At 52.1% G+C, this 71133-nt stretch overlaps 1 protein-coding gene across 1 annotated transcript; it reads right to left on the reverse strand.

Moving 5' to 3' along the window:
• Positions 1-3051: 3051 nt before the first annotated feature.
• Positions 3052-35055, reverse strand: LOC309957684 (protein-arginine deiminase type-1-like; the record flags this gene model as incomplete). Its single annotated transcript, XM_082833005.1, has 16 exons — positions 3052-3309; positions 5970-6095; positions 6869-6948; positions 8021-8114; positions 8932-9076; positions 12657-12808; positions 14267-14374; positions 14807-14930; positions 15957-16060; positions 16209-16381; positions 18354-18479; positions 18566-18683; positions 20260-20321; positions 20976-21045; positions 22144-22324; positions 34964-35055. 16 exons carry the CDS (start codon positions 35053-35055, stop codon positions 3076-3078), a joined length of 1989 nt encoding a protein of 662 aa, XP_082689131.1. The 3' UTR covers positions 3052-3075.
• Between the last annotated feature and the right edge of the window lie 36078 nt (positions 35056-71133).

Consider the following 71133-nt stretch of genomic DNA (forward strand, 5'->3'; position numbering starts at 1 on the left):
ATTATTGTTAGATGCCTAAAGCCTCTGGAAGGAGTTAGTGATAAGGGTGGAAACCCTCTCTGGCCAGGAGCTTAGAATGTCAGAGTAGGAAGGCTCACTCGTTAGGTGGGGAAACTGAGCCCAGAGGGGCATTCGGCCACCTGAAACAGAAAGAGCAAGGGCTCTGGGGAGAGGAGTCTCAGGTCTGGACCCAGGCGCCACCAGGCACTGGCTGTGTGGCCTTGGGGGTTATGTCCCCTCTCTTGCAGCCTTGGTGTCCGCATCCGTAGAAAATGTGGCTACTCACCAGCCCTGGCAGAGATTATGGTGGGACACACCCTGTCCGGCAAGGCTCAGAAGGTGCTGAATAGAGGTTTCCTCCCTCCTCCCCGGTGATGCTGACAATCTGAGGCAAGGTGAGGACCAATATCTGCTCCCCCAGAGTCCCCGGCTAGGGCATTCACACCAATTCAAGGATCTCAGCAAGACTCTAAGACTGGCACCCCTATATCCCAGGTTCTGGTAAGGGTGTTCTTCTCAAGGAGAGCTGCTGGGCTGCTGGGTCCAGGGACAGCATCACTTTTTTGGCTGTAAAACGGCTCGGGGGCTGACTCAGCTCTGGGTAAGAGTCAGAGTTCAGGAGGAAGCCTCAGGCAGGCTCCATAGCCTGTTTGTGGGCACAGCTGGGGAACAGATACAGAAGCAGGGGCATTCCTCTGGGCACTGGCCCACTGTGATGGCGACAGGATAGCCTCCAGCTCAGAGCCCTGGATCTCCCTTTGGAAGTAGACTCATGCTTTCACTTCTCCCCAGTTACTACATGCCAGCTTTTAGAAAGAGATTGGTGGTTCATTCAGACTAAAGTGTCCATGACTGATGGGCAGCAACTTTTTGCCTCTTAGTCCACAACAAATCTAAAATAAAGTGAATGAGTGAGTGAGTGAGTGTCAGGGGAGCCATCTGAGGCAGCACCAAGTGTGTAGGATGAGAGGGGTGATAATTTCGGGTCCCTGAAATCAGACCACTTAGGCTGGGTAGCTTAGTAGCTTTAGAGGCAGGAATTCAAGGGAATTATATTGGCCTGTGGCCCTGGGCACCAGTCCTGCTGGGGACTCTCCCACTCTGCCAATAGGGCCCAGCCTGCCTGCCGTCTGAGAGATGGAGGAGATAGACCAGGGAAGGGAGAGGGATGAAGAGATAGGACCCACCCTCCCCCATAGCCATCTCACCAGGACAGGCAGCCTCACGGCAATGGGCGTGTGCCAGCCATCCTGCTGCGTCCGCCTGCCTGCCTGGCACTGGCCCTGCGGGCTCTCCCAGCTGGGTAGGAGCTGCCCATGGCCAGTGGAAGTTGAGCCAGGGAGCTGGTAGCATTGTGGGTGGAACTGAGAGCACCTCTCCCCCCGCTTCCCTCCCCTCCTCCCCACAGCCCAACGAACAGAAGCTAAGGAGGCAGCCACTTGAAGAAATGCATGTTGACATTTTTATTAATCAGAAAGGAGGTGACCAGTCACCTGGAACATTCTCGGAGGGAACATCAGCAAACCGCCCCCAAACAGCCCAGCAGCAATTCCAGAGCTCCCCGCACTCAACGCCACTCCCCTTCCGCCCTCAGCGCCTTCCCTGGGGAACCCCAGCGGCACACCCTTGGCCGCCGAAGAGATCCCTTCTCCTCTTGGCTCAGCCTAAGGGACATCATGGTTATGAGCAGAAAGTGCACAGGCTAGACCAGGGGCTTGCAAACGGGGTTCCCCAGAACCTTCGGGAAGGGGAGGATCCTCGTACACCACCCCCGCCACCTTAAACCAGAGCAGTTCCGTTTTCATCAGTTTCACATGCTGGGTCTCCGTGGTAGCCTCTGATGGCTGAGTGTTCCACAGCTAGAAGAGTTTAAGGGCAGATGGCTCAATCTAAAACTCACCGAGAGCCAGGGAGAAAACCCAGAAGGTAGAGGCCCAGAGGCTGTGGGAGAGGAAGGCCGGCCGGTTCCCTCCTGCCCACGCTTGTCTGGGGCAGGGGCCACCTCTCGCCCTGCACCGGCCACGCCAGCTTGCCTGTGCATGTCCCGGTGACCTCACCTGGGCCCAGGCTATTAAATTCCCGTGGCAGCTCTGCCTTGCCTTCTGTGGGAGGGGACACAGGCCTGCCACGGGGCTTTACTCACAGGTGAAACCCAAGCTACCTGCAGGGTCTCTGAGTTGCTGAGAGAGACTGGGCGAGCCTTCCCTCCCACTGCCGGCAGAACGAAGGGGAATAATGAAAGACTATTAAAGGAAATTAAACCCCACCCTCAAAGATAACCTAATGACCCCCGCCCGCTTCTAACCTCTAGGCCCCCTCTCCTTGCTGCATCTGGAACAGCCAGACCCCATCACATCCAGAGTCCACAACGTAAAGCCTGGGAGGCCTAGGGCGCAGAGGCCAGGTCCCAGGTTTTATCCCCGTGCCTCAGCTCCTCTGCCGTCCTGGCCTCCTCGCCTCCTGCCCAGCCTTCCTCCGTGCGCCCTCCTCGGGCCTCACCTTGGCCTCTCAGCGTTTGTGAGCCGGAAGCAGCCAGCACGCGTAATTAAAGGCTTTCCAAACAGGTAAAAACACCCTGCTGAGGAGGGAGTCAGGTATTAAAGGGGGGTTGTTGCTTTTTCTTTTTAAAACAGTAAAGCAATTATACTCTAATAAAGATGTTAAAAAAAAAAAAAAGAAACAGGCCATCAGATGCTGAGTTTTCCTGCCCTTATTCGCCTACATAAATATGGCTGAGGAGTGCTAGGAGATCACAGCCTGGGGGCCCCCTGAAGGAGAAGATAGCCAGAAAAGGAAAAAGGGGGCCTACATCCCCCTTCTTGGTCTTACAAGAGCCACCGGTGGCCTAGACCCAGGGCTCTCACCCCAGGCCCCAGGCCCTGTAGGCCACGCCAGAGGTGAGGATGTGCGGTGTCCATCCCTGTATCCTGGTACCCACGGTGACCAGCACACTTGCGGGCGCACAGGGGGAAGCGTCCAAGGCTCCCCCAAGAGGATGGAGGCCAGGTGGAGGTTCCTTATCCTGGCGGAATTCCCTGGCAGGTGGGGAGAGAGGATGGCGTGTGGGGAGCAGGCTCAGGGCACCACGTGCCACCACTTGAAGGGAAAGGGCTTCCGGCGCACGTTGGTGCCGCAGTGGATCTCGCCACACAGCTCGTGGTAGGACAAGTAGTCATCGATGAAGGTACAGCAGAGGCCCAGAGGCTCCAAAAGGGACCGCACCTTCTCCTCCAGGCAGCAGCAGCCGTTGATTATGGGCCCGTAGGGTTTGGGGATGCCCAGGTACTTGCCTAAGACCACCATGTTCACCTGTAGAAGAGACAAGGCAAGAAAGAGACCTGGTTAGCTGGGGATGCTCTACACCTGCGGCCCCTTCTGGGTTCTGGCTCTGGCGGACCCATCCCCAGGGCCTATCCCATCTTTGCCAGCATCTCTGGGCCACTAAGGCTGGCACTCGCTCAAGAACTAAGGTCTATGGAAGCAGAAAAGACATAGATCCGTAGTTGGAAGAGAGGATTAATAACAGGCAGGGCTGCCAGTAACATACATGGTAACTTCATATAAATAAAAGTCACCCCTTCCTCCAACACTTTCCTCCACCTATCAGAAAAGTAGATTATAATGACTTTGTTAGAACAAGATTTTACCGTTATCTGCCAAAAACTTGTACAGCAAATGTATCCACCTACAAGGTCCACGGTGTGAATGTCACAGGTGCGGTGCATTTATTTGTGCAGTACACACCAAGCTCAACCGTTCCTGGAAGCCCTGATAATTGTTACCGTTTATTGAGCATCTTCTACGTGCCAGATATCACATCCGTAAACCTCACAGCCTCCCTCCGAGGCCATAGCTTGGACCGGTTAAGTAATATAATTAAGGCCACACAGCCAGAGAACAGGGAGACTGAAATTTGACTCAGGTCTGACTCACGCCAAAACTCGTGCTCTTTCTACTCTGCCGGAGTGTAGCACCGTGGCTGCCTGGGGTGCTAAGGAGTTGGGAAAAGGGGCTGGGAGTCCTTGGGGGCGCCTGGGTTTATCTCCAATGACACTTCTGCTTCCCGGGCTGGGGGACCTGGCAGGGGGCCCTAACACCAGGGAAGGGAAGTCTGCCCAGTGCAGGGTATGGAGGCTTCTTAGAGGTAACTTCTGGCCCAGTGGATGGCCAGAGGAGCTGTCCTTGGTGTTCAGAGGGGACACTCTGACTCACTGGGTCATCTCAGTGTTGGGTGGGCTGCCCTTACACTCTCCACGCCCCAGCCCCTCACCCTCAAGTCTGCCCCGCAGGGCCGTCCACGGCTGGGACCAACATGGAGCTGGAGGGTCCTGTGGGGGTCAGTCACATGGCCTTGGCCCTGACCTGCTTGGTTGCCCACTAATGGGCCAGAACATGGTGGGAGTGGGGGCACACAGAGGGACAAAGGGCAGGGAGAGGAACAGAGAGCGGTATTCAGGACCATTGCCGGCCTGGCTTTGCCTCCTCCTAGACGAGGACTCAGGAGACTGGAGGTCGGTCCATTTGCTCGCTGGAGACCTCAGGCAAGTCAACCACTCTCCTCCAGGGCCTCTTTCCCCTTCTGACCAATGAGGGTTAACTGAGTGTTCCCTAAGGGCTCTCCAGTGAGAACATGCTGGGATCCTCTAGCTGGGCCTGGTCTGAAGCTGGGAGATTCCCACGGAGGGCTGTGTGCTGGGGAGGGGCTCCCAGTAGGGGAGGGCAAGGCCACAGCCCAGGGCTGACCACGGTCATGGGCCTTCCCCCACGCTCAGTCAGAACCAGAGGCAGGTCACCCCTTAGAGCTTCACTGTCTGATACGGTAGCCATCCACCCCATGTGGCTGCTGACGTTAAAATGAAAGTAAAACTTCCGTTCCTCAGTCACACTGGCCACATTTGAAGCCACATGTGGCGGCAGCCACGTCCTAGTGCACAGATGTAGAACATTTCCATCACCCGAGAAAGTTCTGACAGCACTACCCTAGAGCAGTGGTTCTCAACCAGGGCGATCTTGCCTCCAGGGCATTTTGCAACCATCCTACAATGCACAGGACAACCCCCAGAGCAAAAGACTCTTTAGCCCCAAATATCGGTAGAACCAAGGTTGTGAAGCCCTGCCTGCGAGGTCTCTGCAGGGGCCTCACAGCGAGGGGTCAGGAGTGAATGCGACCCTGGCGAGGAAGCCAGACCCTACACACTGGCCTCCAGTCAGGACCCCAGGATTCACTGGCTGGTCCAATGACAGGGATTCGAGTAAAGGCCCCAGGCTGAAGAGGGAGGGTCTCCCATCCTAGGGAACCACCCCTCACTGCTGCCAATGCCCCGACATCCTTTCCCAAGGGGTTACTGGGCGCTATGGGCAGGGCTGTGCCAATAGCATCGCTCAGACCCCTCCCAGGGGCCGCATTGGTGAGATCACATCTGCTCATCTGCTTGTCAGGTGCCTGAGTTAATGACAGCCAGGGTGGCAGCTGCCACCTGCCACCCCTGCCCAACTCAGGATCCCTCTGGGGAGCAGACAGTGGGGTGCCAGCCTGGGGAGCAGAGCAGGCAGCTGAGACCCAGAAGCGAAAGCTTGAAACATTGGAACCAAACCACGCTTCCGTTTTCCATTTTGAGGGGGGGAAAGGCCTTAGTTGTGGGGCTGCCCTGTGCACTGTAGGATGTTTAACAGCATCCGTGGCCTCCACCCACTAGATGCCAGTAGCACCCTCCTCGTGTGGCAATCAAAGTACCCGGGGCGGGGGTGGGGGGAGGAGAAATCACCCTGGTTGGGAACTACCGATGGAGATTTTCTATATCTGCCCCAAAAAGCAAACACTGGCGAGGTCCGCAGGGCCCGTCCCAGCCTCCTTGCCAGTCTGCCCCTGGATAGGGACGGTTTCTCCTCTGGACCCCCAACTGACCGCCCAGCAGGACCCCGCCAGGCACCAAGGATGGAAATGACCCATCCTCCCTCCACGCTCTCACCATGTTGGGGAAGAAGGCTTCTGCTTGGGAGTCCTTCAGGTAAAAGAGCTGGGGGATGTCCACGATGTCCCGCTCAGTCAGGCCCAGTTCCTGCTTCAGCACCTCCCGGTTCCAGTCAATGCATCTCTGAGGGTGGGAGGAGGGGCACAGGTACCCAGGGAGCCAGGAAGTATCCAACGTTTCTGAGCACCTGCTTCGTGTCGGGCCCTGTGCACCCTTTAGCTTGTTTGATCCTCATAACAGCTTTGTGCCATTGCTACCGCAGATGGGGAAACTGAGGCTCAAGTGACCTGCCCAAGGGCACAGAGCTAGGAAGTAGTGGACCTGGGGTTTGGATCCAGGCAGCTTCTGGTTGCAAAAGTGCTTGCCGTCACCACACACTGTCCCAACCAGAGCCGGGCTTATGCTTCTGCCCAGCTCAGCTGTTTAGGAGAAAAGCATCGGGCACCACTGGGGAGAAGCATGGGGCCTCCTCCCGTCTACTGAGTAGGACTCCATGCCAGGCCTACACTAGGCACGTGGCAGGCATTAGCTCTGCCCCTTCCTGGGACCTCCTTCCACCCCATCTCCTCACTAGGTCACCCTGATTCTCACGCACCCCAGCCCTCGCCCCTACAGGGCCCCATTTCCCCACCACATCTCTCCCATCTCCCCAGACTTCTTAGGGAACTCAATTCTACTTCCGCTGAAACCCATCATTTCCCCAGAATGGGGGCAAGATGTCCCCCACTGGACTGGCACGGCTGTGTCTCTTCCATCAGACTGTGGGTTTCCCAAGAGCAGGGGCCCTACCCAACCCACAGGTCTCAGCAGCCCCCAGGAGAGTCAGAGGCCCAGGGCTGAACCCCTCACCCCACCCCGGCAGTTCCTGGGGCTGCTTCACCCTCCACCCCCCTCACCTGTGCATACAGGTTGTCACTCCTGAGAATTCTGTCTTCCAGTATCTCATTAATGCTTCTCTTCACCTGGTAATTTAACCCTGCAAGAGAAAGAAGACTGCAGCCGGCTCAGGGAATACTGCCTGGGGCCACCTCAAGCCTGGGCTTGAAAATCCGGGCCAGGATTTTTCTCCCACCTCAGCGCCAGGGTCTGAAGCAAGGACTGAGAAAGCCAGAGACTGGAAACCCTGATGGGACCAAGCTCTGGCTGCAAGTAAATCCTGGTGATGGATTATAAGCTCCTTGGGAAGGGACGCCTGAGCTCAGAGCCTAATAATAACAGAAGAGCTACCGTTATTGAACACCCCCTATGCTCTGGGCCTCCTGTTATATTTATTATTGATCTCTAAAACAATGCTAGGTCAGGTTAGTTACCACCCTGCATTCAGAGAAGAGGAAATGGAGGCACTGAGAGGTTCAGAACACATCTTTGATCTCATAGCCGGCAAGTGGCAAGACCAGGATCTGAATCCAGGTCTATCTTTGCTGAAGGCTATGCGACATCCCTTCCAATGCTCCATTCCGCAGGTGAGAACACTGCGATCCCCGGTGGGGAAGGGGGAGGTGCTCAAGGGGGCCAACCAGGCCCTTGGAGGGTCTGTCGATTCCCCAAGGAAGGTCCACAGAGGGGCCCCGACCACCCTCCTGGCTTCTCACCCCTCCCTCTCTTGAGCCCCTGGCCCTGCTGCTTCCTGCTTCTTAGCCCTGGGCAAGCCGCTTCCCCTCTCTGAGCCTCAGTCTTCTCCTCCATGAAAAGGGATAAGGAGAAGGGGGTGAACGATCTGATTGGGCAAGAGCATGAAAGTGTATGTACGGACAGGCACGTGGGAAGGCTCATGGCTTCCTGTTCCTTTCTTCCCCTGGGGTGTGGCCAGGAACAACCCAGTGTATGGAGGAGGCCACCCAGGCTTCGATCCCTGGCCCAAGAAAGGGACAGCCCTCATCCTTTGCTCCCATATGAAGGTGTTGGGAAAATCAGTGATGGACTCTGAGCTGAGAGCTGGCAGACAAATGGCCTGTAAGCAGAGCACAGCCACGTCAGGCATCAATGGTGCCCAGGGCTGGCAACGAGAGGGCACGGTCTGGCAGGGTGATGGGCTCACTGGCACTCACCGTCAAACTGGGCCGCCTCCCCGTAGCCCTCCTCCTTCTTCTCTTGGAACAGGTTGAGGCAAGCGATGGGGCTGGCCAGGAGCAGCCGGAAGCCCTGGCACAGAGGATGGGAGAGCAGCTCAGTGGACAGGTTCTCCCCCCATGCAGGAAACCCCAAACTCAGGAGGGGCCTGAGTTCAGAGGCCAGACTGCACATGGCAACCCCCCTCAATCCCTCCCACCAGCCACAAAGGATTGTCTGCACCTCCCCGAATCCTCCAAGCCGGTTCACACCTGCAGGCCTTTGTCCATAACCTTCTCTTTTCCTGGAAGCCCTTCCCTACTTTGTACACCAGGGAACTCAACCACGGGTCACTAGGAGGCCTCCCCTCCCAGGCTGCCTGCTCCCTGCGGGCTGTACCCTCCCTGATCGCCTCTGCAAGGTGCTGAGTGGTTAACAGTGCTGGTCCAGAGCCCACCGTCTTGGTCTGAATTTTACCCTACTAGTTAGTTGCCCTTCTGAGCCTCGTTTTCCTTATTTATAAAATGGAGGAAATGATAATAGTACCCACCTCATGGGGTTGCTAGAGGATTAAATGCATTAAAACACATACATCTCACAGGTGTTCAGTAAATGTTTCCAATTATTACCAGTGTCAGTCCTGGGTCTTGACTGAGAGGTCTGGATCAGAACAAACACCCAGTAAGTGTGAGAATGAGTGTATGAGAAGTGAGCGAACGAGTTCCCTCCTGGGCTCTGACCTCCTCCAGGAAGCCCCCCCTGATTAACACCACCTGGCCCAGAGGGTACCCTAACTCCAAGCTCTCTATGGACTGAGGTGGTGAGCTAGTTTCAGGTGCCTTTGCCCTATCCTGACCCATCAGGATAGGGAGGGGCAGAGGTAGCTCAGGCAGGAGGAGAGGGGATGTACCTTTTGGTCGGAGGTGGGCACGAAGCTCAGGAACTCGTCCACGTGGCCCACCCAGAGCCAGTCAGAGTAGATCTCCACGGGCGCCTGCACCTGCTGGGCCTTCAGGAAGTCGCGCACCACCTTGGCCATTCGCCGCCCGCCAGACCTGGCCAGGGAGGGAAAGAGCAGGGTCACCTCGTGCGTGTTGTGTGCTGGTTCCCTGCAGGCACTTCCTGAGCCCCTCCCTGCTCTGTCAACCCTCTGAATGGGTCTTCTTTGGTCCCTGCTTCCTGGCCCCAGCGCCCAGGTGCTCCCAGGAACTCGCTGTCCATCCTGAGTATCGCCCAAGAGAGTCTGTCCCTCCCTCACCTTAAAGCATCCTCCCCAAGGCCAGAAAGGTCCTGCCACCCCTTCTTGCAGAAGAGAGTCAAATGAGAGCCCTCCATCTGCCAAAGGGAACTGAAGACCCTCATCTCAATTCCTGGGACTCAGAGAGGTTGACTCTTTACCCAAGGCACCAAGCTTTTTGTTCAAAACATGACTGGGAGCTGGCAAGCCACCCCACATCCTGCTTAGCCCAGTGTTACCCAAAGTGTGGGAATTGTTGCCCACCCCCCATGTCCCTCACATTCTTCAGGTTTAACTCAAATGTCACCTCTTTCTCTATGTGGACTTTGGAAATAACAACCACCCCTCAACTCCTTTCCCAGCTTTATTCTTCTCTACAGCATTTGGTACTATCTGGCATACTTGATATCTTGTTTATTGCCTGGCAGCCCACTAGAATGTAAGCTCCAGGAGGGCTGGGATTTTTCTCTAGGTTCACTGCTGTATCCCCAGCACCTCTTATAGAAGAGCTGCTCAAAAATATTTGTGAATGATATTAAGGCTTTTGAACAGCCGTGTAAGAGTCCACAGTCTATATAAAAACAAAACTAGAAGGGAGACCCAACAAGCAGTGACACAAGGCAACACTGATTTGATTCAGGGGGTGGGAATGTGGAAAATATTTTTCTTGTATTTCTGTTTATTTTAATATAATATTTTAATATTTAATATTTTAGTTTCTGTTATTTTAAGTCCCTCCTTGGGACTCTGCAGCCCTCTGCCTGGAGGCAGGGGAATGGACCAGATGACTCCAGCCTTGAGAAGCATCAGACCTGGTCTCTGAGTCACATCAAAGCTGCCACCAGGAGGCAGAATTGTTCCAAGATCGTTTTAAATGTGGGGAGCAGAGCTTGGAGACCCCAAGATAGTAGAGAACAGAGGGGGCATTTGCTGAGCACCTGCTGTGTGCCTGCCTGAGGCTCCTCACACTGGGTGTCTTGTTTAATCCCCATGATAACCCTATTATGTACGTAAAAATGACAGGTCCATGTCATGATCTGAACTCTGCCGGACCAAGCTCTCTGACCTCATCCCCCCACACCCCCTTGTTCCCTCTGCTCCTGACCCACTGGCCTCCTTGCTGTTTCTCTAATGTCTCCAGCACACTCCTGCCTCAGAGCCTTCGCACTAGTTGTTTCCACTCCCTTGCACATCTTCCTCCCAATTAGCCACATCTTTAACTGTCTCATCTCCTTCAGGGAAATGTCAGCCTCTCACCAACGCTTCTTTTACCTAACATACTAGATGATTTACTTATTTATTATGTTTGCTTATTGTCTGTTTCTCTCTGCTAGGATGTATGTAGGTTGTTTTGTTCACTGCTAAGGTCAGAAGCCAAGACAGGAACACAGGACAGCAGCCTGGATGTTAAATTTTAATTTGGGGTCCAAGGAGGAGATCTGAATTCTGACTATTCCCCTAACTTGCTGTGTGGTCCTAGGCAGTAGCTGCCCCTCCCTGAGCCTCAGGGTTCCATCTGTCTACCAAGAGCTTTGTTCCTGGTTCTCAACACAATAGCCAATGGAGTGAGGCCCAGCTCTGCTAGAGACCCCCCACACGTTCCCATCCGGGGTCCTTGCTCTGAGCCTGGGATTTTCCAGAACATTTCTTTTATCCCCAGCACGGGGCCCCGAACCTGGCATATAGGAAGTCTCAATAAATAGTTATTGAATTGATAAATGAATGCATGAATTAGTGCATTCACTTCATTTCTCTAAGCCTCAACTTCCTCATCTGTAAAATGGGGATAATAGTCATCTCAACCTCATAGGGCTGTTGTAAGAATTAATGGAGGTAACCTGGGTAAAGCGCCATGTTCATGGCATGTAGGTGATCAATAACTTTTATCCATTGAGTTCCAACCTACTTCAAGGCACATCCACTGCCAGGGGTCCAGCTAAATAATACCCAAGCATTCGGAAGTTGGTTAATGTGAATCCTTTATCCCCAGTAACGGCTATTATATAGCTAGGACAGGGATTTTTTTATAAGCCCATTTCACCGAGGAGGACACTGAGGGATGACGTATAAAATAATTTGCCCATTTAATAATGTATCTTTGTCACCTGATGTGTCCCTAGTACCTTCATCAGTGCCTGGCACATGGTAGGCATGCAATAAATATTTCTAAATGAATTAATCAAACACCTACTATGTTCCAGGCCCTGTGGTAGGCACTAGTTAGATGATGTACCCCAAATCATGTGGCCAATAAGTGGCAGAGGCAGGACTCGAACCCAAATCCGTTAGATAGCAAAGTCTGTGCTCGTTCCTCCCAGATCCCTCCTGGAAGCACAGAATGACTGCCCAGCGGTCCCAAGGCCCTTCTACCCCCAGAGCTGTGGGCAGGATCCAGCCCCAGAGTAGTTCTGCACATGAGTCAGCAGCAAGGTGAGTGCACTCCTCTTGTCCTGGCCAACCTCAGCCCCTGGTACCCAGCCTGGGCACCCGGCTTCATGCCTGGGGTTGGTGCCAGGAAGCCTCACCTCACATGATCCAGAGCCATGAGGCCACCAAGGTCACCACATGAGCCTGGGTAAACTTCCCAGGACTGCCTGGCTGCTCTGGGCCCAAGACCAGATAGCCAGGGCTTGGGGACGCAAGCTGGGGCACGCCTGGGCTCCATGCCAACCCCACACAAACCGGAAGGCAACCTCCAGGGCCTGGGGTGGGCTTAATCTTTAGGCAGGAAGCAGGGGATCGCACTAGGATCCCTGTGCTACACACCCCATTCTTCGACTGCCCACAGGCTGGGTGGGGACCCACCAGGGAGATTTAGCAGATGCTGTCATCTGTCTGAGCCCTAAACCCTAAATACCTTGTTTCCTCCTAGATGACAGCTGTCCAGGGTAGGACCTGTCAAGTTACCTCTGTCACCCTGGTATCCTGACCTGCAGCCTTGTGGTGACGGCTGCACCCTTTCTAGCTGTTGCCAGGACAACAGCTATTTCGATTTCCTCACTGGAGAGGTCAACGGATCCAACTCCTGCTTCTGCCCTGGATGACACGTGACCTCCCCGCTCTTCTGATGTTTCAAAAGAAGTCAGAAATCTGGCTTTTTATATGAAGGCTCCTGATATATGTATATTTAATGTTGGTGACGAATTATGCTCATAAAATACTAGGCAGGGCGAAAGACCGTGGGCCAATAGTTTGTTTTTTCCTAAGATTCTGTGATCTTTCCTGTGACCTGTGATCCTAGGACTCTATTCCAGGATTCCGTGCAGGAACTTAAGACCACTTTTCAGACTGGAGAATTGTGTTTGCGGTGGAGGCAGGGGGTGTTGGAGAGTGGCTGCTGCCTTGGGTCCCCCGGGCCCTCCCGTGACCTCCACCACCCTCCTGCCCTGGTTTCTCACTTGGGGAAGCTGCTACCAATGAGGATTCGGCCCAGCGGGTACTCCTTGCCCCCCACTGTGACTGGAGGGCTGATGTCCAGGTTGCCGAAGGAGTCGAGGCCAGAAACACCAGCGAACTGCGTTTCCCGGATGACATATCCAAAGTCGGGACCCTAGGGGAAAACCATCGAGAGCTCTAACCATCAGTTAGAAAAGGAAGAGACAGCTCTTGGGGCAGGGGAGCGAGGGGTGCTCCTGGGGGAATCCCACTCCCTGAAAAACAACCACTATTCACTTTTCACACATCCTCCCGGTGCCCTGAGCCTTGTGCTGTTAAAGCCGAAGCCAAAAACAGAACAATAACTAGAAAATCCCTGACTGTTTGGAAAGGAGGCAACATGCTTCTAAAGAACCCACGGGTCAAAGAAGAAATCAAAGGGGAGGTTACACCGTATTTTGAAGTGAAAGGTAAAAACCACACAGCACGTTAAAACTTGAGGGGATGCCGGTAAGGCTGCACTTCTAGGGAATTGCCGCAGCTCTAAACACATATATCAAGAAGAGAAAGGCTTGAAAAATCTTAGCTTCCGTTTCCAGCTAGGAAAAGAACAGCAAATTAAACCTAAAGAAAGTAGAAGGAAGGAAATGATAAAGACAGAGCAGAGAACAGTGGAAAAGGCGCTGGCCAGGTCAAGCCCAGGGCTTGGGGTCAGGCCCTTTGTTGATGCAGACTCACTTTGTTGATGACAGAGCTCACTGTCACCTCCCCAGGGACTCTTCCCTGATCCCTCCAGGCTGGGGTAAATGTCCCTGCTCTGTGTGCCCATGAGTTCCTGGGCCTTCCCCATCATATCCCCCACCAGACCCTGGCATTGTCCTGGAGGTGGGGGACAGGGGCCAGTAAACAGGCAGAGATGTGAGTTCTGGGACCCGGACCCACCTCAAAAGGCAGGTTAGCCTAGCAGTAAAGTTCAGGGGCCGTGGAGGCAGCCCCTCTGGTTTTGGTGCCACTGCTAACTAGCTGTGTGGCCTTGGGTAAGTTGCTTAACCTCTCTGAGCCTCAGTAAAGAGGGAATAATAATATCCACAGCAGTATGGATATCCATACTTATCCATAGGAATCCACGTGGATTCAATGAGCAACTGTGTAAAGCTAGGAGGGAGGGCCTGGAACTCAGGACATGGCTGCTGGAGTGGCTCCTGTCGCCCTCCTGTGTGTAGAAGCAGCATTGTGCCTGGCACACAGTAGGCGTTCGGAAAACATTCGTTACCTGAAGAGAGGACCTGGCTCACAAAAGCAAGAGCCATGAGGGCTCACTAAGGGTGTGTTGCCCTCAAAAGGCAGTTTGGTTTCCCCAGAGCTGACTCCTTTGTTCACTCCCCCTTGGGGGAAAGGAAGGACCCCAAGGAGGACTTTGCTGGCCTGTTCCTCCCAGAACAGGGGTGATTTGCATGAGATTTGCATTTCATTTACATATTCCTCCCAAACCTCCCACTAACTCCCCATTTGCCAGAACCCACCACCTGTGTCCTTTTGTAGCCCCTAAAGGACTAGGACCAGGCAAGAATGACTGGAGAATCCTATAGGAGGAGCCACCCACGGTTTCCCCACTCTGCCCTTTGCCGCATACCAGGATCCTCTTATAAGGGAAATACTTCAGGCCTCTGTCTCGGGGGGAGTCAAAGACCACTGGGAAGGATTTGTGAGGCGCCTCGATGTAGCCAAACTCCATCTCGTCCTGGGAGGGGAGAGAAAAAGACCACAGGGACTGCCTCAGTATAGTATTAAGAATGGGTTAATCCCCGCAGGCCCGGGGCGGGGCAGGGCGGGACAGTGGATCTTCCCCAAGACCTGGCGGGTGCAGGGGCCAGGGAACAGCGGTGGAGTGAGGGCTCTCAGGACTGCAGCCAGAGGAGGACTCTGCCTGGGACCAGAGCACTTGGAGGGAAGCGGGAGACACTGGGGTGACGCAGGCAGAGGCGGGGGGGGGGCGTTCCCCTAGACTGCATGCCCCCCACCCTAAGTCCTGGCACCCAGGCCGGCCTGGCTTCTCTAGGGAAACGGAGGCCAGTAGGAGCCTGCGCAGGCCAGCTTTCCCAAAGCCAGTGTAAAGGACGGGGTTCAGGCCTCCCGGGCTGCCCTCCTCTCCCGGGATCGCTCCCGCACCCACCTGGATCCAGCGGTCATTCCGATTCTCAGTCCAAGGGCAGACGATCAGCTTGCAGTTGGCTTTCAACGCCAGGTCAGATATGTCTTTCAGAAACTTCTCATTTGAGCCGTGGGAGTCTAAGACACTGCAGAACACAGGGAGAGGGGAGCGAAATAATGACTGTTGACTGTGGCCTTGGCCTCAGGGCCGGGGGGCAGGGGATAGATGGGGTGGCCTTGGTGCGGTCTGTGCTAGGCCCCGTGTGGACCCTGGGCACAGGGGTTCAAACCCAGTCTCTGCACTAGAGAGATTCATGGGCTAATGACAGAGACAGATAATGTCCCCAGATCACATCGGTGGCAGGTGCAAGGGGAGGGACAGGCCCGGGGCTGTGGAGCCCGAAGGCAGGGCACCATAAGTCCTGGAGAAGGTGACTGGGGACTGAATCTCACTGGTTAAGGTGGTAGTGAGGGGGCAGGTCGTCCCGTCTCCTCCTGTTTCTCACAACTGGCCTGAACAAAGGAGTCAGGGTGGTGTTAGTGAGCAAACAGAAAGAAAGAGTGCCCTTCTGAACACCTGGGCCCAGCTCAGCAGAGCGAACCTGTTTGGCCACACCCTTCCTGGCCTTTTGAGTCATCTATGGCCCTTTCCAGTGGTCTGACCTCTGAGGCAGAGGCCCGGAGTAGCCTTGCCAATCCAGGCTCACCTGCCCATCAAGGGGCCTGACAAGGATTCTGAGAGATGGCAGAAGGACCAGGGACCCGGGTTGGGCCGGAGCTCACAGAGGAGCTTGGAGTTTGGGTCCCGAGTTCTCTGCAGGCCCACATCTGAGCAAGGCTGGGTCTCCTGCAGCTGCCAGCAATCTGAACGGGGCCTGGCCCCACTGCCTGGAATAAATCCTAGATGTTCTGGGGCTGCTACCTGCAGGACACGGTAGGGCAGGTGTGCTGGACTTGAGTCATTGACCTCAGCCAGGGCCTTAGCTGCTCAGAGCAGGTGGGGCTGACAGGCCCAAGCCAGCCTGCTGCTATCCTGTTCCCAGCTTGTGTCCGTGGGTGCCTGCAATGAATCCGTCCAGTATGAGTGCAGGGCCAAGCCTGGTACGGCATTCTGTTCCTATCTCTACGAGTCCAGAGACGGTGGGAGAGCTGCAGGAGGGGTGAGGCCTCACCTGCACACATACACCTCCAGGGGGCACTGGGTGTTGGGGGTCATGATCCAGGGGGCCATGCGGAAGGTCACGGTGTCTGTGAAGTAGGGCATCTCAGGCAGGGTCTGGGGGGAAAATGAGGACTCAGTGGGCCCTGCAGGGAGCCCCATCAGGCTTCAAGACCCTGCAGCCCCCAGCCTCCCAGTCCTAGAGCCTCCACGCTGGTCCCTGAAGCCCCTCATCCCCTATCATGGCCCCCAGCGCCATACATACCTTGGTGTCCACCAGGCTGACGCTGAGAGAGACCAGCCCCAAGAAATCAGCGTCGGGAAAGGTGAGCCCCTCCACGTAGAAGCTGATCTTCCGTTCCCCCGGATGCCTCTCCACTTCGTAGTACAGCTGCTGGGGCCCCAGCACCTGCTTGTAGTCTGAGAGAGAATTCCCACCTAGGGGGAACCAGAGTCAGCACTGGGGGCCCAGTGCTGGGATGGGGGTGTGGGGCTGCGAGGATGTGAGGACAGGAAACCCAAGGCCAGGAATGTAGAGGCGGAACCACCTTTGTGTTAGATCTACTTGGACTCCTCCAGCTCTGCCATGTTCAAGCTGTGTGACCTCAGCTCAATGACTCAACCTCTCTGAGCCTCAGTTCCTCATCTGTAAAATGGGCTAATATTACATTTCTCATGCGGTCAGCGTAAGCTTTAAACTAGATAAGGAAGTAAAAGCAGCTGGCCCAAAGATGAAAACAACCTAAATGTCCATCAACGGATGAATGGATAAACAAAATGTAGTATGTCCCTATGCTGGCATGTTATTCATCCATAAAAAGGAATGAAGTATTGATACATGCGACAGCACAGATGAACCTTGACATTATACTAAGTGAAAGAAGCCCGACACAAAAGGCCTCATATCGTATCATCCCATTTGTACAAGATGCGCAGAATCGGTACATCCACAGGGACAGAAAACAGATTAGCTGTCGCCTAGGGCTGGGGGTTGGGGGATGGGGAGTGACTGCTAATAAGTACAGGCCTTTATTTGGGAGTGATGAAAATGTCTTAGAGCTAGAAATTTTGTGGTAGTTACCCAACATTGAGAATGTACTCAATGTCACTGAATTGTTCACTTTAAAATGGTTAATTTGGGGACTCCCCTGGTGGTGCAGAGGTTAAGAATCCGCCTGCCAATGCAGGGGACACAGGTTTGGGCCCTGGTCTGGGAAGATCCCACATGCCGTGGAGCAACTAAGCCTGTGCACCACAGCTACTGAGCCCATGCTCTAGAACCTGTGCGCCACAACTACTGAGCCCACGTGCCACAAATACTGAAGCCCACGCGCCTAGAGCCCGTGCTCTGCAACAAGAGAAACCACTGCAGTGAGAAGCCCGCTCACCACAACGAAGAGTAGCCCCCGCTCGCCGCAACTAGAGAAAGCCCGCGCCCCTCAACAAAGACCCAATGCAGCCAAAAATAAATAAATTTATAAAAAAATAAATAAAATAAAATGGTTAATTTTATGTTATGTGAATTTCATCTCAAATTTTTTAAAAAATCGCCTGGCACATAGTAGTTCTGGCCCGTAGCCTTTTCCCTTCCCCTGAGGGTTGTCTGGGAAGCGCCACCCTGGCACGCTCTTACAGCATGAAATGTTGTCAGCTCACTTACGGAGACTTTGCTTATGTTCTGGTATCACAGTAAGTGTTTCCAAGCTGGACTCCTGGGTAACCTTCCACCATTGGAACATTCTGGTCCCTGCCAGGCTCATTTAGCTGGGACAAGTTCTGAGTCAGTTTGAACAGAGGAGGATGAAGAGGAAGAAGGAAGGGGCAGGAGAGGTCTCTTGTGATTTATGAAAATGAGTAAGGGCACCTCAGGGTTAAGGATTAGTGTTTCTGCCAGGCTTTTTTGTTTGTTTGTTTGTTTTTTTAATCCACAGACTTTGATTAATAAACTGTCAGAACAACTGGATTCTGAAGGCAAGCCTGGGCCTCAGCTGTGCTCGTCCCTGCCTCCACCCCATCCAGCCTGGACACTGCTGTTTTACATCAAGAACTCATTCCATGCTAACCGACCAGAGGAAGGATGGGCTCAGGAGAAAGGGCAAGGGTAGCGGAAAGAGGGGCTTTGGTGCCCAAGAGACTGGCTTTGAATGCTTGCTCCATCCCCAACTGGTTGTGGGACCTTAGGGCAGTGAATTCACATGTCTGGGCCTCAGTTTTCCCCTCTGTAAAATGGGTCTAGTTTGGGAACCTCTTTCTTGGGCGATATGTCGTGTCCTGATGGAGTGGCTGTTTGTAAGTGGTAGTGAGAGTCACAAAATGATGATGGAAGGAGGGAGAGAGGTGGATAAGAGAAGAATGGTTTGGGAAGCAGAAGATGGAGCAGGAAGGGAAGAGATCCCTCCAGGCCACTCACCCCTAGCGCAGAAGACTGCCATTCTCCTGGAATCAGAAAACGGCACGTTCAAGACCAGCTTGTGGCTGTCAAAGAGCTCATCAGGGCCATCGCAGCTCAGCACCATTGGGGCCATGTCCTGCAGGTCTGGAGAGAGGGGTGCCCATGAGACGATCTTGCTCCATCCCACACCATCACCCTGGACAACGCCATACACCCCTTCTGTTGCTCACCATCCAGTGATGTCAGCTGGGTGCTGATGAGGTCGATCTCCCTGGACCTGAAACTATCCCGGTCACAGTTCACCAGCAGGATAGCCCCATAGCCCTCAGGGCCCCAGTGCCAGGTTTTCTGTGGCAAAGCAAGAGGCCTTAGGATCAGTGGGACCCAGGGGTCTCTGAGAAGGGGTTCTGGACATGGCTAGAGCTGTCTGCTTTGTTAACTTGGAGACTTTTGTATTCTAGGTTTGCTTAAAGATTTATAGAGGGATTATAGATTTGGGGAATGGAGTTCCAGGTCCCTACACCCAGAGCCACTCCACGCTTGTGCAGTGAACAACTTGAACAACAGCTCCTCCCAGCCATCAGACTGGAAGAGGAAGGGTGATGGCGCCAAACCCAGAAATGGCCTTTGCCAGTCTGCTGAGCTTTGGTCCTGCCAGCAGACTAAGACTGCCTCGCCCTGACCTTGATGGGGCTGGAGAATTCCTGGGAGACTCTCCCCATGCCAGTCCTCTCCTGGGGCCTGTCCCACAGTTTTCTCTGACTTTCACTTGAGATCCTGCAAGTCCTGCAAGATAGTCTGAGCAGAGAGGTGGGGAAGATGGCTGGAACGCTGCCTCTGTGATCAAAGCTCTTCCTGATGTGCTTCTCTTTTTTTCTTTTAATTTATTTGCTTATTTATTTTGGCTGTGCTGGGTCTTAGTTGCGGCACACAGGATCTTTGTTGCAGCATGTGGGATCTTTAGTTGCAGCATACATACTTCTTATTTGCGGCATGCGGACTCTTAGTTGCGGCATGCATGTGGGATCTAGTTCCCCGACCAGGGTTGGAACCCCAGGCCCCCTGCATTGGGAGTGCAGAGTCTTACCCACTGGACCACCAGGGAAGTCCCCTTCCTGACGTGCTTCTACTTCATCCCCACCAGACTCTGCAAGGCAGGGCTTATTTTCCCCATTTCACAGAAGAGGGAAAAGAGGCTCTGGGGTGTGAACCCCAACTCACATAGATGGGATTCAAACTTGGGTCTGGGGGACCTCACAGGACCACTGCTAACTTATGTGGCACTCTTGTTCACCCCTCTGAGTAGATGCTTCTCTGTACCGGGGCCCAAGACATGATTTATATCATAGGCCCCACCCGCCACCTTGCCCAAGCAACCTTGTGCAGTGAACACTCTGCACAGCCATCCGTGGCAGCCCTACCCCATCTTGTCCACAAAGTCTTCTATATGATTCAGGCTTCCTCTGTGGGGTCTTTCCCTGCAAATCATATCTTCTACCCTCCCAGGATGGCTTTCAGATACATCTGGTGGGATAATGCCTTGAGCCCACCCCATCTTCGTCCTCACTCCTCAGGATCTGTCAGTCACTTGACAAGTCACCTACCATGCTTGGGGGTCCAAATACAGCCCAGGAAATAGAAAAGGCCTCAAGAAAAAGAACTAATCCCAGTTCTAAGGTGGCACAAGAGAGACCCAGAGAGGGTAAGCTGTTTTCCAGGAGTCACACAGCATGTTGATCACACAGTGTAGGTTAAGGCCCGTTCATGCTGATTTGGGAGTCCTCAGATGGCTTCCCTATACTGTTGGATACCACAGACCCTAGGAATCCATCACCCTTCTGGAGGAAGAGCCCACTCCACCCCAGGACCACCCCCAGGTTTGCCTGTCAACTCTGCCATCTTGGGGTAACCAGGAGAGTCCCACCTTGTCACCGTGGCTCCTCTTCACCTTGCCCGTGCGGCCCGTGTCGACGTCGAGGGAGATGTCTGCAAAGAGATGTAGAGGGACAACAGGGCTCCCCAGGCCCACCCTCGCACCATAACGTCCAGGTCGGGGCAAGCTTCGGCCCCTCCACAAGCCCTTGGGAACCAGGAAGCCCTGTTCTGGGGACCACACCCAACACCTGAGAGGCCCTTGTGGCAGCCCCGTGTGGTTCTGGGTGTTGGAGGGACCCAAGGCTCTGGCTCTTGAATTTTTGACTCATCTATGTGGGCTGAATTGCTAGCTCTTGGGGGCCCTGACTCTGGAGGTCGGGATCAGGCCTGAGGTTCTAGGTGCTGGTTTTGCAGTTCTCAGGACCAGCTGCCAGGGTCTGGCCCAAGGTAGCATGTGGCTCTCCATGGTTTAGTGATGTCTTGAAGTTCCAGTGAGTGTGATAGGCAGACTCTGGATGAAGGAGGCCTATTGTTGGTCTAGCTGGTGACCCATGGGCAGTGCAGTTTCCAGATTCTTATGGCCCTAAGTATGGCCGGGACTCCACCCCTGAGGCTCTAGAGTGGATGAACCACCTCTGAAGAAGCCAAGCTCCTCGATGGGGCAGGAAGATGTCCATGGGCCTTGCACTTGGGGGCTCCCCTAAGACCCTCAAGCAGTCAGCATGGAGGGGTGGCTGTACCGAGAGCCAGGGAGGTGGGACTTACCGGCACCAGTGAGGTAGAGGACACTGTGGCCCAGGGCAGCCTTCTGCAGCCCGAAGTAGGAGACTTGCACCTGTGGGGACATGGTCAGCCCTAAGCCAGCACGGCCACCCCTTCAGAAATGACTGTGACAGGGGGAGTTAGGGGACACTCCGGCGGCCCTGCTTAGAGGTAGGGGAGGCATGGGGGTCCCAGCTACTCCCTGCTGCTGAAGGCCCAAGGCCCACGGGCTCCCAGCCTGGATCCAGAGCCCCCTTCTCCAGCTGGAGAGGCTGGGATGCCTCCTCAGCTCCCAGGGCTGGGCTGAGGGGCAAGGAGGGCCAGATGGGGTGCAGGAGGATCCCAGAGGGAGCAGCTGGACCCTCAGGAACCCATGGGGATGTCAGAGAGAAAGAATGAGGGAAGGGACAGCTGTCACTAGGGACAGGCAAGTTATTCAACCTCTCTAAGCCTCTGTTTCTTCATCTGTAAAATGGGAACCATGACCACCCCCCACCCCCACCCCATAATAGCAGCCCAAGCTCACAGAGCTTTCCCCATGCCCTCAACCCATGGCCAGGGCGCCACCCAGGCCATCTCAGTGAGCCCCCAGGATGACCCCAGTAGATGGGGCTCAGAGGTAGGATTTGAGCTCCAGGGCCCCTACTCTCAACAGCTGCACAGTCCCCACCTTTTTGGTGTCGTTGGAGAAAAGGCTGAATCAATGAATCAGGGGTCACTGTGTATGTGGTGGGTGCCTGAGGGTGAGTAAGAAGGGTATCCTCTGTGAAAGAGAAGGCTTCCTGCTTCCTGAGGTGGGAGACACACACCCTGGTATGTACCTGTGTCCATGTGCATGCGTGTGTGTGTGGGTGCTGCCGAGAACTCCTGTCTGCACAGGAGTGGGGGGCTTGTTTGGGGTCTGTGCGGAGCTGTGTTAAAGCGGGTGTTTGTGAATTTGAGGGGGTGAGCAGGAAGGCTGTGCTGTTACAGGAGCGCTCGTGTATATGTGCGTGTGACGTTGGGGCATTGGGGTGGGTTTGCATCTTTGGGTGTCTGTTGGGTTGTATCAGGATGTGTCGCGTGGATGTGGGTGGCAAAGCCTTGTGGGGTTTTGTTGAGTGGGGGTGATGTGTGAACGGGGTGTGCTTTGTGGGGGGCTCTTACCTTCTGTGGGGAAGTAGCCTCTTACCTCGAGATCGTTTAAAGCCTTACTGGCTGTGTCCACAGATATGATCACGTCCATGCCGGCATTCAGGGGCCAGTAGGCCTTACCTGTGGGCTCTGTCACCCGTGCTGTGTTGTAGATCGTGAAGACCTCCACCCCGGAGCTCCCAGAGACACTGAAGGTCTCAGCGCCCTTGGGCACATCGCTGATAGAAAGGAGAGAGGAGAGCATCCGGGGGCTCAGGAGAGAGACCAGTGGGGTAGTGGGCTGGGGCTACCCGCCTATGCAACGGCACCCCCTAACAGCTGGAGTGGGGAGCGGCGGGGGGTGAGGGGCCCACTGGCCGGGAGACCAACCTGGTTGGGCCCCAGGGCTCCTCTCAGCTCTCCACTGATTTCCACATGACCCACCCTGGGCACGTCGTCCCCGGGCCTCAGTCTCCCCATTTGCAACATGAAGGGCTTGGAGCAGAGCCGTGGCTGTTGAGCTCTGTTTTAGTGGCAAAGCCCTTTCAGTGGACCTCGCGTGGAACCCCAGACAGAAGAAGGACAAAAGGGAGCCGGGGGTGGTGCCGAGCCACGGTGTTTAACCCGTCCACCCCCACCGTGGCCCCTGAGGCTCCAGAGAGCAGAGACTGAAAACCTCTGGACATCCTCAATCCCCCACCTCCCCCAAAGCTTCCTGCTTTTATGCTTCCAAATTCTCTAACCCAACAAGAAATCCATTTGAGACCACCTCTCACCTCCTCCACTGCCACCCCTGCACCCACCTAGAGCGCTGGGCAGCTTCGTAAGCCCACCTGTGCCCGCTCCAGCCTGTTCCCCACTCAGAACAGATCACGTTGTTCTTATGCTCAAAAGCAACGGTTCCCATCACACACAGCGAAGTCCTCACAATGGCATAAAAAGCCCCTCCCGATTTGCCCTCTGCCACCCCCCGGGAACCTCCTCCACCCCACTAGGCTCAGTCCTCACTCACTCTGCTCAAGCCACACTGACCTTCCTGATGTTCCATGAAGCTGCCAGGCTGTCCTGCCTCAGGGCCTTTGCACTGGCCGTTTCCTCTGCATAAAATGCTCTTCCCCCAGATATCCACAAGGCTCACTCCTTTACCTTCTTCAGGGCTCTGCTTAAACGTCACCTTCTCAGTGAGCACCCCCCGCCCATCACTCTATTTAATGCTACACCTTGTCCCACCTTCTCCCACACTCTCCTTATCCCTGCCACTCTGCTCTGATTCTTTTTGTTTGTTTGCTTGTTTCTTTTTAACATCTTTACTGGAGTATAATTGCTTTACAATGTTGTGTTAGTTTCTGCTGTATAACAAAGTGAATCAGCTATATGTATACATATATCCCCCAACCCCTCCCTCTTGCGTCTCCCTCCCACCCCTCTAGGTGGTCACAAAGCACTGTCTGCTCTGATTCTTAATCATACTGTTAGGTATTGTCCGTCTCTCCTGCTAGAAGGTCAGGGAGTTTTGTCTGCTTTGCTCATTGCTATCTCCCAGCACCTATAACAGTGTCTGGTGTGTGGTCAGTCTCATAAACACTTGTTAAATGAATGAATGGATTCAGTTGCCCCTAGTCTGCAGGGGGATTCAGGCCCATCTGCACCCAGTGGTACAGAACTTGACTGAGGCCATACCCTGCAAATTTCTCCCCATCTACCTGATATACCACATCCACCCAATGCTCCAGAGCTCTGGGCTCCAGAAAGGGGGATCAGGAAGCCCTCAGTCTGCCAGGCCCCAGCCGGGGGCACCCATCTGCTGGGCCTCCACGCTACTTCTCAAGTCACCAGCTGCTTCCAGCCACAGCAGGTAGGGGCCAGCCTTCCTGGGCCGTAGACTCAGAGGGGATGCTCTGCAAACTCGGGCCACAGGGCACCAGGAGCAAAGTCAGCAGGGCCTCTGGGGGCGCTTGTCCTTCTTCAACCCCTGAATAAACCTGAGCTCTGTGCCTCCCTGCCCCAGCCCTGTGATGGGCCCCAGGTTTCCATGAGGCGTTTGGCCATGTGGAACACACACCCTGGAGGGGAAGTCGGACGAGGGAAGTACATGTCAGGGCTACCCACTGCCGTCCCCCAGGACAGAGCCATCAGCCTCAAGGCCACCACCCAAGGTCAAGTCAACTTGCAAACGTCCACCCGACTGCAAAGATGCCAGGCCCAGAAGGGTCCTTTGATACATCCTCCTGCCTCCTTCGTTTCCTGTATCCCTGAGAAACCATCCAAGTATTAAAGCCCCTGGAGAAACCAGACACCCCTTCCAGATCCCTGCCGTGGTCACTCAGTCCCCACAAACAACGGCCCCCATTGGCAATGGTGGTGATGGTCGTAGTTACAACAGGCCCAAGTCCCACTCAGGACCTGGTTCTCTGACGCACATCACGGCCCCATAAGGCAATTATTATTCTCGTTTTAAAGATGAGGCTGGGGTGGAGAGGGGCCCCTGAGCCCTGCAGGCTGCTGGCAGGACCCACAGGTCCTCACCCCACTCCTGGCCTCACCGTCCTCAAGAGGCACTTGCAGGCATCTTCCCATCTTACATGCCCTTTGCCATTGTTTAGTCAGTTGCCGTAGGAACCTAAGCCTCCCAGACTTAGAACCCCCACTTTCCATCTCCAGACTCAAAGCTGTCTTTTGAACATCTCTTTAGGGTGTCTAACAGGTTTTTTACATTTAACATGTCCAAAACGAAACTCTTAGCTCCCCACTTCTGCCCCGTCCAAACCTGCCCGGGTCAGGCCACAGTTGCCCCATCATCGGATTCATCCTGGCCTTCTCTCCTTCCCTCGAGCTCACATCCGGTCACCAGTGAACCCTGTCAGCTCCCCCTTTACAGCATCACCTGCTGACATTCACGTCTCTTCCACGCCTAACGCCCTGGTCCAGGCACCAGTTTTTTCCATGTGGATTTTCACAATAGGCTTGTCCCCCTGCTTCTTCTCCTGCTGCCCACGATCTGGTCTCAGCACAGCAGCAGAGGGATCCTCTTAACACAGAAGTCATTCAGCATCCCTTCTGTTCACAGCCTTTCCCCGGGGGCTCTGCAGTCTGCACGGAGTTGGCTACGCCCTCCTCACTCCTGCAAACCCAGCTCTTGTTCTCCCTCCAGTTGCCAAGCTCCCTCCTGCCTTCGACCCTTTGCACTTGGGTTCTCTTCGTTCACAATGTTCAGCTCCCGAGCCTCCGCTGGGCCCTCCATGCCTCATTTCCTTCTCAGAGGTCTTCCCTGACTGCCCTATTTAAGTCTGTGTGACATGGGTGACACCCTGAACCCCACACTCCCTAACCCCACGACCCAGCTTCATTTCAACCCATGTCACCTGACATGTCATGTTTATTTGACATGTTTTTCTATTGCCTGTCTCTCCTGTTTCTCCCTCTAGAATGTGGGGAATTTTCCCATTTTACTTTCACTAAAACTACTGTCTTCTCAGCACCCAGCGTGGTGTCTGGTGTGGGCAAGGGGTACAAGAAACCCCTGTTTTATGGTTGAGGGCAAGGCAACCCAGGAATGTGGAACTGTACCCGAGCAAGAATCTATGGACCGGGCTTCCCTGGTGGCGCAGTGGTTGAGAGTCCGCCTGCCGATGCAGGGGACGCGGGTTCGTGCCCCGGTCCGGGAAGATCCCACATGCCGCGAGCGGCTGGGCCCGTGAGCCATGGCCGCTGAGCCTGCGCGTCCGGAGCCTGTGCTCCGCAACGGGAGAGGCAACAATAGTGAGAGGCCCGCTAAAAAAAAAAAAAAAAAAAAGAACCTATGGACCTTCCTGGGACAGACCCCCCTCCACCATGTCTTCTGCCTGCCTCTTGTTTGTAAGTTTAGCCTCCTAGGCCTTCCCCCAAGTTCCAAAGAATAAGTTTAATCAGAAAAATGAGAAAATGCAGAAACAATGGAAAACAGCCAAGCAAGACAAAATAATAATAGTTTAGCCATTAAACAAAGTCAAGGATCTCTAGTTCCCCCTCAAGGGCTATGGATAATATTGTGAGCCACGTCCTTTGAGCTCGTTTGCAGATACTGAAGCCCCCACCAGGTGGAAGAAGTTAACTGTATGCTGCCCACAAGCACATAGACCCCAGACTGGCTGGAAGGTTGATGATGTTGACTCCCAATTACCTCACCACCAGCCAATCAGAAGAATGTGCACGAGCTGATCACACACCCCGAAACGCTCTCCCTCACCCTGTCTTTTTTTGTGTGTGTGTGGTACACGGGCCTCTCACTGTCGCGTCCTCTCCCGCTGCGGAGCACAGGCTCCGGATGCGCAGGCTCAGCGGCCATGGCTCACGGGCCCAGCCGCTCCGCGGCATGTGGGATCTTCCCGGACCGGGTCACGAACCCACGTCCCCTGCATCGGCAGGCGGACTCTCAACCACTGCGCCACCAGGGAAGCTCCACGCTCAGCTTTTGGTGCCTCGTCTACCCTTCACAACAACCCTCGCAGGAACCCTTGCTGTCTTCATTTAGCAGATGAAGAAATCTTCTCAGAGAGGTTAAGTAACCTTCCTGGTAAAGGATGGAAGGAGCGGCAGGTTTGTCTTCTATATTATGCTGTCCCGCTGACTTGAAAATGAGTGTGTGTGCCCTGAGCGTGTCCCCGGCGGGGACCGGAGGAAGGAAATAGTCAGGGAAGACGTAGGAAGGAAAAAGGAAAATGTTGAAACTTTGCAACACAAGCGCTTCAATGTGATCCCTTGGGAGCCGGCAGGATGTGGGGCACTGAGGCAGGAGAGCCCTCTTCCCCCTCCACGCACCTGAACTTTGCAGGGTGAAGTCAGTGCAGACCAGGAAGATGGCAGCCGTGACCTCTGGCCCCTTTGTGCCCTAAGACAATGAGACTGTGGTGTATCTTCATAGGCCTCGGGTCAGAGAGGGGTCTCAGAGGCCATCCTGGCCAGCTCCTTGCCCATCGCAGAACTCTGTGCTTGAACAGGCAGCTCACTACCTTACAGCCCTCTGTGCTCTGACAGCTCAGGTAATTAGAAAGCTTTTCCTTTTACTTGGCTGCAACCTGTATCCAGAAGCTTCCTCCCACTGGGGCTCCACAGGCCACACCTTATCTCAACTACTCGGAAGTAGACCACCTGGTCTCTAGGGAGAAGAGAAACACAGCAATCATGGAGTCCCTCCCCTGCCGTCCATCCTACCTGCTGCTTGGATACCACCAGCCCCTAGGGACGATCTCAAGGGTCAGGGGACCGCTCTGCCCAGCCTAGGGTCTGGGCAGGGAGGGCAGGATGGGGCTGACCCCGCCTCCAGCTAGGGGAGTGGGTATGGGGGTGGCGGCAGAGGACCAGGTTGTCCTGGAGGCTTGTCCAGGGCATTGTGCTGGGGGAGAGGCGAGGGCAGAAGGGAGAATAATGCAGAACTGGATGGAAAGGCTGAGGAGCAAGCTGGCGGGCAGCCCTTGAGCAGACCAGGCCAGCCAAGCCTGTGACTCCTCCTTCACTCTTGATCAGCCACCTGTCTGCCCAGAGCCCCAGAGGTGCCACTCTCCAGGTGTCCCGGACTTGACGTTCCCTGGACCGAAGCCACAAGAAATGCCCTGGGACCAGCCAGCAGGACCTGGCAAGCCCTCTCAGGTACAACCAGGTCTGTGGTCGCTTCTGCCAGGAGCCGAGAACCACTGTGGCCAACAGTCCCACGGAGCTGGCCAGACCCCCACAGGCTCCGGCCCTAAAGAACGTCAGCTCCGGGGAGCACACGGAGTCCTGTTAGTGCTGTCGGCCGCTCTGCCTCAACATACATTTCCTGAGCACCTACTGTGACACGCTGGGCACCAGGAAAGAAGAGATGAGTCACCCCTGGCCCTGCCCTCATGGCATCCACCCAGGGCAGGGACATCACGGGCCCCAAAGTACTTTTACTCCATTCCGATTCCATCCCCACAGCCCCTGTTTGCTGAGCAGAGCAGTTATTATTCTTCTCCCCATTTTACAGATGATGTGAAATTCAGAGGGAGGTCACATGCGGGGCGACAATGGAGAGCTGAGATGTGACCCCACTCAGGGTCTGACTCCAAAGCTCATCCTCTGCCTTGCCTTCACCCACCCCTCGCACCAACCGAACAACGTAGAAAATTCCCCAATAATGGGCTCTCTTGGGGTTGAGCTCATAGAATTTGCGATCAGGCAAACCTGGGTTCAAATCCCAGCTCTGCCATTTGTTGGCTATGTGACTTTGGGCAAGTCTCTTGACATCTCTGTGTCTCAGTTTCCTTGTCTGCAAAATGGGGATCGTAGTAGTCACTACCTCATAGGCTTGTTGTGAGATTTAATTGAGATAGTACAGCAAGCACTGTGAGCTGAAGATGGTGCTGTCACCATTGTCATTCCTGTCACAAGGGGCATGGGGAGCAGGCAGACCCTGGGGAATAGGATTCTTCCATCTCCCTTCACTCTCAGACCTGACCCCAAACCCGGTTAGCGATGCAATTGTTAGCGTCCACATTCTGAAGGTTTTTTAGCTCCCAGACAAAGATGGGAGCCCCTCGGGGGCGGGGGTGGGTCATATCATCTCCAGGTGCCTCAGCCCAGCACAGAGCTGAATAAGGAGCAGGTGACCAGTAACATTTGTCAAGTGACCACAGCGGGGCAAAGGTCACAGAAAGTTCAGGCCCCCGTGTGGCTTCCTCCTTGGTCCTCCCTGGGTGCTGGCTGTGGCCGACAGAGGTTGGGGAGGGCAATGGCTGACATCACATCACAGGCAGACCCCACGTCACAGGCAGGGATTTTCCCCTAAGTGTAGAATGGCACAGGGTGTAGCTATGTCCTCTCCCTCTTTCCTTCCTTCCCAGAGATAAGAATCATGGGTGCCTTATGCCCTGTCATTGCTCAGCTAAGGCCACACCCAGAGAGCCTGCAAGGAGGGCAGGGCTGGCCAGGCCTTCTTTCAGTGGACCCCTGCCTGCCCAAGGATGGGGGCTAGAGATGGGGAGTGGCAGCTTTCCACCCCGGGCCTTCCCAGCAGAGGCAAACAGGAGCTGGGGGCCAGAACATCCTTAAGAGAAGAGCCCTGAATGGAAAGTCAGAATCATGAGTCACTTTGCCCCTCTCAGCCTCAGTTTCCCCATCTGCAAGATGGGAAATTGTATGGCTGTGCTCCGTGGATTATGCAATTCTCATCTGTAAAATGGGGGCCAAATTCACAGGTACAATTAACTGGTGATATTATCCTCATCTAGCATGGGAGGAAACAGGCTCAGAGAGGCTAAGTAACTGACCCAAAGTCACACAGCCTGCAAGGACCAGCCTGACCCTAACTGGTGGTTATGACTGGTTACCAGCCATCTTGTTCTCTGCAGTCATCGAACTGACTCTCAGAGGCCCCATCCCAATGGAGCTTCCTCCTCTGGGGCCCAGGCTGCACAGAGCCCAACCTTCCTTCTTGTCCAGGTCCGGAAGCCCCAGCCCACCCTTTCACTACATCTGGCAGCCTGGCTCAGACCACACCCTCTGCAGGATCCTCCTGAGGGATTTCTGGCCTTCCCTTGGCCCACTCTCGCAGCACAGCAATGGAGACCCAGGTGGGGGTATAGGCAGGGTCATAAACGTGGCAGGGAAGGTGTGCAGGAGAAGTGCTCGGCAGGACTTCGGGTGGCCTTGGTCTCAAATGCAGAGTGACTGGGTTCTCTGTTCTGGGTCCCAGGGTGCATTTGGAGACCCAACTCAGATCTGTACCTGCTGCGAGGCCAGGCTCCTGAAAAGTTCCGGCAGGTCCCAGCTCCCTCGGCACCCGCCCCTGGGTGGCAGCATTTGGAATCGCCCCCACTGCTCCCGGCCCACAGCTGAGGTCCCCCTCCTGGGCTCCCCACGTGGCTGATGTCTTTGGCTGGGTGTGGAGTTGCCAGTTCCTTCCAGCCTCAGCCCCACCTCTCACACATCTTTGAGCATCAGGACCACTTGGCAGAGCTGAAGAGCTGCTTAGAAGCCACAGCAAAGGGAATGGAAGCTTCTCTGGACATAGCAAAGGAGAGGACAACACATCACAGGGAAAGCATTTTGGGGGTCAAGGAGGCATCTACATCATGGGTGAGCGATCACCCCTCCATTCCCTGCATCTTGAGTCTTCTCTTGGGGTCCGCTGCCTGGCCCCGGGCCCGCCACCAAGAGAGGAAGGCGGGGATTGGGGAGAGGAGAGAGAAGTGGAGTTGGAAGTGATGGGAGCAGTAGGGGGAAGAGGAGACAGTCAAGGATGAGGAGAGGTTCCAAGACCAAAATGATGGGAAGGAGAAGCAGGGCCAGGGAAAGGGCTATAGGGCCAGAAGAGGGGAGGGAAGAGTGACTGAATGGATTCCCAGGTCTCAAAATGGGAGTTAGTTAGCAACGAGGACCAGGGAGGCAGGCACAACTGTAGACTTAGGGGGCGTCTGACCTCTGGTACCCTCTCTGATGCCAGTATTTTACACTTCAAGAGCTCACACTGCCCCATTTCACATCCAGATCCTGTAACTCCCTGGCCTCTCCTGGCTCCATGGACCTTACAGGGGACCCCAGCCTCATAATCTCCAAGAACCCTCGAATCTAAATAGTAACATCACTTCCAATGAAGGAATGCGATACAGCAACAGGACGGAACAAGCAGGAGAGGAGATCCTCACCTGGTTTTAAATCCAGGTCCCAGCCCGGCTCTCAGAGCCTGTCACTCATCATGAATTAGTGTTGGCCTCAATCCTGTAATTATCCCTGAGGAGTACAATTATGTTTCATTGTACTTCTTCGCAAGTTAAAAGCATTAATTTACTTAATGTAAACATCAAGTATATATAGATCAGGACTACCCTGGTGGTGCAGTGGTTGAGAATCCGCCTGCCAATGCAGGGGACACAGGTTCGAGCCCTGGTCCGGGAAGATCCCACGTGCCGCGGAGCAACTAAGCCCATGCCCCACAGCTACTGAGCCTGTGCTCTAGAGCCTGCGAGCCACAACTGTTGAGCCTGTGTGCCACAACTACTGAAGCCCACGAGCCTAGAGCCCGAGCTCCACAACAAGAGAAGCCACTGCAGTGAGAAGCCCGCGCACTGCAATGAAGAGTAGCCCCTGCTCACCTCAGCTAGAGAAAGCCCACGCACAGCAACGAAGACACAACACAGCCAAAAATAAATAAATAAAATAAATTTATTTATTTATTTTTAAATAAATTTATTCTTTTAAAAAAAGAATATATAGACCACAAATTTTACAACTCTGTTTTGGCATTTTGGGTTTTTGAAATACAGGGAACCCCAGAAAAGAGAAGTGGTCTGGGTCTTTTCTCTGGCTCATCTGAGAGGCCCTACAGAGACCCCCTTCCCTGTGCTCCTGGAATTCCAGTCATCTTGGATCTAAGAGTCTATTTGGCTTTGAGGCTTGTGTAGGGCTGGGGGAGGCTTAGAAAAACTCCAGGGGATCGTCCCTAGCCCCACCCAGCCAGCCTTCTCCCCCATCCCTAAGGGTAAATGTTCATGTGATCTCCAGCCTGGGGCTCTGATTCTGGCCTCTGGGCAGCCGGGGAGCGCCAGGCTGGACGGCTAATGGATTCCCCATGCCACACTCCCTCTTTTTTGGCATAAGTCCTCTGGGGACCACCTCCAAGAAAAGGACAGAGACAGCCAGGGCCATCTGGCCAAACCCAGGGGTTCGCGGTGGAGAGCCAGCCCGCTGGGGTGAGGGTGTAGGATCTGCAGAGCATGCTGAGTCAGGGGATTTCTAAGGTTCCTTGGGCTGGGACCCCCTGGGGCACACAATTACCCCCAAATAACCAGCCTAGAGAGCACATGGGGGAATTAATCACATCCCATGACTCCCACACGCCCATCTCCACTGGCTCTGGAAGGTTGGGAGTCTGGGCAGCTCAGGTGACCAGCACAGGTGACCCTCTTCTGGGGGGCTTCCGCCTTCTACCAGCAAGGCCAAAGAGAGGCCCCTTGCTCAGCCTCAGCTGGAGCCAGGCACCTGGCACTGGGGGTGGGAGAGCCCCAAGTTCATCATCAAGTACAGCCCCTTCATCCTAGACAGCCAAGGCCCTGGAGTGAGCTTCAGGCCCCTCTTAAACCTTCCCAGGTTGTCAACACACGGCCCCCTTCCTCCACCTGTCTTGACAATTCTACATCACCTTCTCCACCTATCAGAGACCTCAGTGGCTGGAAGTTCTTCTTTAGGTCTACTTTTAAACCAACTTGCTGCAGAATAAACTTCTGTTTTCTAGTTTAGAGATTCTCCGTGGCTATGACGCTAGTCACTACCAACATCCAGGGTGAAGTTTCTTTTTTTTTAACATCTTTATTGGAGTATAATTGCTTTACAATGGTGTGTTAGTTTCTGCTTTATAACAAAGTGAATCAGTTATACATATACATATGTTCCCATATCCCCTCTTTCTTGCATCTCCCTCCCTCCCACCCTCCCTATCCCACCCCTCTAAGTGGTCACAAAGCACCGAGTTGATCTCCCTGTGCGGCTGCTTCCCACTAGCTATCTACCTTACGTTTGGTAGTGTATATATGTCCACGGAACTCTCTCACTTTGTCACAGCTTACCCTTCCCCCTCCCCATATCCTCAAGTCCATTCTCTAGTAGGTCTGTGTCTTTATTCCCGTCTTACCCCTAGGTTCTTCATGACCTTTTTTTTTTCTTAGATTCCATATATATGTGTTAGCATACGGTATTTGTTTTTCTCTTTCTGACTTACTTCACTCTGTATGACAGACTCTAGGTCCATCCAGGGGTGACGTTTCTTGAAGGGCTCTTGGGTACAGGTCCCTCACGGTGCTCCCTCAGAACCCCAGAGCAGCCCCCTCTCCCAGAGTCCGCCAGAGCACAGCAGCTACAGACAAGCAGGCAGCTTCCCCTGGGCTGGGCCACGGCCCACACTTGAGCATGCTAAAGCATCTGGTGACCCCAAAGGAGTTTACAGATGGCATCGCCCCATGTTCCCACCACACACCCGCTGATCTGTCCTCTGCTCCTTCCACCCTCTGACACAGGATGGGAAGAACAAATAGTGGAGGAAAGGGAACCCACAGAGCTGCCAGAGCGGTAAGCACCTCCCACTCTCACAGAGCAAGGGCCCTACACGTGCGTGCCCACACTCAGCCTCCCCCTAAGCCATTAACATCAGTGCTGTTGCTCCACCATTTGTCAGATGAGGTAACAGGCTCAGAGAAATGCAGCAGCTCGCCCGGGGTCCCACAGCCACCAGCAGAGCTACGATGAGGCCCCGAGTCTGTCCAAGTCCAGAATGGGTGCTTTACCACCACGCTAAACGGAATCGGGGGCTCAGTTCATCCTGCCAGGGCCCAGAGAGGGCCAGTGGCTTGGCCCACGCCAGACAGCACGTCAGTGGCAGAGCCAGAACCAGAACCTAAGTCTCCTGGCTCCCAGTCAACTGCTTCTGTCCTCAGTCAGCAGCACAACCTATCATGTAGGGCCTGAGGTTCTGAAATTACCTTCCAGAAAGAGCCATCCCCTGGGATGAGAACAGGGGTCTGGAATCGGGAAGATAGGGGCTCACTAGAGACCTCTTCCCTACTTTTGATGTTGAAGCGGAGTTACCAGATAAAGTACGGGATGCCTAGCTAAATGTGAATTTCAGCTAAACAGCCTTAAAAAAAAAAAAAAAGTATGTTCCATGCAATATACTAAAAAAAAAAGCATTTTTTAAAATCTGAAATGTAAACTTAACTGGGTGCCCTGTATTTTCATTTGCCAAGTTTGGCAACCATATGATAAAAGGGCAGCAGAAAATGGGATCTCTGTTAGCCACCCAGATGCAAGAGAACCAGCCCCACGCCAGGGCCCCCAGCATGACTTAGAGCTGAGGTCTGGCCTCCCAGGGCTCCTGGCTCTCCCTCCCCAACCCCAGGCCACTGCCCCAGAGAGGGAGGCAGGGAGGTCTTCTGGGGCAGAGGCTCCCCTGAGGCCAGGTGAAGCTGGGCCCAGCTCAGATCCCACCTTATAACAGACCTCAGACCCCACCTACTCTGGGAGGGAGACTCCCACCTTGACTGCCCCCTGCCCATCAGCAGGGTCTCTGGTCCCATCCGATCCAGTAGAGATGGAGCTCATAGAGAGTGTGTTGAGTTGGAAAGACCCCCAAAGACCCCCAAGACCAACTTCCTCAGTGGCCAGGTGGGGAAACTCACACTGGGCCAGGTCCCTGGACCTCCATCTGGGTAAAGCCAGGCCAGGAAGTATTGGGACCAACAGGGGAAGCTAATGCTTCCACTGCCCTGAGAGGTACCATCAGTGCCATAATCGCCATCATCCTCCTGGCAAACACAAGCCCCAGGCTTGTTCCAAGTTCTTTTCCTTTATTAAAAAACACATTGAAACATAAGCCCCAGGCTTATCCCAGTTCTTTTCTTTCATTAACACATTGAATCATTCCCTAACCACTCCGTCTTGATCCCAGTCGCCCCGGCTGGCCTTCTAGGAACGAGCTGCACCACACACACTGCCCCTCCCCACCTCAGAGAGATGGGTTATTGGCAAGAAATTGAGGGCAAAATCAGGGGAGGCCAGTCCTGTCCCCTGTCTTGAGCAACAACTCATTCTGATGCTCCACACAAGTTCCACTGGGATGTCAGAACGCAGAGCCCAGACCCTAAAGTCTGGCCCCAGGGCTCAGAGCTGGAACACTCATCCAGGGGCTTGAGGCCAAAGGCTTGACCCTGGTGCCAGGAGCCAGAGCCCCAAGATGGACCTGATATCCTAGTCCCTCTGCTCTGCTGTCCAAACAACCTCTTGTCAGCATCCTCCAATATGCCCCATTCGTCCACCAGGCGCCCACCCCATTGCCGCAGGTCCTCCAGCCCAGCCCAGCTCTCTGCAGCCAGGTGGGTGCTTTCGGCTCTCACCTGTAAACATCCACGTATGTTTCGATTCCCACCACACACACAGCGTAGGTGGGCTTCTTCAGGGACAGCTGCACAGCTCTCTGTGGGGCCATCCTGTCCCCCAGGCTCCAAGCCTCCGTGCGCCCTGGCTTCTTAGCTCCTCTCCCAGGCACCTCGTCTCCAGGAAGGAGCGTGAGTTCTGAAGTTTCGGTGCTTTCCTCCTCCCTTTTATTTCACACTATGACCTGATTAGCCTGCCTGAGCCCGGTCCCCACCTCCATGCCCATCCCTCCTCACTTGGGCCTGTCAATCCAAGAGGCTGAGGGAGGAGGCACCCAAGGCGTCTCTGGGGGATGGGGAAGCGGGGACCCCTGGTGGAGCAGGGCTCAGCTGTCAACAGAAGACAAGCTCCCCAGCAGCCCCCGTCCCCCTTTCTCTAGCTTCACCTCTATCCTCAGACTCTCAGTGCCTGAATCCACACGGTAACAATGTCAACATTTTCTGAGGGCTCTGTGCTGGCTAAGTGGCTTGCAGATCTTATGTCATACATTAAGGGATCAGTTCGCACATAAAAGCACGGTGCAATCAGACTGTTCCGGCTCTGCCACTTAGAACCTATGATCTTGGCAAGTTCTTCAACCTCTCCATGGCTCCGTTTCTCCATGGAGAAGATGGCAGTTGTAGCCGTAGTACCTGTTCCACTGGGTTGATGTGGAGATTACATGAGCTATGTGTAGGAGGGTTAGCACAGTGCCTGGCACCTAGTATTCACTAGAAGAAAGCCTGGCAACTATTACTAGTCTCCTCATTTTACAGGAAGAGTCTGTATGAGGGGACAGAGTCCCCACCTCCAGAAATGCCCAGCCTGATTAGGGAGATGGGAAACACACAAATGGCATAGACTTTTACTTGGTTACTTTTGATTTCGAAGATCTTCCTGGAATGATCCTTCTTACTGCCAACATACCTGATTGCAAGTGTTCTTGATCTGCAAAGTTCATTACACCCAAAAGCACTGAGGCAGAGTCTAGGTTTGCCACATGGATACGGAACCCAGCAAAACAGCACTTCAAGGATGCTCAATGATTTTGTTTCCATCACTCTCACCCCTCCCCATTAACCAGGACCTGAGCCATTTTGTTTATCTGTAATGTAATGTGGAGTGTATAAAACAGGTTCCTGAAGAGCATGTGGGGATATTCCCATTAGAGAAGGATGGATGGATGGGTGGATGGATGGATGGGTGGTTGGATGGATGGGTGGATGGATGGATGGGTGGGTGGATGGATGGATGGGTGGGTGGATGGATGGGTGGATGGATGGATGGGTGGGTGGATGGATGGGTGGGTGGATGGATGGGTGGATGGATGGATGGGTGGGTGGATGGATGGATGGGTGGGTGGATGGATGGGTGGGTGGATGGATGGGTGGGTGGATGATGGATGGGTGGGTGGATGGATGGATGGGTGAGTGGATGGGTGGGTAGATGGATGGATGGGTGGGTGGATGGATGGGTGGATGGATGGATGGGTGGGTGGATGGATGGATGGGTGGGTGGATGGATGGGTGGGTGGATGATGGATGGGTGAGTGGATGATGGATGGGTGGATGGATGGATGGGTGAGTGGATGATGGATGGGTGGATGGATGGATGGGTGGGTGGATGGATGGATGGGTGGGTGGATGGATGGGTGGATGGATGGATGGGTGGGTGGATGGATGGGTGAGTGGATGGATGGGTGGATGGATGGATGGGTGGATGGATGGGTGGGTTGATGGATGGGTGGGTGGACAGATTGGAAAGAGGGAGGAAGGCAGGTTGGTGACTAAAGAGCTGTCTGCAAAGATGATGATGATAACGGTGATGCCAATGGTGAGGATGATGATGGTGAAGATGATGACAGGTGATGATGAGATGCTAGCAAACGCATCCATAGCCCTCACTGTGTGCCAAGCACTGTTCTAAGCCCCTTCCATGGATTTACTTATCTAATCCTCATGACAACACTGGTTGACAGGTACTGATTAAGCCTGGAATCCCAAGTTCAAACGGACCACAGCCTGGGTGTGCAGGGTGTGTCTTTTATGGGTTGTGGGCAGGGCAGGGGCCTGGGCAGGTCATGGTGTCTTAAAAAGAAATGTACTCAGAGCTGGAGGAAAGGAGGAGGCAATAGCAGAGAGTGGACAGAGAGGCTGAGAGGAGCACAAATATCCCCATTTTACAAGAAGAAATCGAGGCACCGACAAGTAAAGACCCTCTCAAGATCCATAGCTGGAAAGTGGTCATGCCAGGACTTGAGCCCAGGCCATCTGACCCTAGAGGGGCCTGTATTGTGGAGGCCTCTACCTGGGAGGAAGAAGAGCGTGTCCTTTTTACCTTTTCTTCGTGCTCAGTTTTTATAAGCAAATATTTTTACCTTTGAAAAAAATAAAGTCTCTCTTGGAAGAAAAATAAGAAGAGTTTCCTGCTCCCCGTCTCCCTGCCCACCCTCTGCAATTTGCTCCCTTCCTCTACTTTCTTCTGGTTCTGAGAACACTTAAGACACCAAGACCTGCCCAGACCCTTGCCCTGCCCACAACCCACAAAAGGTACGTCCTGCACACCCAAGCTGTGGTCTATGTGAACTTGGGATTCCAGCCATGATTCGTCAGGTCTGGGAGGAGGAGGGGTGGAGGAGCCAGATGACATCATGGCCCCTCTCCCTTCTGGCAGGTAGGACACAGCTGGGTTTGCCTCCAAACACAGCGCTGTGCAGGGGCAGAGGCCTGGGGGTTGCTGGGTGACCATGAGACTCCAGCACAACTCCAGGACGTCCCTGGAACCACCCAGGGAAACTGTAGCAGGGAGGGGTTCTGGGGCTGGTGCTACCATGCCTAGCGCCTCATTTTCCCCATTCTCCAACAATTTTTTTGAGCACCTACCATGCGCCAGGCATTATTCTGGCACTAGGGATACAACAGTGAAACCAAGTCCCTGCCCTCATGGGGCACACAGAGTAGCAAGAGGGACAGAGAATAAACTGGGAGGCTAGAGAGGGGGAATGTCAGGAGGTGATGAGGACGAACAGAGCAGGGTACGGGACAGAGAGGATAGGGGTGCTGCTTTGATCAGGAAAGGTCTCCAAAGAAATGATACTGGGACAGAGATCTGAAAATGAGACCTTTGTGATCTCAAGGGCTCTTCCAACCTCTAGGTCATCTAGGATTCCATTCTCCCTGCTCCAGTCTCCCTGTCCACAAAGCAGGGCTGTTGATCGAGCTCAGAGTTTCCAAATGCCTTCAGGGGTCAGGCAGATAACATGTGTGAAGCTACCAAGTACAAGACAATAGGGACAAGTGGCGACTGTGGCAAGGGGAATAGAGCCTGCTTTGCCCAATGTATTGAAATTCAATGTTTCTTAAAAAGCAGAACACTACGGCTCAAGCAAAACTAACTCATTTGTAAGTCAGACCTGACCCTTGGGCCTTTAGTTAGAGACCCCAGCACTGACTGTTTATGAATTGCTGGGTAAGGAGGGTATAACTCTGGTTGGGGAAGTCATATGATGCCCACGGGGATAAGCTACCTGGGCCCAGGTGAGCCTTGGCACCATCGGGGCATGGAACCTGCCTGTCTCGGGCCTTGTGACCAGTCAGAGTGGGCTCTGAGCTGTTCCCATGATAGCTGACACCAGCTGTGGGCTCTTCCACTCTGGGGGAGCCCCCCCCAACACACACACACAGAGTCTGTGCCTGAGCTTTCCTAGGACAACAGTGGAGGGAGGGAGGGAGGGAGGACCTGCAGAGCTTAGCTCCTAGACACCCTGCCCTGTGGCCTTTCTCCATGCCCCACACCCCTGAGCAACACGGGAACAGTTCCCTCTGCTTTCCAGAATCCTCAGCTTCAAGCTGGAAGGGTTCCTGGAGACCATCAGACCAGCTCCTCCATTTTCCAGTTGGGTGAGCCAAGGCTCAGAGAAAAGCAATGACATCCCTGAGATGACATAGCCATCACTGGATCCAAGGTTTTCCTTCCTTCCTTCATTTCTTCATTGAAAAAACATCTATTGGGCACTTTCTGTATATAGGTGCTGTTCTAGAAATCAGAGTTCTCACCACCTGTTGAGTCCTCTCAGTTTCTTATATGGACACACCCCTCTGGGACCTCCCAGGTCACCCCCAACACCCTTCTGTGCCCCTGATACCCAGAGCAGGATCCTGGACCCCCAGGTGGATGGAGGAAGGGCCCCGAGGGCTCTCGAAACCACTAGGTGGCATTTTGGGGGTGCTTTGAGAAGCCCCGGTTCTTTATGTCTCAGAGCAGAAAGAATTCAGCGAAAGGCAAAGTGATAGATAAGAAGCGATTTATTAGAATAGGACGCTTGTGAAGCTGACAAGAGAATGGGCAAGAGGGTGCCACGCCCCAAGAAGTTAGTGGGCTACAGTTTTATAATCAAAGGAAAAGTGGGGAGGAGGAAATAACCACCTTCTTCCTCATTCTTGAGCAGATGTCATGCTTCCATCATCAGCTCCTCCTCCAAGTTGGGCCAGGGAGTTTTCTTGTCCCTATGTGGTCAAGCCATGACTGTAAATGATTGATTTTTATGTGTGCAGAGAGCACGTCCTAGGGGTCATTAACTTACTGAGCTCACTGGGCAGGATGTGGGACTCATGCCACCATTGTTTTATTGTTTTGGGGCATGTCTCGTGCTTCTGTTGAATTGTTTCACTGTTAAGCAAGCTTGCTTGCTTTTGTGGCTAAGCAAACCTGTTTTCTTGAGTGATCATTAACTTACAGGGGTCTCCCATACTTTTTTCTTTACTTACAATCCCCTAGTGGGATTAACTGTTTAATTTGTCCCTTTACTCTCTCCCTATTACTCTGACTTAGCCATAGTGAGAAGGCAGGATACCCACCAATTCCTGCAGGGCCAGAGCACCTGGGGCTAGCGGCTCTAAAGGCAGGAAGTGGTGGGGGCCATGAGTCACCCAACTGGATCCACACTGTCCCCTCAGAGCCCCGAAACCCCAGCCCAGGTCACCAGGGACCTTCAGGAATCACCAACTCCTTCCTCGGCTCTGGGACATCTATGGCTCCGCCGCGTGGGGGGACTGGACTGGGCAAGGTCTAGGCCTGCGGGGCTGTGGTCAGGTAAGATCAGCCCCATCTCCGCAGGTGGCCGACTCAGCTGCTTCCGCAGCACATCTTCTCCTTCCCCACCGCCAGCATCGAAAGTCACACCACCTGACTCGTCTGCTCTCCCTCCCAAATCTCTCTTGACCCCACCCCATCCTCTCTGTCCCCACCCTCATCCCCGTTGCTACCCTGGTCCCAGCCACCATCATCTCTCAGCAGAGACCTGAGCTGCCTCCTGGTCCCCCAGACCCCAGACTGACTGAATTCCACGCTGCAGGCAGCAGTGATCTGTTTGAAACCTACATCTGATGACATCATCCCCTGAGAAGCCTTCCACAGCTCCGTATGGTCCCAGGATAAAGGAAGGTGGGCAAAGCCTACAGCTGGGGGCTGCTGTCTGGGGTTCCAGTCTGGGCTCTGCCATTTCTTAGATTTCAGGACCCTGGGCAAATGATTTACCTTCTCTGAGGCTCAGTCTCCTAATTCATAAAGCCTGGAATAATGTAGAAATTATTAAGGACATATGTAAAGTGCCTGGGGCAGAATGGATCCTCAAAAAATAGAAATTTAGGAATTCCCTGGCAGTCCAGTGGTTAGGACTCGGTGGTCTCACTGCCAGGGTCCTGGGTTTGATACCTGGTCGGGGAACTAAAAGCCCATAAGCCACGCGGTGCGGCCAAAAAAAATTAGAAACGTAGCCTGGCATTCAAGGCTCCCAGACCAGGCCCCTGACGAGCCTCCTTCACTCAGTACCTGGCCCCTGTCTTGATAATTTTCCTCTGGGCTGCACTCCTTCCCTTCCTGGGGGTTGCTCCCTGACCTGGGCTTTTCCATGAACCTCTGCCCATCAGCAGCCTTCCTGCTCTCCCTTCCCCATTTCCACGTCTCTTCCTCCAGCATCCACTCCACAGGAAGACTCAACGTTTCCACTTCTTTCATGGATTCATAGCCCACATCCTAACAAAAAGGATTTGAGACAGCTTACAAAATACATCCAGGATGTGACTGATCTTTTTAAGTGAGAAAATGAAGTCAAAGAGTGGGAAAGAAAGAAAAAGACAGGGAGAGACGTCCTATCTGGTTGGCAGACTTAGCTGTGAGTTTCCTGGTGGCCCAGGAAAAAAAGGAAATGCAATCAATTCTGTGAATCACGGTGCTCAGAAGTTAAAACTAAACCAGTTGAGGAATAGAAGCCTGGCTCTTCCAGGCCCTGAGAGCTGCGAGAAATGCCCCCACCACTGGGTGTAGTTTAATAAATGGGGCAAGGGTGGAATATTAAACTAAGTGATTCACACAATCGCTATGGCTGGGTTTGGCTTGATTCACAGGTAGATTGGGGAAGGGACTGTCTATAGAAATATGTGCTTTGTATCCTTCCACCTCTCCTCCATGAGCATCTCAGCACAAGGAAGAGCCAATATCAAAGAGGATACCCCCAAATTCTCTGCCACTCCATATTTTATCCAAACCTTTGATAAGCCCCTTCCATGGATTTACTTATCTAATCCTCACGACAATACAAAGGTTTGATTAAATAGGGAGTGGCAGAGAATTTGGGGGTATCCTCTTTGATATTGGCTCTTCCTTGTGCTGAGAAAGCAGAGATTCAATACCTTTGAATGTCAGCCAACCTGGCAACCACCGACATCCCACCGTGAGAATAAGCCTGGATTCAACACCTTCTACCGGCTTACCCAGAGCTGGAGAATCATTCCTGGAGAGGGGCTTGGGGACAGCAATGTGTTAGGGGGCGTCCCCTAATGCTGAACTCCACATCTAGGTAGGCCCTCCCAGAAAACATGGTCTGCGGGCCTCACAGAACACACAGAGACTGAGAGGTCCAGAGAAGGGGCGTGACTTGCCTCTAAAGACACAGCCAGGTGGAGGCAATGCGGAGTAAGAGAGAATCAACCTCAGAGCTAGAAACTTGGATTCTCAAGTCGTCTGACACTCCATCTACATCTGACCTGTCCAACTGCTGTTCTCACCAGCTATGTTACTGACGAGACGCCATCAGCCAAGACTCGCACTGGAGAAACCACTGTACAGAAGGGTTCAGCATCTTGCCAAAATCAATCACCCATTTACTCAACAAACATTTCTTGGGCATCTACCATGGGCCGGGCCAAGAATAGATGAGAAAGACCAGATCCCAATTTGCCTTATAGGAAAGCATGGTTTATGGGGAACGTGGACGTATGAACACGTTGTCACGAGGACGTTTTGTAAGAGCCACAATAAGGGGATGTGCTGAAGACCAGGGATGCATGCACGGAGGGAAGGGAGTGTAAGAATGCAAGCCAGCGCTAACTGAGCACTTACGACGTGCCAACTAAGCGTTTTGCAGGCATCGTCTTTTCTTCTTGCATCAAACCTAGGAGACAAGCGCTGTTGTTGCCTCTGCTTTGCAGAGAAGGAAGTCTAGTCTCAGGGAGTTTAAGCAACACGTCCAAGGTGTCCTGCTAATGAGGACAGAGGCAGAGCTGCAGCCCCATCCATGGGACTCAGACACTGTGTATTGATCACCATGTTCCGCTGCCTCCAAGGAGGATGAAGCCAGGGCAGCTCTTGTGTTGTTATAGGCTGCAGGGGCCACTGGCCTCAGCCTCTCCTGTTACATCACATGCACCCCCAGCTTCTGCCCTGGGAAGGCGAGACTGTCCTGTGTCTGGCCTGCTGGTCCAGAGCAGCCCCGATCCCAGACCCCCGCACAGAGGCCTGATGGCAGGAGGACCCAAGAGATACCAGTTCCCAGACACCTCACACCATTAAGGTCCTTTGGACACCGGCCACCCAACTCTGGCAGCCCTTCAAGCCCTGGAGCCTCCCAGGACAGGGACCCAGGCCATCCAGCCCCTGCTGGCCTTGGCCTGGCCTGAGTTCCGGGGTCGGGGGCTAGCCTGGGGGCAGGGGGGGCCCTGATGGCTGGGGTAGAGGAGTGGGGGGTACGTACGATCCTAGAAATTCAGGGAAATAGGAGGCTTTACAGAGAACCTGGAAGTTCAGGAGGCCACAGTTAAAACAGATTAAAGAGCAGACCCTCGGGACCAAGCGAGGTAGGGGCTCAAAGCCCACATGCTCACCTCCTTCCCCCTCCAATAGGCCCTGCAGCCCTAGTACGGGGGCCTGGGACTCCTCAGGCCCTCTCAGAAAGCCACTGGTCTGATTTGTCCCAGGTGATACACCCGGAGAGGGCCAGCAATTGATCCAAGGCCACACAACCCATTCTCTTTACTCCACGTCCAGGGAGGGAAGAAGGGGCGCTGCGGATACAGGGGCATCAGCAGCTGGGGAGGCAGTACCAGCACTGCACAGAGCATGGGTCCAGCCCTGGCCCGCCATTCGCTGGCCGCATGGCCACGGGCAGCCACTTGACCCCTCTGGGGATGCTTTGGCCTCATCTGCAAAAAGGGACTCGTTATGTACACACCTGGTCCAGGTGCTGGGTTTTACAACACACTCTCCTCGACATCTTCCAGGTGGTGGCTGTGCTTATCCCCACCCGGCAGAAGAAGAAACCAGGGAGGTTTCTAAAGCACCTAGCACAGTGGACATCCCTGGTGGTCCAGTGGGTGAAACTCCAAGCTCCCAACACAGGGGGCCCGGGTTCGATCCCTGGTCAGGGAACTAGATCCCACATGCTGCAACCAAGAGTTCACATGCCGCAACTAAAGATCCTGCGAGCCGCAACTGAAGATCCTGTGTGCTGCAACGAAGACTCGGTGCAGCCAAATAAATAAATAAATATTGAAAAATAAATAAATAAAGCACCTAGCACAGGCTGAGCTCCCGGGCCTATTAGGTTCCCTCCTGGTCCCTCATAGACCACCTCCTCCAGGAAGCCCTCCCAGATGGTTCTGGTTTCCAGAAGTGTTCTGTTCTCTAAGTAACCCCCACAGGCTCTGCCCTGGGAAACCACCTGCTTCAACCACATTCTTCTCCTCGTCCCTCTGACAAGACGTCACCTTTCAGAGGGACAGGGAATGGCCAGGCCTTTGGCTCTGGGGGATCAGGAAGCTGGCTTAAATGAAAATATCTACTCACAGTGGTACAAGGGTTCTCAGCCACCCATCCCATAGATCCCATAGCCAGTCAGAAGCCCCCACGTTCCCCAGGCAGAGGTTCCAGCCATCCCTTAACAGAGCTCTTGGGCTGTCTGGCCTTTATCTCCTTGACCCTGGCACTGAACTGAGCATCCTCAGGGACCCCAGTGTCACCTGAGAGCAGAGCTTCGGCCTTCTCCCCACCCCAGCCTGGCCCAGCAGTTCAATGAAGCCAGAGGGCCTCCAGAGAGGAGAGAGAATGGGAAAGGGAAGGAGAAAAACAGAAGGAAACAGTCTGAAAAACAGAGACAGAGACAAAGAAGGCCCAAAACAGAGAACACAAGGGAGAGAGTGAGGAGGAGAGATACAGAGAAAAGCAGGGACAGAGACAGAGCGAGATGCAGAGAGAGACCGAGACGGAGAGAGACAGGCTGAAAGTCAGAGGGAGGGACCGAAACCAAGAGAGAATGAAAGGCACAGAGACACTGAGGAGAGAGGAGGAGGGAGTCTTAGAGCCCACAAGATCCTCTCTCGGCTTCCTGCTCCCCCAGGGTCTGTTCCTCCAAGCCCCCTGCTCCCTGCACTCGGACAGGTACTGATCACCTACTGCGTCCCTGGACTGGGTGCTGAGGGGACAACCCCCTTCACATCTCCCAGGTGGTAGCTGTGTTTATCCCCACTATGCAGATGAAGAAACTGAGACTGGGAGCCATCAGGCGACTCAGCCAAATAAACTGGATCCAGCAGCACTAGGGAGCAGGCAGGAAGGTCAGGGGCAGGGAGACTGAGGCCCAGAGATGGGTGGTGACTGGCTCTGGATCACAAAGCAGCCAGCCACAAAGCCGAGGCTGGAAACCAGCTCACCTGGCACCTTACCTGACTCCAAAGAAAACAAATAAATCTCATGAAGTCTTTGGCAAGGAAGCTACAGGGCTTATCAGATGGCCAACACCCTAGAAGCTGTCAACACCTCCCGCCACATCCATCTTGCCCACTCACCTCCCACTGTCTTTTCTGGGACCAGCTGCCCAAACTCGGGACCTGGGACCCTTTGCTGCAGTGCTTGCACACAGACAAATGTCTCCTTGAGCAACAAAATACAAAGTAACTATAAGGGACTAAAATAACTGCGTGCATGTGCAGTTGGGGCAAATGATGGACAGCAAGATACAAAAAGACCAAAAACCCAACTGCCACTTCTGAAGAGCCGGGAGCAAAAGCAGGGTACCGCGCATGCCCTCTGCACACACCACCACCAAAGGGGAGGGCAGACCCCCTAAGCCACCCCTCCGGCCTGACCCCTGGACACACCTCTACCCAGCTCACCCCTCCTCAGTGAGCCAGCAAGTGTTCTCGCTCCCTCCTGCTGCAGCAGGAGCCCCAGTAAAGCCTTGCCTGAATTTCTTGTCTGTCTTCTTATCAATTTCTATTGATTGGGGAAGGCCAAGAATGCTGATTGGTAATGCCAAGAGCCAGGTCCCTGGCTGTGGCAACCCCAGCTCCCCAACCCCTGCCCTCCAACCTAGCCTCCCATGCAGATAAGAGGCAGGGTGGCTGTCCCTACACCCCTCACTTTTGCTGACATCAGCAAAGTGTGTCCTGAGGCTCCCCCAAAGTGCCCGGTCCCCCTGGAGGAGGGGAGGGAGGACACACACTGAGACTCTGCTCTGAGCACTCACCACAGCTCACCATGGTCCCTTGCACCCCAGAAAGGCGGTTACAGGTGAACAGAGCATGGCTCAGAGAGGAGCAGGTGCCTCCCAGAGTCATACAACTCATTCAGGACAGTTGTGACTCTGAGCTCGTGCTCCTGCCATCACCCTGGCCCCCAAGGCTGATGGCTCTTATGTGCTCTGCAGCCATCCCTGTCCTGGGGTACGCTGGGCTGAGAAGGGGGAAACACCCTCAGACCGGTCAGAGCCCTGATTGGGTTTTCCTATCTGCGTGTGTCAGGGGGCAGGGGACGGTTTGATGGTCTCTGAGGGTCCGCAGGCTTGCCTTTCATGAACCTCACCTTGCCCACGTGCTGTCTGGGGCCCGAGGTCCTTGCTTCCCCTCTCCAAAGTGGCTGTGATTCCTCATAAGCTGATCCCAGGATTCCCAAGTCTTCAGGACACAGCACCCACAGTTTCTGGGGGCAGGGGGCATATAGACACGAGTGTGGTCGTCTGCCTGGTCCCCCTGCCCCTGCCTCCTGACCCAGGGAGGCAGAGGGTGCGGGGGCAATAGCTCAGGGGCTCGAGGCTGCTCACAGGGGCACCACACACCCCCATAGTGCTGCCCCGCCGTCTGTGCTGGGGTGGGACACAGCCCGTGCCCTCACGGAGCTCTGGGGGCCTGGGACAGTCTCAGGCAGATGCAGAGTTGACAACACAGGTCTTACAAACAAGCAGAAAGAGATGCCCCCAATTCCACGGGCTCCTGGTCCAGCGCGGGGTCCGGAGCCTTCCGGTCAGAGGTATTGCTGGAGCCTCCTGTGCCGGGACTGGGTTTTCCCTCGCTGATTCAGAGATGGCTCTTGCTTCTCTGTCTTTCCTCCAGGCTCCCCAAGGAGGGAACATGATCCAGCGTGTTCACGCTCCTTCCTTCTCAGTCACGCTTCAGAGAACGTCAGAGCCGTGGAGGCTACTTCACAGATAAGAGAACTGAGGCCTCTTAGATAAGAGGGGAGTTGGCTGTTGGCACGTGGCAGGCCAGGAACAGGGCCCGGGCTGGAACCCAGGCCTCTCTGCCCTCCTCTGCCTACCGTCACACTTCGGACACCCTGCCCCCAGCCCGCCAAGGCCCCACCATCCGTGCACCGGAGGGCCGTGGACGTCTCCGTGGCCTGGGCTCCACTTCCGTGCCAGGCCCATCCGACCAGCCTTGTCCTGCCCCCTTTGCTCCAAGGGTTGGCCTCTGCCTCCGTCCTGCTCGCAGCCTCCCGAGTCCCCTTCAGGGCTGGCAGCCCAAGGGTGGGAGTAGAGTCTGGCTCGGCCTGACATGGTACTCACAGACCCCAGGACAGGTGAGGAGTCCTAAACTGGACCCAACTTTGCAGAATATTCATCGGGCCTGACGCCACCCACGCTTCGCACACTCCCAGGCCGCTTGACTCACGTCCCCTGAGCACAAAGAACCGGGTTCCAGGGTTAAGGATTCGACCACGTCCTGGTGAAGCCACCCAAAACCAGGGCGGAAACTAGGGAAGAGGTCAGGGGCTGAGTACACGTTCAGCCAATGGGGCTTGTGGAGTCAAGGAAGCTTTTAGAAGCAGCGCTCACTGCACAGGATTTAAAGACCCAGCCCAGAAAACACGGGGAAACCTTTCTTTTCACCCTGCCTGGTTTCTGAAGAAAGTTTTGATAAAACTTTTGTAAAGAAAATCATGTTAGCTTGGTGAGAGAAACTGGCCTTTCTTTCTTCCTCATTCTAAATGTCTGTCTCTCCTCCAGAGATGTGCTCCCTTTGAGGGCAGGGACCACATCACATGCACCTCAAAACCCCAGCGCCCAGAACAAACAGGGTCTGGCCCATTCATTATTTTTTTTCCTTATTTTTTTAAATTGAAGTATAGTTGATTTACAATGTTGTGTTAATTACTGCTATACAGCAAAGTGATTTAGGTATACATATATATATATTCTTTTCCATTATCATAGGATATTGAATATAGTTCCCTGTGCTATACAGTAGGACCTTGTTGTTTATCCGTTCTATATATAATAGCTTACATCAGCTAACCCCAGCCTCCCACTCCACCCCTCAACATGCTCCCCCTTGGCAATGGCCAGTCTGTTCTCTATGTCTTTAAGCCTGTTTCTGTTTCATAGATAGGTTCATTTGTGTCATATTTTAGATTTCACATATAAGTGATATCATATGGTATTTGTCTTTCTCTTTCTGACTTACTTCACTTAGTATGATAATCTCTAGTTGCATCCATGTTGCTGCAAATGGCATTATTTTGTTCTTTTTTATGGCTGAGTAGTATTCCATTGTATATATGCACCACATCTTCTTTATCCATTCATCTGTCGATGGACATTTAGGTTGTTTCCATGTCTTGCCAGTCTGTTCATTATTGATGCTCCTGGAATGAGCTGATGACTTAATATTCCATGTAGAAGAGAAGATACTCGTAATCCGTGTCTCTGACAAAGGACTCACATCCAGAATACATAAGGAACGTCTACAAATCAACATGAAAAAGATAAACCACCAGCCCTGCACGGTAGAGCGGAACTCAAAACTCACATGCTGCAACTATTAAGCAGGAACGTTCAAGGAGTTTCTGTGCTCACAGCTAGCTTCCCCGGCTGCAACCCCAGAGTCCCTCCAAGGTGTGTATCTGGTGGTGCCTTTACTCAGGGGTAAATTCTGGAAAGTATCAGGCTCAGTGTCCTGGGTAAGAGGGGCTGGGAAGTCTTCCAGATAACACCCAGATTTGTCTCTGGGTTATCCGGGCTCAGTGCTAACAGTGAGGTTGTCAGGGGCGGGGGGTTCTATCCACCCTCAGATGGGAGGAGAGGCTCCCTAAGAGCACAAGCTGAGTCTCCCCAAGAAGTAGGCAGGCAGAGTGGAAGGGGCACTGGGCCAGGAGTCAGAGCCTTGGGTTCCAGGCTCAACGCCCTGCAGACTGGCTGGGTGGCATGGGCAACCTCTGTATGACCTTGGTCTTTACAGCTGTGCAGGGAGAGGACTGAGTAGCTCTGATCTGCGGAGAGCTGTCCAGCACTGACTCGGTGACACTAGGCCAGGTCTGCACCACCTGCTACCCCTCTCTCATCTCCCCCCCAACAGCACCCCAGTGCCCCCAGCCTCAGCGACCCACTCCCACTCCAAATAAGCAGGTGAGGCCAGGTGGGGTTGGGCTGAGTCTGAGAGCCAACCAGCCCCAGGGCAGGCCTGAATCACCCAACCCAACCCTGGCCCTCTGTCCTGAGCTCTCAGTGCCATCGTGGCCTGGCAGCCTTGTTCCGAGCCGCTGCTTTGCTTTAATACGCGCTTCCCTCTCCGCTTCCCCTCGGTCCACGTGTGGCCTCCTTTCTCCCTGACGTCCAGCGCTGGTCCCCAAGGGCCAGCCCCGCACCCAGCAGCAGTCCACAACACAGGCGTCCTGGGCCCTGGCTGGGAAGGAGAAACATAGAGGAGGACAGCGGGGCCCCAGTCTGAAGGGGGAGGCACAGCCCACGCTCTGCAGAACCCCCAGACTGAGAGGAGAGACACACTGCCCGTCCTCAGGAGATTCCTCTCTGAGAGGAGAGGACAGCCCCTACCCTCGGGAAACTTCCCATCTGCTGGGGAGGTATAGCCCCTGACGACACGGATCACCTAGTCTGATGGGGGAAAGACAGCCCCTACCTTACAGGAGTTAAGGGTTAGGCAACGCCCCTCTCTCTCTCTTTTTGAAACTTCTGATCTAACAAGGGAGGCACAGACACTATCCTGGAGGAATCTCCAGTCTGACGGAGGAGCCCTCAGGAAACTGTCTTCCTGTCTCTTCCTGGAAGGGAACCGCTCTGTCGTGAGGGTCACTCTTACGCAGCACATTTGCTCAGTTCTGGCAAAGGGCTTTCACACGCTGTCTCCCTTAAGTCTCAACACCATCCAGGAGCAAGGCCAGCCAGAGATTGGCCCCCCTGTTTGACAAATGGGGAAACTGAGGCCCAGAAGGAGAAGTGACAGGCCCAAGGCCACACAGGAAGGCAGGACTAGAGTCCAAGTTTATATCCAAAGGGAAGGAGGGAAGGAGAGAGGCCGCAGACAGGGTGGATGACTAAGGGAGCTGGTTCCGCACACCCTTGGGCTGGGAGGGCTGGGCAGCTGGATGCCCTCTGCACCACTGCCCCTGTTACAGTCTGACTCAGGGCTGCCCAGAGCCAGCCTTTCTCAACTCTGCTTCGAAAACACTTTTTATCTGAGGGAGGCCTGCTGCCTTGCCAGACATTTACGAGCCCTGTTTATTGGTCTGGCCCAGGGAGCCTGGGCGCAGCTCCTGCATGAGCCAAGGAAAATGCCTGCTGGGGTGCAGCCCTGGCCCAGGCCACTTCTCTGAAAGTCACAGCTGGGTGGAGGCTGGAAATCAACCATCAGAGCCAGAGGGACCCCAGGGCTGAGTTGGCCCAATACCTGCCTTTTACAGGAGGGAACAGTGAGGACCAGAGAAGGGTAATGACTTGCCCAAGGTCACACAGCACAACAGCAGCAGAGGTTGGACCTGCCACTGGTCCCCTGACCCTTGGCCGTGGCTCTAGCCTGCACTGGGGCCAGGTGGAGCAGCTCTACACCTCAAGCTGTCCTTGGGGGGACAACTCAGGTGTCAGAAAGATTGCCTGTATTGGGGGTATTCAGGGATCACATTGGGACTGGATCCCCCCTCCTGGCTCTGCACCCCTGCCCCTGAGCATCCCCTAAGGAGGCCAACTCAGGTCCTGGCTGTGGTAGGAATTTGCCACTATGGAGGTCGTGGGGCTTGGAGGGTCACCTCACCGCTCTGCCCACCACTATGCGGTCAGCTGGCAGAATGCCCTGAGCAGGGGAAAGGCCCGGCTGAGATAGCTGCAGGAGGAGAGGGACTTGCTGTTTATTGAGCACCTGCTGTATGCCAGCCCAGAGAAAGCTCTTGAATATTACCTCATTCGAGCCTCATGCCACTGAGCTGGGCATTTTTATTAGAGGAAACAGAGCTTCAAAGATGTTGAGACACTTTGCCCAAGGTCATGCAGCACGTACATGGGGAACTGGATTGCCCGCCCGGCTCTGAGCGCTTCTGAAGCCCAAGCTTTATTCCTCCATTGTACCCGCAGCCTCTGGAAGGGCCCCAGGGGATGCCCGCCTCCTCTGGGGAGTGTCCAGAACCTCCTGGAAACCTCACCCTGCTGACTTGGGCCTGTGGGGGATGGGCTCTCCCCATGGCTCAAAGCTGGCCTTGCTGACCCCCACCCCCAGTTGTAGCCCTGCTCACGGGGCTCTCTAGGCTTCCCGAGGAGAAGCAGTGAGGACAGCCAGACCTGGCCTTGGTGTATGCATGATCCCATTGGCATCCCCAGGCCAGCACGGGGCAGCACGAGATGCCCAGGGGCCCAGCTGAAGAGGGTTCATGGGCCAGACTCAAATTTGCACAGTTCCAAGACTGGGATGCGAGGCTTAACTCCCAGCTGAACTCTGCCATATGCTGCTGTGTGACCTTGGACACCTTGCTGGCCCTCTCTGAGCTGCAATTGCCAGGAGCTGGCCACGGACATTCTGTGATGCATGAGTCTGCACATGCCTGGTTAGGTTCAAAGATTCAGACAGGACCATTGCTCAGTCACAGTCCGCAGAAAGAGAGCCAGGCCAGGAGTGGGTGCGAGTTCCTGGGCCGCCCCTCTCTGGCGGGACCCTGCCAAGATCATCCCTCGCCAGCGGCAACATCAGCAGCTACCAGAGTGGAGGGTGGAGGGTGTCTTGCTCATCTGCAGCAAGACATGGCAGGTTTCCATTTCTTGTGTGAGAACTCAGCAGTGTGCTGGTGGCTGCCTCTGCACTCAGTGATGCCATATTGGTAGCTTGAAACTGGCTGTGGTGGGAAAATTGACACCACAGAAATTGGTAAATGCTACAAATGAGCAGATTTTGTTTGTGTGTGTATGTGTTTGGTTGGTTTGGGAAGCCAACTGTTAAGCATTTACCAGCACGCTGCTGGTTGTGTGGATGTTATATTTCTCTAGAAATTTGTCCATTTCATCTAAGTTTTCACATTTGTTCACCTATATTTTCTTTTCATTTAAATTTAGTTTTGGGGCTTCCCTGGCGATGCAGTGGTTAAGACTCGCCTGCCAATGCAGGGGACACGGGTTCAATCCCTGGTCCAGGAAGATCCCACATGCCGCGGAGCAACTAAGCCCATGTGCCACAGCTACTGAGCCTGCGCTCTAGGGCCCGTGAGACACAACTACTGAAGCCCACATGTCTAGACCCATGCCCTGCAACAAGAGAAGCCACCACAATGAGAAGCCCACGCATCGCAATGAAGAGTAGCTCCCGTTTGCTGCAACTAGAGAAACTCCGTGCGCAGCAGTGAAGACCCGACGCAGCCAAAAATAAATAAATAAAATAGATAAATTTTTTAAAAATAATAAATAAATTTCGTTTTAGCAACTAAAGAAAAAATAAATTTGATTTCATCAAAGTTTTAAACTTTTGTGGGACTTCCCTGGTGGTGCAGTGGTTAAGAATCCGCCTACCAATGCAGGAGACACGGGTTTGATCCCTGGTCCGGGAAGATCCCACATGCTGCGGAGCCACTAAGCCCGTGTGCCACAACTACTGAGCCTGAACTCTAGAGCCCACGAGCCAAAACTACTGAGCCCCTGTGCCACAACTACTGAAGCCTGCGTGCCCAGAGTCCGTGTTCCACAATGAGAAGCCACTGCAATGAGAAGCCCGCACACCACGACAAAGAGTAGCCCCTGCTCGCCACAACTGGAGAAAGCCCACTCGCAGCAAGGAAGACCCAATGCAGCCAAAGATAAATAAGTAAATTAATTTTTTTTAAAAAGTTTTAAACTTTTGTGATTCAGAGGACAATATCAAGAGAGTGAAAAAACAATCCACAGAATGGGAGGAAATATTTGCAAATCTTATATCTGATAAAGGTCTAATATTCAGACTATATGAAGAGCTCTTACAACTCAAAATTAAAAAGAAAATCCTATTACAAAATGGACAAAGGATTTGAGTAGACAGTTCTCCAAAGAAGAGACACAAATGGTCAATAGCACACGAAAAGATGTTCAACATTATTGGTCAGTAGAGAAATGCAAATCAAAACCACAGTGAGGGGCTTCCCTGGTGGTGCAGTGGTTGAGAGCCCGCCTGCCGATGCAGGGGACACGGGTTCGTGCCCCAGTCCGGGAAGATCTCACATGCCGCGGAGCGGCTGGGCCCGTGAGCCATGGCCATTGAACCTGCGCATCCGGAGCCTGTGCTCCACAACGGAAGAGGCCACAGCAGTGAGAGGCCCGCGTACCGCAAAAAAAAACCACAGTGAGATGTCACCTCATACCCATTAGGATGGCTACTCCCAAAAAACAGATTATGGCAAGCGCTGGTGAGGATGTGGAGAAACTGGAGCCCTCATGTGTAGCTGGTGGGGATGTAAAATGGTGCAGCAGCTTGGAAATGCAGCTTGGTGCAGCCTCGTGATAGTCTGAGAGTTCCTTTACCTCTCAGGACGAGGCGGGTGAGGAAGGAGGTATGAGAGGAAGGGACTGTGACCCTGGAGACTGTCTTTGGAGAGGTAGCAGACACCTCTCTGGAGGCCTGGGCTCCTGTGTGTTTGCATGTAGGAGTGTGAAGGTTGGCTCCACAAGCTTGGCTCCCAGAAAGATCATAGGACATGGGTGTCTCCCCTCTTGGGGTCATTCAGAGGCCAGTAGATCTAAGATGGTCTCTATCTTCCCATCCCAGGCACCAAGGGGGTTTTTGGGTTCCCTATGTACAGCTTCGTCCTCTCCTGTGCCTGCCTCATTAAGTCCCTTTGTTTATGCCTTTCTCTTTTCCCCCAATGAATCGCGTCAGAAGTTTACCAGTTTAATTAATCTTTCCAAAGAACCAACTTTGGGAATTTTAAAACTCCCATTTTTTTTTTTTTTTTTTTTACCATCTCTCACTTTTACATTTACCTTTCCTTTCTTTGGGTCTATCTTATTTTTCTAACTTCTCAAACTGGGTGCTTAATTCATTGATTTCTTGCCTTTCTTATTTTCTACCCCAAACGTTTAAGACTATGTTTTTGTTCTAAGAACCAATTTAGCTGAGTCCCTGAGTTTTCCTATGTTGTCTTTTTTACTAGTGCTCAGTTCATAATTTCCATCAATGTCTTTGATCAGTAAGTTCTCTAAAAGACTTCTTAAAATTTTCAAACAAATAGGATTTTCTTATTATCCTGACTGAGTTCTCAGTTAATTGCATTAGAGTCAGAGGATGTGGTCCGGATGATACAATTTATTTTGATTCTGTTGAGACTTGCTTTGTGGCTGGTACCCATATAGTCAGTTTTCACATGTGTTCCATGTGCTTGAGAAGAATGAGTATTTGTCCATGCTTGATGCCCGGTTACGTGTATGTTGATTGGATGGAGTTGTTATTTGTGCTTGTCAAATCTTCTATTGACTACTGATTTTTCTGTCTGCTCTATCAGTCAGTGAGATGTGTCAAAATCTCCCAGTCTAGTAGAGTTTTCCAGTTCTCAGAGTTCAACTGACTTTAGTTTCCTATATTTTGATATCCGAGTAATACTGGCTTCATAAAATGAATTGAGGAAGGACCTCTCCTCTTCAGTTTTCTGAAAAATATTGTGTAGAATTGGTGTTAATTCTTCAAATATTTGGTAGGATTTTCCAGTGAAACCATCTGAGCCAGGAGATGTCTTTTTCAGGAATTTCTAAATCATGAATTCAATTTCTTTAATAGATACAGGGCTATTCAAATTACCTATTTCATATTGGGTGAATTTTGGTTGTTTGTGTTTTTCGAGAAAGTGGTCCATTTCATCTAAGTTGTCCAATTTATGTGTGTGGAGTTGTTTGTAGTATTCCCCTAGTATTATTTTGGTGTCTGCAAGTCTGTATTGATATTCCTGGTTTCATTCCTGATGTTGATAATTGTGCCTCTCTCCCCACTCTGTTATTCGATCTTTTCAAAGAACCAGCTTTGTGTTTCATTGCTTTTCCCTATTGTTCTTCTGTTTTCAATTGCGTTGATTTTGCTCTTATATTTATTTTTTCCTTCCTTCTGCTTGCTTTGGGTCTCTTTTTGCTCTTCTTTTTCTAGTTTCTTAAAAAGGGTGCTTAGAATATCAATATGAGATGTTTTCCCTTTTTTTTTTTTTTTTTTTTGCGGTCCGCGGGCCTCTCACTGTTGTGGCCTCTCCCGTTGCGGAGCACAGGCTCCGGATGCGCAGGCTCAGCAGCCATGGCTCACGGGCCCAGCCTCTCCGCGGCATGTGGGATCCTCCCGGACCGGGGCACGAACCCGTGTCCCCTGCATCGGCAGGCGGACTCTCAACCACTGCGCCACCAGGGAAGCCCCTCCCTTTTTTTTTAATGTCAGCATTTAGTGCTATAGATTTCCCTCTCCACATTGCTTTCATTGTGTCCCATGTTTTTTGGTATGATGTACTTCTATTTTCAGTTTAATGTACTTTTTATTTCCCTGAGACTTCCTCTTTGACCCATGTATCATTTAGAAGTATATTATTTAATTTCCAAGCTTTGGGATATTTTCCTATTATCTTTCTGCTGTTGATTTTTGTTTACATCTCCCTGTGGTCAGAGATCACACTCTGTAAGTTTTCAATTTGTTTACATTTTTTGAGATTTGTTTTATGACCCAGGATATGGTCTGTCTCAGCATATGGCCCATTGGTCCTTGAAAAGAATGTATATTCTGCTGTTGTTGGGTGGGGTGTTCTATGCATGTTAAAATAGATACTGTTGGTTGATAGTGTAGTTGAGTTCTTCTATAACTGCTGATTTCTGTCTAGCTTTTCTATCACTTGTTGAGAGAGTTAAAGTCCCCAACTATAATTGTGGATTTGTCTATTCTCTTTTCAGTTCTATCAGTTTTTGCTTCATATATTTTGTAGCTCTGTTGATTGGTGCATACACATTTAGGATTTCTATGTCTTCTTAGTGAAATGATTCTTTTATCATTATGTAATGTCTCTCTCTGTCCCTGGTAATTTCTTTGCTTTGAAATCTATGTTACCTCATTATTAATACAGCCACTTATGCCTTCTTTTATTACTGTTGGCATATTATATCTTTTTCCATCCTTTCATCTCAGCATTGGTGTACGGTGATTGTCTTTTCTCATTCAAGTTGAGATCGTCCTAGTTCTTGGTATAACAAATAATTTCCTACTGAAAGCTGGACATTTTGGGTGTTATGTTATGAAACCCTGGATCTTATTTAAACATTACGTTATAGCAGGGCCCCTCTGACACTGCTCTAGTCAGGAAACAGGGATGCCACCTCACTGCTGCCAGGTGGAAGTGTGAGCACAGTTTCCCAGTTTAGCTTCTATTGACAACTGCCGGGAAGGATCTCCTGATTACTGTTGTGTGTGAATAGCATCTTAGGCTCCCCAGTAGGCTGGGAGAGTCAGGGGTGAATTGTTACTGCTCCCTATGTGGTCTCTACTGCTACCACGGGGGTGGGGGGTTGGCCTCATTACCCTGGATGGTAGTGAAAGTCCTGACCCTCTTCTAGACCTCCTCTGACACCACATCAGTGAGAAGGAGCCTCTCATTACTTCAGGGTGGTGGGAGACCAGGCCCCCTCACGTGGTCTCCACTAATACCACAGCATCGGGGAGGCACCTCATTAATACCCAGTAAGAATGAAAAGCCCAGCTCCTCAGTTTCCTCTGACACCAGCACAGCGGAGCAGTTGGGGCACCTCCTTATTGCCTGACAAAGATGGAAGTCAATGTCCCCTACTCATCCTTCGCTGGCAAGGTAAGCCTGGGGTCACAGTCTTTCCTACGCCGTTTGGCCAAAATAGGCAGTTATTGTCTAGAAGCTTCCAGTCTTGTTCAGCTGACCTTTTCCTGGTCATTTGGCTAAAGACAGCAGGCTTTTGTGGGGTTTTTTGTCTGTGTTTTTGTCTGATGTTTCTGGGTTGCTGGCTTCTCTGGTACCTGGTCTGGGATATACAGGCATAAAGAAAACTCAGGAAACTCAGCTTTGTATATTTTGAATTTATGTTATTAAACCATCCAAGTTCAGAAGTATTCTAGCTTTCCAATGTATTGAACATTTTAACATTATCTGGTAACTGCTTTATCATATTTATTAATAATGTATGTTTTCTATATTTATATACAATTATATTTATTAATTATATATTGTATTTATACATTAATATATAATTATATATATTAATCATATATAATTATATATCAATCATATATAATTATATATGATTACTATATATAATTATATATTAATATATAATTATATATAGTAATCATATATAATTATATATATTAATGATATATTGCATTATTGCATATATACTGTATACATACATTATATATATATATGAAATAAAAATTCATATTCTAAGGCAAGTCAAGGAAAATTTAAACATAAAAATTTTTCTCTGCCCCTTGGCCTCCTCTCTCCCCTGGGCTGTGCACCGCATAGCTGCATTATGCATTGATGAAACCTCCCCACCGGCAGAAATACTTTATGCTCAACCATAAAGAACATTCTCCCAGCACCAACAAGACAACTCCTTAAAAGACAACATTCTTTCTTAATCTTGTAAGGGCTCATCATGACCTACCTCTCTGTACCTGTAGATCTGGATTGTACAAATTATCTACATCATTTAATGTACAGTCCTCTGTCTCCAAGGCACATATAACAGTGCTTTGACCTCTAATGGGCAGATTAGAAGAGATTTCCAAGAACTGTTCCTCAACGTGGCTCAAGTAGAGTTTTCCATTTCTTTCTTAGATGGACTGATTTTTTTCATCGATAGTATATATACTTATACAATATATAAACATAATTACATGATTGTTCCCTAATAATATTTTATGCGCAATTTCTAACGCCACGCCAGCTTCCTTCGGGTCGGCTTTTCTTTTCGTATGTCTTTTTCTATTCCTTTACTTTTCAAACGTCCTGTGATTTAGTATCTTGGGACTTTCTTTGGTACAAAGGTGTGCTTTTTTCACCCATTCTGACAGTATATGTCTTTAAACTAGATAATATAGTCCATTTCTAATTACTGTCGTTGCTGTCTCATTATCTTGTTCATCCAAACATTCAGCTGCCTACTATGTGCCTAGGTGCTGGGTTCTAGGTGCTGGGATTTGGCAGTGAACCAGAGAGCTGAAATCCATGGCCTCGGGAGAGTTCGAGTCTGGTTGGGGGAAACAGGCAATAAACAAATGACTAACACATGCATTGTTTTAGTCATGCATGAGAATTCCAAGCAGTTTATGTAGATACTCTCCCCTCAAGGAGGTAGAGCTTAAGTGTGGGCTGCACGTAATGACTTCCTTCCAATGCATAGAAGATGGAAATGGGGAAAAGAGTGACTTTACAGCAGTGTGTTGATTTCCTAGGGCCACGCTAACAAAGTACCACAAACAGCGGAGATTTACTACCTCAAGTCTGGGAGGCTAGAAGGCCACCATTAAGATAGCAGCAGGGTTGGTTGCTTCCGAGGGTTGTGAGGAAGAGAGCTCTTCCAGGCTTCTTTCCCTGGCTTGCAAATGGCCGTCTTCATGCTCACATGGTATTCTCCCTGTATGTGTGTCTGTCTCCAAACTGCCCCTTTTATTATTAGGTCACCAGTCATATTGGATTAGGACCTACCCTAATGACCGCGTTCTAACCTGATTACCTCTGTAAAGCCCCTATCTCTAGATAAGGTCACATCCTGGGGTCCCGAGGACTTCAACATGGGAATTGGGGTGGGGTACACATTCTACCCATAACAAGTGGAGAAAACTAACCGGTTGGTCAGCCGGGTGATCAAAGCCAACATCAACAGTGAAAAGATGTGGTGATAAACACCATAGATCAGGGCAAGTTCGCTGCTTTATACAGGGGCCGGGAAGCCTCTCTAGCAGAGTAACACTCTAGCGGGAACTTGAAGGAAGTGAGGGAACGAGCAATGGGTGTATCTGGGGAATCCGAGTGCCGGGAAGGGGAACAGGATGTGCAAAGCCCTGATACAGGTGCTTGGTTGGCACATTCAAGGACCTTCTGGGAGACCAGCATGGCCAGGGGGTGGAGGGAATGGGCCAGGGTACTAGGAGATGAGGTCAGAAAGGTAGAAGGTAGAATCGTGTTGACCTTGAGGCCAAAGGAGAGGTCCCACTCATCTGAGTGAGATGAGGAATTATTGGAAGAATTTAGACAGAATCCCTCTGGATACCTTTCTGACCACAGATTATAGGGAGGCCGGAGTGGAAGCAGAGAGAGCAGCTGGAGACGGTGTTAACAATCCCAACCAGAAACAGGCAGTGGAGCGGGAAAAAGTGGTCAGATTGAAATTATTTTTTGGAGGCAGATTCGACAGGGTTCCCTGATGAATCAAACGTGGGGTGTGAAAGAAAGAGAGGAGCCAGAGATGACTCCAAGTTTGACTCCAAGTGTAAGTAACCGAAAGCATGGAGCTGGGACTGAGAATCTGGGGAAGGCACAGGTTTGTAGGGCTGCAAAGCAGGAGGACAGTTTTGCAGGTGTTGAGACTGAGGTCCCAATTAGACCCTCAAGAAGTGAACCGCAGGAGGGGACTGGGCAATCCCGCTGGAGTTCAGAGGCAAGGGCTACATTGGAGATATGAATGTGCGAGTTGTCGGCAGTTTTGAGCCAGGAGACTGGGTGAAGCTCCTAGGGGGTGTAGATGAAAGAGAGGCGAGGCCCAAGGACCACATCGTGGAACCCTCCAATGATTAGAGGTTGGGGAGAGGAAAGGAGCTGGGAAGGAGTAGCCAGGGAGGTAGGAGGAAAACCGAGGAAGAGTGGGCACGTCCCAGAGAGGAAGTGTCTCCAGAAGGGGCATGATGAGCTGTGGAATGCTGCAGACGAGTCTAAGAAAGGGATTGAAGATGGACCTTAACCAAGCCTCCCAACATTTTCCAAGTTACGACACACACAGAAAACACCAGTATTTGTGTGACCCCCAGGGAAACCGACAAGGCTGTCGAGGATGAAGGTGACTAACTTGGGACCTCTGGCCACCCAATGCCCCAAGAGTGAAGAGAACCCACATCTGGGCATGTGAGACCCTTCCGTGCACGGAACTCCAGATGGAACACTCTGGACAACTGGGCTCAGCAATGTGGATGTCGCTGGTACCCTTGACCAGAGCTGGGACAGTGGGCCATGGGAACAAGTACCTTATTGCGGGATTTGGGGAAGACGTGAGAGGCAAGGTATGGAGACTGTTCATGCAGCCACCTCTGCAGAGCTTTGCTGAAATGGAAGCAGAGAATCAGGCAGTGGCTAGAAGCATTTGGACTTCTGGCGGCGGGGGGGATTAGTTTCCTCCTCACGCTTTTCTCCCCCTCTGTTTGTTTAAATATTATATACTCTATTTCTGTTTTTTCAGTAGTTAAAAACTTAAAAGCAGTTGTTGGCAAACATTTTCTACAAAGTGCCCAATAGTAAATATTTTAGGCTTGTAATAAAATATTTTAGCCATACTGTTTCTGTAGCAACCACTCATGAAAACAGCCATAGAGAACACATAAAGGAGTGGGCATAGCTGTATGCCAATAAAACTTTATTTGTAAAAACAGGCACCGGTCCTAATTTGGCCCAAGGGTCATATTTTGCAGACCTCCATCCTAAAGCATATGTAAAAAATCTCTATATTTACTCTCCTCCAAAATCATAGAGCAGCCTTAGAAAGCTGTAAACCTGATCACCACTCTTGGCTTCCCATGCTACTGTTGTCTGGTATTTTCCCTCTACTCTATTTTTTTAAGCTCTCAAAACAGACATTATCACCACTAATTACAGATTCGGTGTTCATTCGATTTACTCACATGTTTGGCATGTTTATTATTCACATTTCCATCTGTTTAGACTTTTCTTCTAAAATTATTTTCTTTCCTTTTGCATCATAAAGGATGTACTTTATGATTTCCTCTAATGTGTCTCATTTGGAGCTAAATCTCAGCCTTTCTTGATCTGAAACTGCCTGAAACTCCCCCTCACTTCTCAGAGATAATTTCACTAAGTATCCAGTTCTGGCCAATAGCTATTTTTCTCAGCCCTTTGAAGGTATCATTCTACTGCCTCTGATACAAAGTGAGTTATCAGCCGAATTGTTATTCCTCTGTAGGTGATCTGACTTTTCTAACTGCTTGTAAGGCCTTCTCTTTATCCTTGGTGTTCTGAAATTTCAGTATAACTGTCAAGATGTGTATTTCTTTGACGTGTTCCTGGTTGAGTTTCTGAATTTGAGGATTCATCTCTCATTAATTTTGGAAAATTCTCAGCCATTATCCCTTTGAAAAATGTTTCTCTTTCTTCTCCCTATTGTCCGTATCTAGAATTCTGAAGCAGTTTTAGACTTCTTCATGTCATGCTCTTAAACTCCCTTTCATAATTTTCATCTCTTTATCTTTCTCTGTTGCAGTCTGGAGATCCATTCAGCAATCTGTCAGTTCACTAATTCTCTTTCCAACTGTGTTTAATCTACACTCAACCTATCCATTGTCTTTTCTATTTCAGTTTTATGTATTTCATCTCTAAGAAGTTCAGTCTAAGTCTTTTTCAAACTGCCTGATAAGTGCATTTTAGTTTTGAAATTAACTTTACTGAGGTATAATTTACTGAGATGTAATTATATTGTCTAAATTTGCATACAATAAATGCCTCACTTATAAGTATACAGTTTGATGAGTTTTGACAAATGTGTACACTTATGTATAACCACCACCACGATCAAAGCATAGAGCCTTTTCATTATCCCCAAAAGTCCCCTTGTGTCCTTTTGCCATCAATCCCCTTCTCCACTCTTGGCCCCAAGCAACCGTTAATCTGCCTTCTGTCACTATAGATTAGTTTCCGCCAGTTCAAAGAGTTCATATAAATCAAATCATACAGTGCATACTCTTTTGTACCTAGCTCCTCTCTCTCCATATAATGTTTTTGAGATTAATTCAGGTAGTTGAAAGTATCCATAGTTCATTCCTTCTTATTGCTAAGTAGTATTCCATTATAGACCACAATTTGTCTCTCCGTCTACGTGTTGATGGACATTTGTGTTGTTTCCATGTTTTGAATATTATAAACTGTTATAAACGTTCATATACAAATCTTTTCCAGGACGTATGTTTTCATTTCTCTTTGGCAAATACCTAAGTGTGGAATTGGACTCCTATGGTAAATATATGTCTAATTATATAAGAAACTGTTCCTGATCATTCTTAATAGTCTCTTGTACCATGGTGATACTCCCAATACTTCTTTTTATTTGTTTAAATTATTTAGCACCCTTATTTCCCAGTATGAATGTTCTAATTCATATTAGAGCTCAGGTGTTTGCTGGTCTGATTCTGCTGCTTGTTTCTATTAAAACTTGCTCATGGAATCTTGGGTTTTGTGTGTTTTTAAAATTGTTCATTGTAAGCTCATGATCATTAGAACTCTATCTGGAAATTTTATAAGGCTTTGATTGACACGTTTTCCTCCAGAAAGGATTTCCTCCAGTTTGTTTTTGCTGGACACCTGAGAGCATTACTCCCTAGGAACTACTTTAAATTCTCAGCTTGAAGTTTCCAGACTAAGCAAGGAGCAGGAATTTGGGCTCTGATCTCACCTGAGGGCTGATCCAGGAAGTAGTTTATTTCCCCTTCCATCCTGAGTCAAAGCCAAGACCAGTCATTTTTCCTGCCATCTCCTTTTGGAAGACAGGTATTTTTCAAGTTTACCCTTTCACTAAAGATGTTGTCTACAGAGGTTCTGACTTTATGAGGGATCTCAGATCCCACTACCTGGTCGGCTCTTGGGTTTTGTCTCCTGCCTCGTGCACACCTGTTAAAAGCAAAGGTCCACTTGCTGGCCCTGGAGGGGATGCAAAACGGCACAGCGACTTTGGAAAACAGTTTGGCAGATCCTTATAAAGTCAAGCATGTACTTACCATACACCTCAACAATCTCACCCCTAGCTCTTTACTTAAGTGAAATAAAAACCTACAGTTAAACCATAACCTGTACACAAACGTTTCCAACAGCTTTATTCGTCATCACTAAAAACTGCAAACAACCCAGATGTCCTTCAACAGGTTAATGGTTAAACAAACTGTGGTACAGCCATACAATGGCATAAACTGCTGATATACACAACACCGAGGAATCTTGAATACGTTATGCTAAGTAGAAAGAGCCAGACACAGAAGGTGACCTAGTGTTTGATTCCATTTATATGACATCCTGGAAAAGGCAAACTAGAGGGACAGAAAGGAGATCAGTGTTTGCCAGAGGCTGTAGATGAGAAAAATGGTTAGAGGGACACAGGGAAATTTGAGGGGAGGTGAAATGACTCTGTATCTTGATTGTGGCGGTGAGTACACAACTATATGCATTTGTCAAAACTCGGAGAACTGTACACTAAAAAAAGGCGGATTTTACTCTATGTAAATTTGGCCTTCATTTGAAAACCAGCAAAGCTCTAGTTTACAAGAATTTTGGGGGGAGCTGCAGTTCAGGGCTCACATATCTCTCCTGACTTCTGCACACATTCTTTTCTATTTATTATTTTTTAATTTTTAAAACTTGTTTATCTATTTTTTGCTTTGGAGTGCTTCTAATTTCTTGCCAGCTCAGTCACGCATTTTAAAACTTTCTCTTAGATCTTTTGTCCAGAGGACCAGCCCAGTGAGGGAGATAGCATCTTTATCCTCAGAGGATAAAGGCAATGGAGGAAGACAGAGCAGGCTAGCAAGGAAGGGCCTCCTCCCAAGCTTTATCCATGGATAGCAGCCCCCCCGGGCCTCTCGGGGCTTCCTGGACCTGCGAGATCACATACATTTTTCATGATGACAGTAATGGCTATAATTAACTGGCAGAAAAATGTGACGCACAGCAGGCAGCTGGCTGGGCTCACGGACAGGGAAGTGACACTGCATGACTTACGGCACTGCTCTGGGTACCAGCAGGGCAGGCCAGAGGGACAAGTGGCCTGACCAGGCTCCAGAGAGAGATCTGGAGAAGTGCAGACATTCCCTCGCACAGGCAGGCATCAAGGTTCAGAACGCTGAGGATGGGCCTGACTCAGTCCTAGTCAGCGAGTTCCAGAGCCTGTGCTCCCTCCACAAGGGAAATATATGCCCACAGTATCAATTTCACTGGCAACTCTTAGAGCTGAATGCTCACCGGGGCCAGACATGTAGCCTAGCCTTTCGCCAGCATTACTGCGTGGAATTCTTCGGTGCCCCTGTTTCAATAGCACCTGTCTCATGCGGTGGCTGTGAGGATCCAGTGAGCTGCATTTGTCAAGCACTTAGCATTGGGGCTGTGACTCAGTGAATGCTGGCCATTGTTATCACCATCCCCATTAAAAAGACAAGGTAACTGAGGCCCACTACTGTTAAGGGACTTGCCCATGGCCACACAGCTACTAGGTTGCAGAATTGGGAGTACGTGGCTCTAAAGCCTCACAAGACAGCCTTCCTGGAGCCGGGTCACAGCTAGACAGAAGTTTTCCGGCCTCAAGTGGGGCTTTCGTTAAAATATTCCAAAGAGGGCAAAATGGTTCCCCTGGGCCTTCTCCACCCAGCTCTTTGCATCTCTACCCTGTCCTCACTGCCAACCACCTATCCCTGCCTTGCATTTGTTTCCCAGCTCTAAACACCTCCTCCAGGGAGCCTTCCTTGATTTCCCCACCTTCCTTCTCTCAAAGCACAGGATGGATTCTGTGTCATTTAATGAGGGCCTATTTGATGCCAGGTACTGCCTGAGGCTCTGGGGATGTGAAAATGAAAGAGAGAGACAAGTCCCTGCCCTTGTGGAGCTGACATTCTAGTGGAGAGAAGGGATAGTAAACAAATTTTAGGACAGTAAAGGTAATTGCAGATTGTGATTAGATCTATGAAGGAATCAAATAAGGAAGTCTGAGAAAGCTTCAGAGACAGGGAAACATTTAAGCTGAAACCTCAGGGATGAGAAGGCCCCAGACATTGTCAGGAATAGAGTGTTCCAGGCAGCAGGAAAACAAAGGCCCCAGTGTGGAAAACAGCCTGGAGGGTTTAGGAAACTGCAAGGAGACATCTGTGACTGGAAGGTGAGGGAGGGAAGGGTTAGGGTAGAAGATGGAAGTGACAGGCGGGGGTTGGGTCATGCCAGGGCCTCTGTGGCTTTGACTGAATAAGGTGGGAATCACTGCAGGGTTCTGAGTGGAGGATGCCAGGCAGGGAGTGGATTCTACGGAGGCAGGATAGGAAGAAGGAAGTTGCAGCGGTGCAGGCAGGGCTGATGGGGGCCTGCACCAGAGCAGCGGCAGTGAGGTAGCGAAAGGTCAACAGGTTGAATGCCTGAGGACCCAGGGCTCACTCCTCTTCAACCCTGCTGACCACTGGTGCCACCCATCCCTCCTCTGGATTTATTTCCCAACTGCAAACACCTCTTCCAGGAAGCCCTCCCTAATTCTCCCACCTCCTCAGCTTGTATCCCAGGGACCCCTTCCCTATCCGCATTGCTGGCTGTTGAGAAGACCGTCCTGGAGCCGCACACACCTCCTTGCCCAGGGCCACCACATATCTATGGGATCAACAGCTTCAGCTCAGGATGGAGTCCAAGACTGGAGACAGTTCCTGAGACTGGAAGTTTAGGACGAGCTGTCTTCGGAGGGAATCTCTTTTCCCCAAATCCTTCTTAATACCCTTCTGCTCCAACAGAGGCTGCAGCTCTGGATCCAAAGGGTTTGGGAATGGATCTGCAGAGGACAGAGCCTCCCAGCGCTGGCGGGTATTAACATGAGCCTCCCACGTCAATACCCGCCTAGCACTTTCCCCTATGCTACCCACTCCCTGCTCGACCCCCGCCATTAGGGCTGGTCCTGAAGACGCTCCCTCCAGAACCTCACTCACAACTTTCCCCTCCCCATCAGCCCCAGGCCGGGGCCCTGCCTTCTTCATTCTCCCAAGAAACACTTACCGAGCACCTGTTGTGTACCTGCTTCTGAGCTGGCCACTGGGATCAAAAGTAGGCAGGGCACAGCCGCGCCTCACAGCCTGGGGGAGGCAGACGGCAAACTGATGATGACAGTGATGGTGGTAATGAAGGAACAATGGGATTGATGGGTCTGATTTGTTGAGGGCTCACTATGTGCCCAGCACGGTGCTAAGCACGTAACGTGTGTTAACTCACCTGGTCCTCATAACAGCCTTATGAGGTGACAGTAATTCTTTTAATAATGGGTAACGTTTACCACTTACTAGTAAAGTGCCAGGCACTGTTCTAAATGCTTTGCAGGTGTCAGCCCATTCGAAGGGGTACTAGTATTACCCCTATTTTACAAGTGAGGAAACTGAGGCACGCAGATGTTTAATAACTAGCCCACGGTCACATGGCCAGTTATCGTCAGAGCAAAATGCATTTGCTATGGCGGCTGAAGGTAGGGGGTGCTGTGGGGCACAGAGGAGAAAGAAGTCCATTCCTCCTGGGCAGATCAAGGAAGGCTTCACAGAGGAGGTGACTTTTAAGTCTTAAGGAAGTAGCAGGGGTTTGACAGGTGGGTGTGAGGGAAAGAGCATTCCAGGCAGAAGGTCAGTGGAGCAAAGGCCAGAAGCATGTTTAGGGGCAGGGTACGGTTCAGCTTGGCTAGAGTGTCAGGTGGGGAGGCTTGGGTTGGAGAGATGGGGAGAAGCCAGGTCACAAAGGGCCCTGGGGGTCAGGCTGAGAGGCGTAGACTGATCCTGCAGTCCCCTCCTCTCTCTCCTGACCTGATAAAACTAACTCCCAACACTGCTGGGCACAGAAGAGATAAGCCTTCCTTAAATCAGACCCACGCAGCAACCTCCACCTGCCACCGGAAGACTGTGGGCCCTGCTTCCCACCCTGTTCTTGTTACACCCCAAAAGTGTTCTTGGTAGCCCTCAGGCCACTTCACTGCCACCCCTAATACCGTACCCAGATTCAGCGTATGGGTTTCACTCCACCACCACACTTCCCTGTACCTCCTTCCTCTGCTCGAATGCCCTGCATTCTCCTAGCCATCTGTGCACATCCTGTTCCTCCCCTGGGCTCAGCTGAGGAAGCCCCTCCTCCAGAAAGCCCTCCTGGATCACTATAACCCAGGTGAGTTTCCGTCTTAACTCTTCCCCCTACTTGCCCATCACCTGGGACCCACATCATGGTTGGAACTATGGACTCTCAGCTTGCTTCTTACCAGTGCTGTGTCCTCAGCTGGAATGTGACATCCCCAAGGGTCAAGACCATATCCTATAATTATGTATAAAAGGTAGGCTCTGTTTTCTGAATGCTGCACACTGCGCCCAGCAGCAGGACCATATGAGGCTGTGCTCCGTGCTCACTTGACCCCACAGTCATCCTGCATCTTGAGGAAACAGGCTCAGTGGGATGAAGGGGTTCCTCCACAGGCACCCTAAGTCTATCTGACTCCACACTCCATGTAAGCAGCTGCCTCTCGCATCTGACCCACATCACACACTCCTTACAGCAGATGCTCCGTAGAGAGTCAGAGACTGATCAAAGGCTGCTCCAACCCCAGGAGTCACCTTCAATGCCAGATCCTGCTTCAGCTCTGTTCTTTCAGATGCGATTCTCCCGCAGGGCTCCTGGCAGCCCTCCCTGGTACTGCTACGGGCACTGGCCGATGACAGTGGGGTCTGGGTGGCCCACAAGTCCCCAGGAGCTGGAGGCTGAGACTCAGAGGTTCTGAGTTCCTCCAGCAGATGCTGGCCTGGACTCACTCCAAAAGGCCACGGGCGGGACTCTGAATTGAGGCCCCAAGGAATCCAGCTGGGTGACAGGTGCAAGCGCTCATCGCTTTGCTCTACCAAATTGCAGCCAGATGATAATAGTCACAGGTGGCGTGCGTTGGGCACTTGCTGTGTGCCAGGCACCGTGCTAAGCCCCTCGCAGGCATTTCTCATTTCTGCTCCCAGCAACCTTGAGAAGTCAGTACTGTGACCACCCCCATTGCACAGGTGAGGATGCTTCACGCATTTATTCCACCATCCGGTCACCTGCCAAGTCTACAAATATTTACTGAACACCTACTACACACCAGGCATGGAGCCCAGAACTGGGATACAAAAATGTACAAGATGGGCTTCCCTGGTGGCGCAGTGGTTGAGAGTCCGCCTGCCGACGCAGGGGAACACGGGTTCGTGCCCCGGTCTGGGAAGATCCCACATGCCACGGAGAGGCTGCGCCCGTGAGCCATGGCTGCTGAGCCTGTGCATAACGGAGCCTGTGCTCTGCAACGGGAGAGGCCACAACAGTGAGAGGCCCTCGTATCACCAAAAAAAAAAAAAAAAAATGTGCAAGATAACACACAATCCCGGCTCTGTAAAGCATACTGCTTTGGGTCACAGGTACGAACCCTCCTGGGGGCAGGAGATGCAAAGGCTTCACTAATTGCTAATGGTGGGGAAGGGGAAAATAACTTAGCGTGTCCACAACAGAGCACGGGGAATTGCAGTGAGCCTGAAATCGTGCATCCTGTCGGGTTGCACTGGGCACCCACCCAGAGGGAACGCCCTGGGAGTTGCTCTCACAGAGGGACGGCTGAGCCTTGCTGAGTGTCCCCATCTCCTGCACCCTGCCAAGGGCGGGGGAAAGGAGGTGACAGTCGGGGCAGCCGGAGGGGGACCAGGAACCTGCCACGTTACCCAACCCAGGGAGGGTGCAGGTCATGAAATCAAAGCTGCTGTGCGGTCAAGGACTGACATTTCGCTTTGGCAGTTTGGACTTCCTTAGAAGGGGCTCTTCTGGGGGCACTGGGGGCTGAGAAGGACTGCGGAATGGAGCAGGCCAGGCCAGGAATCAGGGGTGGAGGGGCTTCAGGACCACATTTCCCAGACTGAGGGCTCCTGTGGGTCTGTGGCCTGAAGGGATTGAGCCATGGAGGGACAAAGGCTGTCCAGGGCTATTCCTCCCATTGGCAGATGGAGAAACTGAGGCCCAGAGAGGACAAGGAGTGGTCCGGGCCACACAGCAAGTGGGAGAGGGCAGATGGCCCGGGCAGGCCACGCATCACCCTGCAGGGTAGCTCCTGAGTCACCAGGTCCTCCACACGGGGCTCTGTGGCTTCCTCATGAGGCCCCATCATGCCCTCATGCCTGGTTTCCTGGCCCCGGGGCAGTTACTCACAGGCTTGTTACAGAGGCCCCAACAGACAGGGGGAGGGGTGAGGCAGGAGAGACTGGCCTTGGCCTTGGCCTTGGCCGCTGGCCAACTCCCTGCTCCAGCTTCTCCCCTTCCTCAGGCCCTTCTCACCGCTGTTTCTTCCTTCCTGGGGCCTCTGTTGGTATCCAAGCTCCCCAAAGTGGGGAGCAAGGGCCGGGGCTAAGCCTCCCTCATTAGATTGGGGTCTCCTGCAAGGCAGGGCCTGTGTCTCTCCAGCCACACCAGCAGCTCCCCCAGGACTTCCCTCCTCAGACTAGTGGCTCTGCCTGGACAGAAGCTTCTCCAGAGTGGACCTGTGTCTCTCCCATGCCCTGGAAACTGCCGGGACGCCCTGCTCTGGGAGACAGGCCAGCCCCGGTAAACTAATCCCTTTTCTATTTGGGGTCAGTAACTAGAATCCAAGAAGTGGCTGTTTGGGCAGCCGCTTCAGGACCTCATCCTGCTAACGGACTTGGGGAGAGGGTTTACCTCCAGACTCAGCACGACCTGGGTTTGCATCCCGCACAGCCATCTCCTCACCCTGGGACCTAAGGCAATTTACTAAACCTCCCCGAGTCTCCTTGCCTCATCAGTAAAACAGAGAGCAGCAGCCACCTGCCTCGTGGGGTTGGTGAGGATCAATGACATAGTGCTTGCCAAGTGTCTCAAGCGGGGCCGGCACACCACAAATGGGTGTTATCATCATCGTTAAAAAGAGAACCACGAGAGATGACCACACCTCAGAGGTGCCCGGTGCACAACTGTTTACAAAGCACTTCCATCTGTGGTTGCGCGGGAGCCTCAAAGGAGCCAGTGTGGTGACTTGGATGGAGGTTCTCAGCAGAGGCTCCGAAGGTCCAGAATCCTTTCCTGGAGTCACAGAGTCCATCCTCCTGGCTCTGGGCTCGTAATCCTGACCCAGCAGTTGCTCGGTATCTGTACGGCATCTGAATATTTACAAGCTGGATGCCTGGAGCACATTACTTCACCTCTCTAAGCCTCGGTTTCCACATCTGTAAAATGGGGACAAGAGTAGTACTTCTCTCATAGGCTTGTTGTGAAGAGTAAACAACATTATGCATCATCAAAGAGCACAGAACAGGGTCTTGCAGAGTTAGTGATATCTACTTTTTTTTTTTGGCCGTGCCTCTCAGCTTGTGGGATCTTAGTTCCCCGACCAGGGGTCGAACCAGTGCCCCCTGCAGTGGAAGTGTGGAGTCCTAACCGCAGGACCACCAGGGAGTTCCCAGTGCTATCTACTTAAGCGTTCATTAATATCATTATTTACCGAGCACCTGCTACGTGCTTGGTGTTTCACTTAAAATATCACATTTAATCCTCATAACCATATTGTTTCATTTTTACAGATGGAGGCAACTGGCTTAGAGTGCATTTGAGGTTGGGTTCCCTGGGAAGCAAACCCTGAGATGGAGATTTGCATGCAGATGGTTAACTGAGAAGTGCTCCCAGGATCAACACCTGTAGTGGGGAGGGGGGTGGGAAGCTGGCTTGAGTGAAGGAAGAAGCTGGGCTGTGATGTACTCACAACAGGGCCTCAACCGACCCTACCGGAGGCTCTGGAGCTGCAATGTCCCTGAGAGATGACCTACGTCGAGCCGAGGGGTGGGGTTTTGTACCCCACATTGATGAATCACTAGATAAGGGCTGCCCAAGGAAAGGGGCATGGCCTTGGGTGAGGCAGCTCCCTTTGGTTAAGGGCAATTCCTGGAGAGGGACTCGTCCGAGAGCAGTCAGCCCCCGATATTCCCCAGAGCTGGGGCACGTGTTCTTCAAGGATCTTCTGTTTTAGTGGGGGCAGTGAGGGAAGCATGTAGGCAACATCAACCACACAGAATTTAAATGGCTTGCCCTACATTTCCCAGCTAGAAAGTGGCAAATCCAGAATTTAAACCCAGGTCAGATCCTCATTCTTCCTTCTACATCACACTGCCTCCCATCAAATAGGGAAGGAAAAAACACAGAAAAATGAAATCAATAATACAGGGCAGGATGATTTCACTAAGTATGGAAATATAAAGAGGGATACTGAAAACCATCCATGTGGCAGACTGCTAGATGCCCCTCCCCAGATCCACCCTCCCCTTCTTTAACAGTAAAAGCTTTAGCTGAGTACACGGCCACCCAGCTAAAGACTCCGTTTCCCAGCATCCCTTGC

Source organism: Leucopleurus acutus (assembly GCF_964270905.1).
Source record: "Leucopleurus acutus genome assembly, chromosome: 2".
NCBI lineage: Eukaryota > Metazoa > Chordata > Mammalia > Artiodactyla > Delphinidae > Leucopleurus > Leucopleurus acutus.